At 37.5% G+C, this 55450-nt stretch overlaps 2 protein-coding genes, 1 long non-coding RNA gene and 1 pseudogene across 4 annotated transcripts; 1 reads left to right on the top strand and 3 right to left on the bottom strand.

Annotated features, from left to right (window-relative positions):
- The first annotated feature begins 3438 nt into the window (after window positions 1-3438).
- On the top strand, window positions 3439-4530 carry LOC143581930 (uncharacterized). The gene is made up of 3 exons (XR_013143903.1): window positions 3439-3679; window positions 3768-3849; window positions 4288-4530. It is a non-coding gene; the product is annotated as an uncharacterized LOC143581930 (long non-coding RNA).
- Window positions 4531-10185: 5655 nt separating this feature from the next.
- LOC143581926 (23.6 kDa heat shock protein, mitochondrial-like) lies at window positions 10186-18703 on the bottom strand. Its single transcript, XM_077064609.1, has 3 exons — window positions 18671-18703; window positions 11634-11817; window positions 10186-10764 (listed from the first exon to the last, which is right to left on the bottom strand). The coding sequence occupies exons 1-3, from the start codon at window positions 18701-18703 to the stop codon at window positions 10343-10345; spliced, it is 639 nt and encodes a 212-aa protein (XP_076920724.1). The 3' UTR covers window positions 10186-10342.
- Window positions 18704-21724: 3021 nt separating this feature from the next.
- On the bottom strand, window positions 21725-24978 carry LOC143581931 (vesicle-associated protein 1-1-like). Its single transcript, XM_077064613.1, has 9 exons — window positions 24619-24978; window positions 24486-24556; window positions 24314-24395; window positions 23504-23619; window positions 23246-23338; window positions 23120-23161; window positions 22691-22768; window positions 22033-22375; window positions 21725-21740 (listed from the first exon to the last, which is right to left on the bottom strand). The coding sequence occupies exons 1-8, from the start codon at window positions 24668-24670 to the stop codon at window positions 22265-22267; spliced, it is 645 nt and encodes a 214-aa protein (XP_076920728.1). The 5' UTR covers window positions 24671-24978; the 3' UTR covers window positions 21725-21740; window positions 22033-22264.
- A 2481-nt stretch (window positions 24979-27459) lies between these two features.
- Window positions 27460-32016, bottom strand: LOC143581918 (chaperone protein dnaJ 13-like; annotated as a pseudogene). The gene is made up of 13 exons (XR_013143899.1): window positions 31804-32016; window positions 30590-30876; window positions 30293-30496; window positions 30101-30209; window positions 29746-29832; window positions 29459-29547; window positions 29204-29288; window positions 29078-29131; window positions 28854-28934; window positions 28696-28773; window positions 28379-28618; window positions 28087-28194; window positions 27460-27760 (listed from the first exon to the last, which is right to left on the bottom strand). The product of XR_013143899.1 is annotated as a chaperone protein dnaJ 13-like (transcript).
- Between the last annotated feature and the right edge of the window lie 23434 nt (window positions 32017-55450).

Here is a 55450-nt window from a genome sequence, read left to right on the forward strand (position 1 = left end):
GAGGATGGTGGCCGAAATTCGCGTCGCCGGACTCTCGCCGGAGATTCGCGGCCGCCGGAAAACGCAAAGGGGAAAGGGGGGCGGCTAGCATGTTTATGATATTAGGGTTAGGGTATTTTCTTTTTATATGCATGATACATATTTATAATAACAGCCCTCCAAGTTTCTATAAATGTGTAATATGAGTTTAAAAGGTTTCCAAAGCTTAGAACGAGTTTATGAAAAATCAGTTTGAACCCTTTATGTTTTTCTTAACGACACTATAACATGACAACCACCGATTTATTTAAGATCGAGGTCTTTAATAATATTATATAATAATTAAATAAGGTTCAAAAATGTTGAGCTGAGTTTACGTATTAAAAGTTTACAAAAACGAATATAATTCGAGATCTGCATTTGACGAATGTCACATTAATAATCTCACAATCTCAATCTCACATTATAAAATTAATTTTTCTCTTCTCAATCTACATAATTTACTCATCCCAATCTTTTACACATATTCACAACCCATTCCAACTTAAAAAAAAGTATTTTTTAAAGAAGTCCGTTTTTAATAAAATTTACGTCAAATGTTCATAAATTTTTTAAAAAATATCGTGTATTCAATTATTTTTTTTTGGGTTCGAATATTAAAAGTTAATTGAATTATTAAGTTATTGGGGGTTAGTTTGGATTGCAATCTGGTATTGTACCACCGACGGCCAGAGCGTCAATCTAGATTGCTTTATTGCCTTTTTTTTTTAACTTTGGACCCACTAATTTTATTATGAGATTGTCAATGAGAGTAGCCTTAGACTTATAAGGTCCTATAAACCATCAGATCTTATAAGGTCCTAAGCCATAATCTATCTATAATAATATATATATAAACGAAAATATAAAAATCATACGTGTCGCGATGTGGTTGCTTCCTCTTTTTTTGGAGTCACTAGATTTGCTTGATTTTTAAATGGAGGATTTTCATGCATTTAACCCGAATTCACGGGTATGGGTCATACAAACCCAGATATTCCTTAAACGGGTTATAACATCTCATTAAATTAAAAATTATTCTCACCAAATTATTGATGTGAAAATCCTATAAATTAGGATATAATAAAAAAAATATTATATGATTTTTTTCAAATATTATTTATAATTAAGAAACAAATTTATAATAAAAAAAATAAGTGGGTCTTGGGTCTTACCAAACCCAGATAACTTTTAAACCGGTTTATAACATCTTAGTTATTTGTGAAACTTTTTTATTATCAAACTCTAAGTATATTATCAATTCATAACAATAAATAAACTTAAACCCAAATAGTATATAAATATAAAAAACGAGTAATGTAAAACAGTCCCCGTAATACGGGGGATAAAACTAGATAACTTATAAAAATTAAACTAATTACTTTTTAAAAATATTTGTATCCACTTTTCACTTTCAATATTTTTATTTATTAGTTATGGCCGTTTATTATATTATTATTTTCATTCGTTTGTTCTTATCCTGAGCAAAATATGTGTACCTAAATTTGTTAATTGGAAATGAGAGATAAATAAACAAAAACGATTAGATCTATCACAACATTATTAAAATATTTTATATGAATAAGTGTAACTGATTGTCTAAATTATTATTAAGCCACTGGGTATTACTCATTTTTGTAAATGAACGTAAAATAGGTTGACCCGAACACGATACGGAAGTATATAGGTTGACACTACACGATATGAAAAAATATATGGGTTGGGTTAAGGTTGAAGAATCTTAACCCGCCAACCCAAAACTTATAAATCTACCAACCCGACATGATTGACACTCCTAGACTTCACGTCCCATGTGAGCCGACAACGTGTAGTCTCACAAATTTCATCATTTAATACTTTGTTGAAAAATAAAAATCGTTTGTGATTTTTAAAAAGAAAAAAATAATTATCAACGCGGCTACGATCTGTCACTATTTAGTCATTTTACAAAATTTTGTAAGATTCAGTCATCAGAAAATGGCTTTATTTGTTGATCCAATTGTCGGGTTTACATGACCTTTTTTAATGATTCAAATGAAACAAAACAAACATATTAAATCATGAAAAAAATGAAAAATACGTTGATATCTAAAGTATTTTTTTATCATCAAGTTCTTTTATTTTAAATTTTAAATTTATTAATACTTTTTCTTGAAGGCTTTTTAAAAGTTTAGAGTATTTCTTATAAACTGATCATTATTGTAGATTTTTTTTACTAATTTTTATCACTTTTATGTAGAATGGAGTACTCTATTTTTATTTGTATTAATTCGATTTTGTTAAATGGTTTGAATTTGTATAGCTTTGCTTAAATGTATTATTCCATGAACGAATATTCGTTGTAAGCTACTACCTCAAATTTAAAAAAAATGATAAATAAATAATTTTATAAATATAGTTATTGCTAAAACATATTAATTAAGACACAAAGTCGCCTTTTTAAGAACCTAATCACTAGAAAAATTAAAAAGAAAAGATTTGTTAAAATAGTAAAACTTATATATATTTCAAGGTTGGTTTAATACCTCAGTTATTGGGCTTATAGCATGAAAGCAAGCAAGCAACATGCTAGTCTTGTATCCTGTTTCAGTGTTTTGCCATCATAATGGCAATATGGCCCATAAGATAGCAGCTTAGTGATGGGCCCAAATTGCATCACCTAACTAGAGGTGTAAAAAAACCGGTTTGGGCCCGTCAATCTGATTTATAACTCAACCCACTTCACCGAAAACAAACGGTTTGTCTCATACCAGTAGAAAGAGGTGTACAAAACCAGTTATTTTATTAAACCGAATAGGTTTGGTCAAAACTGGTTTGAGTTTAGATACCGGTTTAGGAGCATGAAAGGTCGAACTGGTCCAAATTAGTTATGTTTAAAACCGTTTTTTCTCAAGTCGGTCAGGTTTTAAAGCCGGTTTGGTAGTTCAGAAGAGGAACCAGTGATAGAACCGGCAGTCGGTTTGAGACTCGGTTTGGTTGAAACTGGTTCGGGTCGGTTTGCAATGAACCGGTTCCAAACCGATTTTTTTTCATCCCTATCTGTAGACACAACCCAACCCGCCAGTTTGTAAATCGGTTCGTAGTTTCATTCCCTGAAACCGGATTTGGATTTGGTTTTTTGTCCCAAACCGGTTACAACCCGATCCAAACCAATCGGATAGGGCTAAACTTATCTACGTACCTTTTTATTTTCTCGAACCTTTGACCAACCCGAACTGGTTTATAACTGATTTGTGCATATCTATCTACACCTAACGTCCTAAGTCCTACTCATTAAAATAGAAAGGTAGATAGATAATGGTGCAATTAACAATAAGATGCAAAACTGTTTAATATTAGATCATCCATTACCCACTATACCACCAACAGCATGCTTGGTATCAATAATATTATTATAGTGTATAATCAGGAATCATATTGCTGGCTTTTTCATAATTGGATTACATTTTTTATTAAGTTTATTATATTAATTGATGGTTTAAGTGTAACAAATGTTTATATGTATTTGTAATCAAGTAACATATTAGAGTCTTATGTAGCACACCACCACACCATAAGGATCCCGAAACCATAAAATTTTCGACTTGAGGCTACTCGGGCGGTCATGGAGAAAGTAAGCAATCAGGCTCTCCTATATGTAGCACGTCTATCAGTTCCGACTGTGAGTACTCGACTCGCCCACCCTTAAGTTGTTGGTTTTTTCTGATTTGGTTCGTTAGAATTTATTCGTTTTTGTTGATTGTGATTAGTCTCAGGTAGTTGTGATTAACGCGAACTTGGGATGTGCGTGCTGTCGAGAAAGATTTCATAAAATTATGACTAGAATAAGAGGTCAGAAACTTGAAATTCTTTTTGTTATTACAAGGTACTTTGTAAGTTGCAACGCATGTCGTGTTCATGTGTAGGACAGATACAAACATGATAAGAGGTTGACACGAACACTACCCATTTAACATGTTAGAAAAAGTGTCAGTGGAATATATTTGCATGTTAATACTCTATAAATACAAACTTACAACAAAAGAGACAGATGTTTATATAAAAGATTACGTTTAAGCTACAAACATAAATTTCTATATTTTCTTTTGAAAATTGAAATAAAATAAGGGGCAAACCCGATACATGGGTCGGGGGGCTGTTTCCACAACTCGAACCCAAATATGACAGAAACCTTACCGATGGTAGGGACTTGAGAGGGTGGGATAGGGGCAAACAGAACACCCGAGTAAGAACAAGTGTTGTCATCCTACTTTTATTCTTAAATTGCAGGGCTGAAAGAGTACACAGTGGATGTAAGAAATAACAAAGTGATCATGAGAGGGAAAATGGAAGTTTACGAGAATTTGAAGATCAAATTGGTGAAAACTCGGTCGTTAAGGCGATTCTTGATCGGTTGGATTACCAAAGGTTTTGTTCGGTTTCGGTTTTGAATGCTATTGTATGTATTTGATATATAGTTTGAAACCCAAGTTGTAGATATTACTCAGTTTCTGTTGTAAAAGAAATTGGTTGGCAGTTAAATTCAAATTTGATGCAATCAACACTATGTATTCATACGACCTGTTAACAATTTGCACCTTTCTGTCCTGTCTTAGGAGAAACCGACCCGGACCAACAGGTGAATACCAGTTTCCGGCTCAGACCAATAATAATAGCTGTATTCGCTTACCGGCTGGTTCAGTCCAAACCCTAAGAATACGCTGAACCAGCCCCTAAGAATACGGGAACGAACCCATAAATTCAAATATTGGATATTTTAGTGGAAACAAAATCGACGTTGCAGATATTCATTAGAAACCTGTTAGGACCGTGTTATGGGCGCCTTAAATTGTCACTTAAGTCTTCCACGCCACATCCAAAATGGAATTGAGCTCTTTTAGCGCCACCAGAGTAATGACGCCAAAGCCCCTTCATAGTAAGGGCGCTAAAATCCCTTTCTAGCCAGCAACCCAGTCAAGCGAACCCATGTGAATATTGAAGTTATTGGGCCGGTTCCAACACTTGGGCCGTTGGAGAAATTGGGCTAAACAATTATTGTTGAGTTAATGGAATAATAATACAAGAGTCGGTGGAGAGCAGTAGCATTCGAATATGTTTCTATATTATTTTTTGTTTTCTTTTTCTTCAGGGTTAAGTTTCTTTTCTTGTTAGTCAAGTAGTTGTCCTATATAAGGAGGTCTCGTTTTTATTGTTTTCATTGTAATTGTGAGTCAATTATAATAAAGAAAAGAGTCGAGGGTTGTCTCCCTAAATCGGTGTGTCCGTGTTCGATTCGATTGTTCGGTTCACTTGTGTTTAATTTAACAAGTGGTATCAGAGCCAAACCTGTTGAAGACCGAGTTCCAGGTAGTTGGAGGTGTCAAGAAGCTTAATGACACAAATTACAACATCTGGTCAACATGCATGAGTTCATATCTTCTGGGGCAAGACCTATGGGACGTGGTCGGTGGAGAAAGCACCAGGGAACCAAGGATCGACACCAACGGGGCAATACACAAGTGGAGAGTAAAAGTTGGAAAGGCGTTGTTCATAATAAAGACAACGATTGAAGAGAACTTGCTCGAACACATACGAGATTTAGCAACACCGAAAGAGGATTGGGATGCGCTTCAGGTTCTTTTCTCTAAAAAGAATGACACCAAACTTCAGATCCTTGAAAACGAGTTGTTGTCAATAACTCAGAAAGACCTCACCGTGTCTCAATACTTTCAGAAGGTAAAAACCTTGTGTAGGGAAATCAGCGATCTAGATCCTCAGGCTCCGATCGGTGAGGTGCGTATGAAACGTATCATCATACACGGTCTTAAACCGGAGTTCCGGAGTTTTATCGCAGCCATTCAAGGATGGCCAACACAACCAACGATGGCGGAGTTTGAGAATCTACTTGTTAGTCAAGAAACTCTCGCTAAACAGATGCCGGGTGCATCGAGTTCAACCTCGGTAAAGAACGAGTCGGATGCCTTGTATACGGAAAAAGAGAAAGGAAAGAATCGATGGCAATCCAATTATAATAGAAGAGGGTCAGCAGATCGATCAAAAAGAATGGACCAACAAAGAAACCACTGAGGCTATGAAAAAGTCCATCGCCATGGCTATGAAAAAGAACAGTATCGTGGCTTTGAAAGAGACAAGAGAACCGATACCAATGCTCGTGGACCGGGAAAACAACAAGACAAACGACCAAATTACAAGTGCTACAACTGTGGTCTTCGTGGCCATGTGGCTAAGTATTGTCGTTCAGAGACGGAAGAAGGCAATGCAACAACTACTAAACCAACGTGGGATGCTGAGGCGTATGTCGCCCAAACTGAGCCAATGCATGCCTTAACAGCAACAATCGAACAATCAGGTAATAAGTTTAATGATTGGATAGTCGATTCGGGCTGCTCTAACCATATGACCGGTGAAAAGAAACGATTTAAGGACCCCGTAAAATATAACGGTAATCAGGTCGTGGTGATTGCCGATAATTCACGTCATAACATTGAACACGTTGGCAGTGTTAACTTTCTTCCTGAAAACAACAATGAAGAACTGGTCCTTGAGAATGTTTATCACGTCCCGGGAATGAAAAAGAATCTGTTGTCCGTTCCTCAAATCACCGACACAGGCCGCTATGTGTTATTCGGGCCAAAAGAAGTAATGATTTTCGATAAGTTCGAAACTAAGTCGATACCGGTGGTTCAAGGAAAGAAGACTGATTCTATCTATGTCTTGACAGCCGGAACCGCGTGTCGAAAAGGTGAAAACTAATCAAACCGCAGAACTATGGCATCAAAGATTGAGCCATGTTGGATATGATAAGTTAGATTTGATTGTCAAGAAGAAGATGATAACCGGACTACCCGAGATCAACGTCCGAACAGATGTCGTATGTAGTGGCTGCCAATATGGCAAAGCTCATGAATTACCATATGAAAGTTCAAGTCATCGCGCATCTAGACCCCTCGAGCTTGTTCACACCGATGTGTGTGGTCCGATGAAACAACCTTCAGTTAGAGGTATGCGGTATTTAATAACTTTTATAGATGATTTCTCAAAATATTTGTGGGTGAGTTTTTTGAAAGAGAAATCAGAGGCATTTGAAAAGTTCAAAGAGTTTAGGCTAGAAGCGGAACGGGAAACCAAACATAGCATCGAATGTTTAAGGTCCGATAATGGGGGCGAGTACACGTCCAAAGAATTCTCCGATTATTTAAAAGAACACAGGATAAGGCGCCAACTCACATGTTCCAATACTCCTCAACAAAACGGGGTATCCGAACGAAAGAATAGGCATCTAACCGAGCTATGTGGGAGTATGGTACATGGTAAAAACGTCCCAGAGAGATTCTGGGCAGAAGCTATGAAGACCGCCACATATGTAAGCAATCGCTTACCGCAACAAGGGATGGATTATGTGTCTCCGTTTGAGCGTTTGTTCAGGATGAAACCAAATGCGAGTCACTTTCGTGTGTTCGGATGTGTTTGTTACGTGTTCATCCCCGGACACCAAAGACACAAATTAGAAAAGAAGGCCGTAAGGTGTATCTTCGTGGGCTATGATAATGAAAAGAAAGGTTGGCGATGTTGCGAGCCGACTACCGGGAAGTGTTACGTCTCAAGAAACGTAATATTTGATGAAAATTCATCATGGTGGTCTTTAAACCGTGAGGTATTACCCGACACACAAGAACTAAAGAGAGAACTCGGTGAATATGTGCCACTCGGTCTAGACGGAGTTGAAGGAGTGTTTGAAAATCAGGAAGAAGCTACAGAGAACCCTGGTACAACAACACCAGCAAGAAACCCGTGGCAAACCGGCTCGTCGAGAGCCCAACAGTCTACTCAAAGAAATCAACCTGAAAGCGAGGTTGAGGAACAAGCAGTTAGGAGGTCAGAAAGGCCGAGAAAGCCAAATCCGAAATATGCTAACGTCGCCACCCTTGAAAATCTAGAATTTGAACCGGAAACAGTTAAAGAAGCCATGAAGTGTCCGAAGTGGAAGGTGGCAATGGAAGATGAGTTAAAAGCACTAGATAATAATCAGACCTGGGATTTGGTCCCAAAACCGATTGATGTGCAGCCTATTTCATGCAAATGGGTATTTAAAATAAAGCGAAAACCGGATGGATCAATTGAGCGATTCAAAGCACGATTAGTTGCGAGAGGTTTTTCGCAACAATACGGGATTGATTACGATGATACGTTTAGTCCCGTAGCAAAGCTTACCTCTATTCGAGTAATATTAGCTATAGCCGCGAGTAAACAATGGGATTTGTGGCAAATGGACGTTAGCAACGCGTTTCTTTACGGTGACTTAGATAGGGTCATCTACATGGATCAACCGGATGGCTTTGTTAATAAAGAAACTCCAAAGTACGTTTGCAAATTAAAAAAGGCGCTTTACGGGTTGAAACAATCACCAAGGGCGTGGTTTGGAAAAATTGGAGAGTTTTTAGAACTAAATGATTTTCTTTCTACCAATGCCGACAAGAGCTTGTTTGTTCGCAAAGAAGGAGATAAAACGGCGATCGTACTCGTATATGTAGATGATCTAATTATAACTGGTGACTTAACCGATGTGATAAATCAATTGAAAGAAAACTTGTCCACACGATTTTTCATGAAGGACCTGGGAAGGTTGAAACATTTTTTAGGGATGGAACTGAAGTATGAGCATGATGGGGTCTTGCTACATCAAAGGAAGTATGTCGTGGATTTGTTAGTCAAATTTGGCATGGAAAGTTGCAAACCAACAACAACTCCTATGGAACCGAGTTTAGTTTTACGGGCGGATGAAGGTAAAGAATTGGAAGATGTCACGATGTACCGATGGATAGTAGGGAGTCTTATTTATCTTACCCTCACAAGACCAGATATTGCGTATGTCGTAGGCTTGTTGAGCAGGTTTGTACAAGCTCCAAGAAAACCACATCTCGATGCGGTAAGGATGGTGTTACGGTACATAAAATCAACTCCTAGCTATGGAGTTAAGTTCAAGAGGGAGGCAAAGATAGAGCTAGTTGGTTATTGTGATGCTGACTACGCTCGTGACATAACCACCCGGCGTTCTACAACCGGTTATGTTTTTATGATTGGGTCGAGTGCGGTTGCTTGGTGTAGCAAAAGGCAACCCACGGTATCGCTTTCGACAACTGAAGCCGAATACCGTGCCGCGACAATGGCAGCGCAAGAATGTGTTTGGCTGTTGCAATTGTTAAAAGAGTTGAATCAACAAGAGAGTGGTAAGGTGACCATGTTTGGAGATAATATATCTTCAACATCATTAGCCGAGAACCCGGTGTTCCATGCCCGTACTAAACACATAGAAGTACATTACCATTTCATACGTGAGAAAGTGTTAAGAGGTGAAATTGATTTCTAAGTATATCAATACTTTGGAACAAGTTGCAGACATGTTTACAAAGAGTTTGCCAAGAGCCAAGATGGTGAAGTTCTGTGAAGCATTGGGTATGAAGGAAGCAAGTGTTGAGAGGGAGTATTGAAGTTATTGGGCCGGTTCCAACACTTGGGCCATTGGAGAAATTGTGCTAAACAATTATTGTTGAGTTAATGGAATAATAATACAAGTCGGTGGAGAGCAGTAGCATTCGAATATGTTTCTATATTATTTTTTGTTTTCTTTTTCTTCAAGGTTAAGTTTCTTTGCTTGTTAGTCAAGTAGTTGTCCTATATAAGGAGGTCTCGTTTTTATTGTTTTTATTGTTTTCATTGTAATTGTGAGTCAATTATAATAAAGAAAAGAGTCGAGGGTTGTCTCCCCAAATCGGCGTGTCTGAAAAATCGGCGTGTCCGTGTTCAATTCGATTGCTCGGTTCACTTGTGTTTAATTTAACAGTTAAGGGTGAAGGCGTTGCATGCCCATCTCCATAACACTCAGGCTTAATAATAAGTGTCTTATCATGAAATCTTTGAATTAGAAACTAACTCGGTCTTATCGTCCATCTCCATAACCCTCAGTCTTATCAAGAAATCTATGACTTAGAAACTAACAACTAACGGACGAGGTTCATATTAAGCAAGCATCTTTTACCGTACACAATCGGTACCTAGCATCATTGTCTTAAGGATGAGCATCTTTTACCTTTTGTTATTGGTAACTGTACCACTATCCGAAACATTTCATTTAAAACATTAACAAAAGTGACAAGTCTTTATCAAGGCAAAAGTGATATTACACTATTATTTTTATTTTTATAGTAAAACTGACAAAACCATTTATTTTGGTACTGGTAATGTCAACTGCATAAACATAAACTTGTAAACAAACAAATGTCAAAACCCTAACCAAAACATCCACACTGATCACAATATCTCATACTCACTTCACTTCAACTTCCCACACATTCTTCCTTTCCTCTGCCTTCACCTTAGGAACCATAAGCCTCAACACACCATTCTTCATCTCAGCTTTGATCTCATCCAGCTTATGCGCGTCCACCGGCAGATCAATTCTGCTAGAATATCTACGCAGTGGTTCGGCTTCATCCTCAGACTCCTCTGCCTCTGCTTTGATGATCAAAGTGTTCTGCTCCACGGATATCTTCACATTCTCTTTGTCCAAACCCGGCATATCGAATCGCAGACTCAGACTGTCGTCGGTCTCCTTGGCGTCCCATCCTCTCCTTGCTCCTAATCTTAATCCTCCTTGAGGTGCTGTCATGAATGGATTCTCCATGAATCGGTCCATCATGTTGAAGATCTGACTCAGGCTTCGGGTTGGAGAAATTGGATCAAACACGTCTGTGTATTAAGTCAAAACAAAACTAATCAGCAGCATGATCTAATAATCATACGAAATTATATCATTTTTAGCATATGTTAATTGTCGAATTAGAGATGCAAATGAGCCGAGCTGCTTGAGATCGGGTTAGTAAAAAAACTTGAAATGAGCTGAGCCTATAAAGCACAAGCTTCAAATAAAGTTGTTTAGTTATCACAAATAAAGCCTTTTTAGTTATCAAGGCAGAGTCTAGAAAAAAGGTTTTTTTAGCTATCAAGCCCGAGCTCGAGTTATGTATGGTAGTATCGTTTAGGCTCGTTGAGATTTATCGAGGCCAGTCCTCAAACAAAGCTCATTTAGTTATTAGTTATTGAACATGAGCCTCAAATGGCTCTTGTACCCTGAGCTTGTTCATTGTACGAGAAGATTGTTTATGCTCATTGAGCCCAAGTCGAATAAAGCTCAATTCAATTATTGAGACCGAGCTTGAACCTTAACAAGCTAGTTGGTGTATTTTTAAGTTTTAACTCATTCAGACCTCTATTTACTACTTTCACTGTGCACCACCAAGCTCGACGGCTCGAGTCTAGCTTGGGCTCATTTAAGGTACCGCACACTAGCTCGACCCGTGCCTAGACTCATTTAACGTTTTTCTTTTTATCAAAAAAAAAAATTTGAAATGTATATTAATTAATAACTAATCAATATCCTTCTCGAGCGAGCTCTAGCTTAGACCATCCGTACTCGGAACGTTTGAGTACACATGGTCTTAGGCTGTTTTAAGATTTTATTTTCAAAATAACTAAAATATAAGCAAATTAATTACGAAAAAAAGCTCGAAACGACGTGAGCTAGAGCTCAAGCCTAGTATTAAAAGCTATTCACTCACCTGAGAAGAAATCGTTATCACGGCGGCGAGAAACGGAGGAATCCTGACGACGGTTGTCATCAACGGTTCGATTAAAATCATCATAAGCAGAGACCTGAGCGGAGTTAGTATTGAAGGTCCGGTGAACGGACGGTGCAGCAGCAGAGACGGACCGGATAGGAACAGACCGCTTATTGAAGAAACACTAAATGAACCCTGGGCAGATTATAGATAATCTGGGGGTTAAGTAATGTTTCCCACGAGGATGAGGTCTAGCAGAGAAGGTTGTTCTTCAGGGGACCTGCAAAACAGACACCGTAAGCTCGTCACTGAGAAGGGGGGGTCCTCCTTGTGACTACCCTCCGGCGTGAGAATCAGACTAGATTGCTCTGAATATAAGTGTATATTAAGAGATTGCTAGATAAGATTGAGATATCAGATGATCCTTACCATTCCAAGGTGTTGGAGTATTTATAGCCGAAGGTAGGTTTCCTAGAAGGTACAGCCGGCTGAATAGTATTCCTGTTCCACCAACAGTGGACTACGCACAGGCCATGCTGGTTGGTGAATAGGCTACGGCCAACAGTAAAGGTCGGCTGTACACTGTTCCTTTACTGCCGGCTACGCACTGTTCAACCAACTGTAGGCTGCGCACGTTCCATCGTAAGGGTTGGTGAGTAGGCAGCGGCTAATAGTGACAAACAGTACTAGAGGGTGCTCCTCCTCGTATTGTTGTCGGTGAGCTGTCACCCTGTGATTGGTTCATGGGCAGTTCTGGTCAAATTGTCTGTTCCGCCCATACCTTATTAGGTATAGTACGACAGATCTTCCAGAAGCATACGGACTGGCTCATTTAGGCGGGAGTATTCCTGCCTTGCTCATTCCTTCATGTGACTAATGAAGTAGGTAATGCCTTGTGCGTGTAGCCTTGCTGTTAGTGCGGGTAGCCTTCCCTGATGGCTTGTATCCGCAGCTGCGGGAACAGGCGGGGTACTTCACCATTGGGAGGCTTTCCCTGCGGGTACAGCTGGCGTACTGCGCGTAAGGTTCTCTGAGCATGGTGGGTCCTGCTGGAGCAGTTGGTCGTTGCGCAGACGTCCCTGTTCAAGGTGAGTCTTGCGAGTCCAACTGGGCTCTGCTGGGACCTACCTCTTCACTTATTGAAGAGGTTGACTGCAGATGATGTGACAAGTAGTGAAGTAGCCATCCGCAGATTTGTTTTCACTTCGCTTGACGTGTATGACTTTGCAGTCGTTGAAATCGCGCATAAGGGATTTTGCTTGTGCGAGGTACAGGGCCATTGTGTCGTTCACGGCCGTGTACGTCCCGTTGATTTGATTGGCTACTAACATGGAATCCACGTGGGCTTCCAAGTTTTTCACTCCCATCTTACGCGCAATTCTCAGCCCAGCCAAGAATGCCTCATACTCGGCTTCGTTATTCGTACTTGGAAAATCCAGTCGAATAGCGTAAGTGTATTCTTGGCCTGCTGGGTTGGTTAGTTTCAGCCCTGCGCCTGAACCCTCGTTACTGGCTGCTCCATCAGTGTAGAGTCGCCAGACATCATTGATGTCTTGTGCTGGAGAGGGTTGAGCCTCTTCCTGGCACTCTTTTTCCCGCGATGCAGGCACTTCTGCAATAAAGTCGGCCAGAACCTGGCCTTTTATGGCTGGTCTTGGCTTATACTTTATCGCGTATTCCCCCAACTCAATTGCCCATTTGGCTAGGCGTCCCGATAACTCGGGTTTGCCTAGAACGTTTGCAAGTTTGAAGTTAGAGAGAATGGTGATTGGGTGACCCTGGAAATATCGTCTTAACCTGCGTGAAGCGTGTATAAGTGCTAAGACTAATTTTTCGAGGGTAGAGTACCGGGTTTCTACGTCTGTTAGGATACGGCTGACATAATAGATTGGCATCTGGATGCCTTTTCGTTCTACTAGCAGGACTGCCCCGGTTGCTCTATCAGTTGCGGAAAGGTATAGGATTAACTCCTCTCCCGCTTTTGGTGCTGTCAGCGTTGGGAGTTCGATCAAGCGTGACCGAATCTCCTGAAAAGCTGCTTCCGCTTCTGGTGTCCAGCGGAAGTGCGTTTTCTTTAAACAGTTTCTCAATGTTGACACGAAGGGAAACGACTTATCCGCGTGGTTTGCCAAAAAGCGATTAAGTGCCACTAGTCGTCCATTCAGTGTCTGAGCCTGTTTGATGGTAGTAGGTGATTCCATTTTGATAATGGCTTCGACCTTCTCAGGGTTCGCTCTGAAGCCATCTTTAGTGACGATGACCCCCAAGAACTTCCCTTCTTCCATTCCAAAGGCACACTTGCTCGGGTTGAGCTTCATGTTTATCTTCCTGAGCGTGTCGAAAGTCTCTTCGATGTCTTTCAACATCGCTTCTGGGTCAGGGCTTTTGATGACCAAGTCATCCATGTAGACTTCCAAGTTCCTCCCAATTTGGGCATGAAACTGGTTGTCCATCAGGCGTTGGTATGTGGACCCGGCATTCTTAAGTCCGAATGGCATCATTTGGTAACAAAATGTGCCATCGGGCGTCCGAAAAGCGGTTTTGTCCTGATCATCAACGGCCATGTGTATTTGGTGGTACCCCTTATACGCGTCCAGGAAGCATTTAAGGCGGAACGGTGCCAACGAATCCACCTTAAGATCAATTTCGGGTAACGGATAACAATCTTTGGGGCATGCTTTGTTCAAGTCCTTGAAATCTATGCACATGCGCCATTGTTTGTTATTCTTCGGTACCATAACGGGATTTGCAACCCAAGTTTGATATCTACTAACGCGTACGATGCCTGCGTCAAGGAGTTCCTTGACTTGGGTTCTACACGCGTTAGTTTGTTCTGGCCCCATTACTCTGCGCTTTTGTACGATCGGCGTAATAGCCGGATCGCATTTGAGCTTATGCTCTGCCTTACTTCGGGGTACACCAGTCATGTCAGCTGGTGTCCACGCGAAGATGTCAGCGTGTTTTTGTAATAAGCGCTTGAGTAAGGTGCGTGTGGGATCAACAATTGTTGGGCTAATGGTGACGGCCTGGTCAGGGTACTTGCCGTTGAAGGCCCATCTTTCTGGTTCGGTGATGGTTGGTTTAGCCATCTTTGGTTTGGGTTTAGATGAGACAGATGCGATGCATACCTGGGGAATGCCGGTGATCATCGCTACACCCTCAGCTGTTGGCCATCCCATCATGCCGTGGACTGAGGATACCACGGCGTTGAATCTTGCCATCCCGTCTCTCCCGAATAGAATGTCGTACGTGTGGTGTGGCTTCCTCATCACGACAAAGTCCACATCTTCTGTGCGGGAGTGTTTCCCATCCGTAAGAGTGACGGGGAAAGATAGGATACCCAGGGGGTGTTTGTGCTGCCATCAAACCCTTCCATCGAGGCGCAGATCGTTTCCAGGCGTTCCTTGTCTTCGTCATCTAGCTTGTCGAAGAACTGCCTGTACATCACCGTTGATGAGGCGCCGTTGTCAGCAAGAGTGCGAGAAGTGATGTAATGCCCCAGCTGGCTTTTGATGACGATAGGGCCTTCTTTGCTGGGTCCTCCTGGCACTCGCGGGAAGCGCACCTCAGCTTCCTTCCACGCACATGGTTCTGTCGTTCGCCTTTTTCTTACTCTGATCTTACCATGAACCATGTTGATGCTGATGTCAACGGGCTTTCGTCCGTTGCCTCGGTACCGGTTGTCGTTCCTTCCTCCCTTCTTGATTGATGCCACCAGGTGTGCCAGTCTTCCATCCTTGACGAATGCTTCAATAATATCCTTCAAGGATGTACACCCTTCCGTACTATGACCTTTTGTCCAGTGGAAGTCACAGGATTTACTCTGATCCGCATTAGGTCGCTGCCGGATCATTGGAGCTTTTGGCCATGGTAGCTTTTCAGTGGCAAATATGTCCGTGACGCTTTTGGTAAGTGGCGTCCACCGGTGCTTTTGGCTTGAAGGGTGTGTGTGATTTCTTCCGCCAACAAGAGGGTGAGAGCTGGATGAGGTGTCAAAGTTTACCCTTGACTGCCAGATACCTAGCTTCCTCTTTTTGTTCTGCCGGGCGATCCGAACATTGTTCTCTCTTGTCCTCTGCGTGTAGAGGTGTGTACTTTGGGGAAGATCCCTTCCCAGTTGCTTCTCCGTCTCGGCAAAGCGCTTTGCCGCCGTCATGATGGCATCCCATGTTGATGGCATGCCATCCTTACCCGTCAATGTGCGGATAAGCTCTGGGTATTCGGCGCCTTGGATGAAAGCGGCGCGAACAAGATCTTCACTTATGTTGCCGAGACTTAGCTTTTTGGAGTTGAAGCGGGTGATGAAGTCTAGTAAAGATTCATCCTCCTCTCTAAAGCAGTTGAGGATCGTCCACTGTTCTTCAGTATATTTCCTCTGCTGGCTGAAGTGCTGGCTGAACTTATTCTGAAAGTCCGCCCAATCATAAATGTGGTGGACCGGTAAACGGTCGAACCATGCCCTGGCCGCTCCAACCAGAGTCATCTGGAACATATAACACCACGTGGGTTCCGTCCAGTTACTGACGGTTGCCCCCGCAATGAATCTGTTCAAGTGGTCGTCCGGGTCGGATAGACCATCATAAGTGCCAATGTTGGACATTTGTTTGGCACTTCTCGGGGCGATTGCTTCCGCAATGTCCCTTGCGAACTTTGACTTTCCTGCATTTGTAGCAGTTGGTCTAAAGGTTTTGGAGAAGTCACGCGGGTTTCTTTCCGCATTTGTTGGTTTAAAAGCTTCCCCAAAATTCCTTTTTGGTTGGAAGTCCGTTTCCTTACGCTTTCCTTTCGCCTTATGGCGAGGGTTTGCGTCGGTATCGGATTCTTCCCTCTCGTCGTCTGAGTACTCGCACTCACTGTTCATATTGAGATGTTGGAGAGTACTGCCGAATTCGTCAGCCTGTTGAACTGAACGCAAGCGTTCATCCAATTCAGCTTGGAACTCTCTCTGACGTGCTTCGGCCCACGCCTTCACTTGATCTAGTGTTTGGCGAGGGACCCTCGTTCGTTTTTCCAACTGGGCATCAGTGAACCCCAGTGGAATATTTACTGCACTTGCCCCGGCTTGGGTAGCCGGGGTAGTGTTCGTAAGATTTGTATAACCGCCGGTGTTCCCGGTTACTGGGTTGTGGTCACCGGGGTTTCTTGGTCACTTACTGGTCTTGGGACCGGAGTAACGTTAACCATTTCTTCAGAAACTTTGAAAAAACTAAGAATTAGTTCTAGCTTTTGTCCCACGGATGGCGCCAATGAAGAAACATTAAATGAACCCTGGGCAGATTATAGATAATCTGGGGGTTAAGTAATGTTTCCCACGAGGATGAGGTCTAGCAGAGAAGGTTGTTCTTCAGGGGACCTGCAAAACAGACACCGTAAGCTCGTCACTGAGAAGGGGGGGTCCTCCTTGTGACCACCCTCCGGCGTGAGAATCAGACTAGATTGCTCTGAATATAAGTGTATATTAAGAGATTGCTAGATAAGATTGAGATATCAGATGATCCTTACCATTCCAAGGTGTTTGAGTATTTATAGCCGAAGGTAGGTTTCCTAGAAGGTACAGCCGGCTGAATAGTATTCCTGTTCCACCAACAGTGGACTACGCACAGGCCATGCTGGTTGGTGAATAGGCTACGGCCAACAGTAAAGGTCGGCTGTACACTGTTCCTTTACTGCCGGCTACGCACTGTTCAACCAACTGTATGCTGCGCACGTCCCATCGTAAGGGTTGGTGAGTAGGCAGCGGCTAATAGTGACAAACAGTACTAGAGGGTGCTCCTCCTCGTATTGTTGTCGGTGAGCTGTCACCCTGTGATTGGTTCATGGGCAGTTCTGGTCAAATTGCCTGTTCCGCCCATACCTTATTAGGTATAGTACGACAGATCTTCCAGAAGCATACGGACTGGCTCATTTAGGCGGGAGTATTCCTGCCTTGCTCATTCCTTCATGTGACTAATGAAGTAGGTAATGCCTTGTGCGTGTAGCCTTGCTGTTAGTGCGGGTAGCCTTCCCTGATGGCTTGTATCCGCAGCTGCGGGAACAGGCGGGGTACTTCACCATTGGGAGGCTTTCCCTGCGGGTACAGCTGGCGTACTGCGCGTAAGGTTCTCTGAGCATGGTGGGTCCTGCTGGAGCAGTTGGTCGTTGCGCAGACGTCCCAGTTCAAGGTGAGTCTTGCGGGTCCAACTGGGCTCTGCTGGGACCTACCTCTTCACTTATTGAAGAGGTTGACTGCAGATGATGTGACAAGTAGTGAAGTAGCCATCAATTGAACTCAAACTGATAGTAGTGGTTAGACGGTGGTGAGATTTGTTTTGAGTATTGAACACGTCAGCCACTGTGATTGTTATGTTTGTTACGTGGCAATAGCGTTGATTTATACGTGGAGAGAAAGTAAGAGTACGTTCTGGAGAGTGTAGAGATGTGAAGAAGGTTCACGAAGCTCATGTCAAAAAGAACCTTCGGGAAGGTTAACATCTCATCGCCAGTTAATATGGGCTTTTTTTTTCTTTTTTAATTAAGGGGATGTAGTTAAATTTTGATAATCATTTGGGAGATTGGATTATTTTTTAATCGTAAATAGGGTAAAAGTAATTGATAATGACGATTAAGGGTTTGAGTATATGTGGCGAATCATAAACCTTAATAATCTCGTTTAATAGTGACAAATAATACTGAATTTATGTGACTAGGTGCTATTAGCACCTTAGCACCTCATATAGGCATATAAAACTTAATGTCATTTGATATTGGTGAATAAGTTGACATTGGTGAATATTATCCAATAAAATTTATTAATAAATAAACTATTTTGACTCTTAATTCTTAATGTCATTTGTTTTACTACGTATTAGTGTAATTATATATATATATATATATATATATATATATATATATATATATATTATTAAGAAAAGCACAATTTTACACAACTCACGACATCAACTCACGTGTAATGTTTTCCTACTTACGATCACTTCTTATCCATAACATAACAGATAAGTAGCCAAACATCATCACCTTTTTTATATCATCTTTCTCACCTTGACATCACAAACACTTTCTAACTTTGACATCATGATCAGAATCAAAGAGAGCTACCTCACCTCAACACGGCTCACTCAATCAGGTAATATGTAAATTCTTTCACCGTCACAGACTGTCTATCTTCCTTTATGTGGATTCCCTAATAGTTATGTTTAAATTTTATCACTGTACTATGTTATGTTTTTATCAAACGTTCCACTATGTTTCGGTTTGCATGGTTTCTCATATGACATTTAAAATTAAGTGAAACCTTTTAAATTAATTATACATGTTAAAAAAATTAATGTATAGCATACGACTATTGAAAACAACGACTAATAGTTTAGTTAAAAGATAAACTAGCACAAATATACAATACAAATTGCATGTTTCATAGAAAATAAAAAAGGTCACCTTTCATAACAGTTACGTGTTACGTGATAACTAAATGCTTGGTTGGTGAAAAAAAATATTTTTAAAAGTCTTATGGGTGGACACTCATGTCAAATGACTACGTTTTTTTTAAAAGAGTAAAAATAGTTGATTTATTAATAGGTTATATTGGATAATAGTCGGGTAGCTATTATTCGCCGATGTTAAGTGGCGTTAATCTTTATCGCCAACATCAAGCACTAATGCTATCTGGTCACGTGAATTCACTTTTATTCGTCACTATTGAACGAGATTAAGTTCGTTTGATTGAATGTACCTTGATTGATGTACGTGTGTTCTAATTGTAGACAGGGGCGTAGCTTAGTTGGGGCCAGGGGCGGCCCCGGCCCCCTCCGTTTTTTCTCTCGATAGTGTAAAATTATTTTTTTTCGGCCGAAATTTTTTATACATAGTGTAAATTTACCCGTTTTCGACCGAAATTTTGAGCCTGGGGCCCCTCGGTTTTTTGCTCAGTAGTGTAAATATATCCTTTTTTGCCAGAAAAATTTTATATATAGTGTAAATTTACCCGTTTCCGACCGAAATTTTGAGTCCAACCTCGTCCGTTTTATCCGCTCGACAGTGTAAATTTATCATTTATAGCCGAAAATTTCTATACATGTGTAAATTCACCCGTTTCCGACCCAAATTTTGAAGGAGCCCCCTCTAGCCTATGATTTGTTTTTATACATATTGAGTCCGATCCCCTCAACGTGTATTTCCAAGCTTTGTCACTGATTGTAGATGTGTAATTTATTTTAAGTGAGTTGTGACGCCTCAGCCAAATGCAACACACTTACACACCTTGCTGTTGCTTGATTCTTGCAGCTGAAAAACACACTACAAATCTCGAAATAAACCATTTTATATTTAGTTATATTATATGTTTAGGTGTTTATGTAAAGAGTTAATGGTCATTTTCGTTCATATGGTTTGCTACTTTCGCCACTTCAGTCTAAAGTTTGAAATTTTGTCAATTTAGTCCTCATAGTTTTAAATATTAGCCAATTACGTCCCATCCGTCTAACGGCATCCACTTATGCCGTTAGTTAAGGGTATTTTTGTCTTTCTCTTTTTTATTTTGAATTAATGGCCATTTTCGTCCCTGTGGTTTGATATTTTTGCCACATCAGTCCAAAGTTTGAAAATTTGTCAATTTAATTAAGTTTTTTTTTCTCTATAACCCTGGAGAGCATAATTCAAGCTCAAAACATGTCTGCATTTACTCTGTCGACAAAGTAATCATACCCACTTCTCTCGTATTTAGTTTTCAGACGGTTCCTAAACTCTCACCCATGGTGGAATTCAATGGTAATGTGGTCAACGCAATTCCCTGAAACCGAATTATACAGAAAAAACTAAAAATCGTTTCTTTGATGAATGCATAATAGTTAGGGTTTAGAGATTAACATATCGTAACAGAAATCGGTGTCGAAATCAACTATTATGCATTAATCAAAGAAACGATTTTTAGTTTTTTCTGTACAATTCGGTTTCAAGGAACTACCTTGACCACTTTAACATTGAATTCCACCATGGAGGAGAGTTTATCAAATGTCTAGAAACTAAATACGAGGGGGGTATGATTACTATTGTGAACAGAGTAAATGCATACTAGTATTGGAGGTTGTTCGATGGTTTTGGGCTTGAATTATGCTCTTCAGGGCCATAGAAAAAAAAAGATGAATTAAACTGAACAATATATTGAAAAATTTTCAAACTTTGGACTGATGTGGCAAAAATATCAAACCACGGGGACGAAAATGACCATTAATTCAAAATAAAAAAGAGAAAGACAAAAATACCCTTAAACTAATGGTATAACTGGATGCCGTTAGACGGATGGGACGTAATTGGCTAATATTTAAAACTATGAGAACTAAATTGACAAAATTTCAAACTTTGACTGAAGTGGCGAAAGTAGCAAACCACAGGGACGAAAATGGCCATTAACTCTTATGTAAATACGTATTATATACATGTGAACTTTAATCAAATTTCTATTGTCACAAACCAAAACTTCTGAGCTAGACGTGTGAGCTTTAATCACTTTTGCTCATATTTTTAAGTGTTTCATTGATAAATGTGGTTGCACAGTGATGTTGAGGCTTGAGGGCCATGATATGGGTTGGAGCCTCATGGCTAATGAAATATGCTTAGACTAGAGAGATCACTAACCTAGGGGTGTCACATCCACCAAGAGCCGGCTCAACGTCCTCAGAGGCCTAAAACTAACTAAAATGTTGAGGCCTTTTTCTTTTCTTTTATTTATGCGTATAGCGTTAGAGAGTATACAAGAATTATAAAACATGGATGATATGCAGTAGTAATGGATATGAAACAATCATTATTAGCTTGTGGCCCATTAATGAGTTCCTAATTTTAAAAGAACGCTACTTTCAAAATCTCATAATACGTAACTCTTATTTAAGATGGAGGCCCCTTAAAACTGGAGACTTAAAGCCATCGCCTCATTTAGCTTACCCACGAGACGGCCCTGCTGATCCACATGTGACGGTTGAATCAGATTGTTAGCATTTTATTGACGGAAAATAGCCATGTTTGACCACAATTTTTACTCATATAGGCATTGAGTTTCAATATTAGAATCTTTTGAATAGTAAAAATAGGGTTAAAAAAGAAAATCAAGTCTTCCTTTCAATGAAATTAGAGGTGGGCAAATAAACCGGTTAACCGAACCGACCCAAAAATCAAACCGAAACCGAACCGGTTTGGAACCGGTTTGTAATTTTCTCCATCAAAACCAGTTTCAAACCGGTTAACCGAACCAAAACCGGTCAAAACCCGAACCGAAACCGATCGTAACATGGTAAGAAACCGATTTCAACCGAACCGAAACCGATCATAAACCGGTTTTAACTTTTGTTGACTAAACCGAACCGGTTTTAACACTAACCGGTTTTGAGTTTTAAACCGGTTTGTGCACCCCTAAATGAAATTGCCTCATCTGAAGTTTTATTTTAGTAAATGCTTTATGATTTGTGAAATGTCTACAACACCCTTCAAACAAATAAGCTAAAGACTATAAGCTTCTCTTCTATTGGCATAATAACACTACATGTCAAGGGGAAAAGAAAATTTAAACAAACTACATCAGTCATGACCATTTAAGAAAAGTTAAGAAATTTCAACTCAGTAACCGACCACGCTGACGACGATTATTTCTTTATGATGTACCCGAGAATCAAACCAATCAAGCCAACGATGATGACAAATACCAAAGATGCACCGCCTCCTTGGCTTTTGTTGCTTCCGCGCCTCAAAAGATCCTAGTCATTGCAACACAAATGCTAATTAATTCAGCAAATATAAAAAAAGTTGAGGATGGGTTGCAGAAAGGTGACAAAATGGACGGGTCTAATAACGGGTACGGGTTGGATTGACCCGAATCAGTTATGTTTTAGTTGTACTTTAATTTTTTATAAATAGTAAATAAAACAGTTTAGGAGATCTAATGCACTAAAAGTACATTTTTTGTAACCTTGACTAGTTCAACATATTTGACCCGTTTCCATTGTACTTATATTTTTTTATTTTGCATACAACAAACCCGAATTGACACAATAAACGAAAAACGGTCTCACCAGTTCTTGTCGAATTCTGTTACTATGTTCAACAGCAGCATTCTTCTCGTCGGTCAACTTTAAAATGAGAGCCCTCACCTAAAATTCATGAGCATGGTTAATCCAACTCATCGTTTTTGTGGGTCCATTGATGTAAACAGGACCCACAATCATGTCTTCAGTATACAAATAGAAGTCATAACATGAAAGCATATAACAGCCAAAACAAATAGATAGCATCCTAGCAACTAACAAATATAAAAAAGGTAAATAAATATGTATGACCAGTTGCAACAATACAAAAAAATTAATCTTTTTTAATTAAAATTAAGTACCACTCATATGCCTTTTTGGACCACCATACTTGTCTTTTTATTACATGTAAATAACTATTTTCGCCAAAATGGATAATAACATAACATAACACAACATACATACGTGTCGACTCACCTCTGAGGATTTGTCACGAGAATCCACATGCATTCTTGAACCCTGCAAGCATCAAGAGCGATAAAAAATTTGACGAACCTAAAAGACAAAAATAACCTCAGTGTCACGAAATTTTCCTTATCTTACCCCTAATCCATTAGATGAAGTTGATGAGGTTGGAGAAACATATACAACTTTTAATTTACACTCTTCCACAACATTCCCTGAATCCTTAGTAAACTGCAACAAAAAAACATACTTCAAACTATTATTTAGTTTCTAAAGTTATCGCTAGTTTCCAAAAAATGATGCATTAATATTACATTTACAAACTTTAATATACAAGTAGGTACTTAATAATATTATTATTACTTAGAATTGAACTGTTGACCAGTCAACTATTACCATTTCAGGAGTGATGTCTTGTGTGGCTGCTCCTGGCTTTGCAATTACACTCTGAAGGAGAAATTTATCCTTACATTGCATGTCAGGTGGGGCCTCCTTCTGAGCTTGCATTGTTACTGTAATGAAACCATAAATTTAACATAATAATAATGAACATGTAGGTTAATTAAATTGAGTTATAAGCAAAATGAATTTCACAATGGTGTAAATTAGGCTTGTAAACTAACCGACCGAATGTGAACGGAGTTGAGTTCGTTAGTCTAATTTTAACTGAACAAACGATTGAACACGAACAAACTAACAAACGGGGATTTGTTGTTCGTGTTCGTTTATGTTCTTCGTTAATAGTATAACCAAATGGTTCACGAACATAATCGAACTAAAAACAGTCACAGTAACGTGAAAATCATTGTGTTAGGCCTAAAAGGATATTAAATACTAGACTAACCTGTAATGAGACAAAAAAAAATGAACAAATATATTAACAAATTTTAACGAACCTAAACGAACATAACTAAGCTAAAATCAATTAAAAGTAATATGAAAAACAATGTGTTAGGCCTACAAAGTTATTTAAAATAAAACAAGTTGCGATGGGCCAAAAGTACTTGAATGAATATATTCACGAACGAACTTAAACAAGCATAAACTAATGAACATAACCGAACGTTCACCAACATAAATGAACGCACAAAAAATGTGCTCATGTTTGTTCATTTAACTAAACAAACTAAAAAAAACATGTTTTCGTTCGAAACGGTTCACAAACAGTTTACTAAATGTTTGGTTCGTTTAAGGACCAGCGTAAACCTGTAATTTCACATGTTGATCGAGGCAACACAACTCCGGTGTTAGGCCGAACACAGTACTTCTTCGGATTAGTCGTTTTCACCTAAACAATTTCCATCAAAACAACATGATTAATATTATTATGTACATTATGCTTAACATAGAAAAACCAAAATCCAAATTAAAATCTCACCTTGTAACCAACATGATTATCGGTGTCATTGGTTAACTTAAGAGATGAAGAGATCTGTTTGTTTAATTCAACTAATTCATCCAAACAAAAACAATTATTAATATTAATAGAGTGATGTGATCGGATGGCTTACGAATGAATTTGAGGTCTAAAGGATCGACGGTGACGAGTTCTCCAGTGCTCATTTCTTCGATGGATGTTTAATTCAATTTTCAATAATTAAATTTAAAATAATAATATTAATAATAATAATAATAATAATAATAATAAAGTTGATTTTATTGGGAAAGAAAGAGGTAGGTTGAGGTTTGTTGTGAAAATGGTGTTTTTTAAGGAAGTGGAGTTTGAAACATGAAACGAACGGAGATGTCGATGCTGACGAGGTTGTTATGGTTTGGGATTTGGTTTAAGAATGTGATGTTTGTGACTTGTGACGTCATGTGTTTGGTTTATGTTTTTTTAGGGAAAAGAATGGTTCATGAAAAGAACGTTTTCCTTTATTTACTTCAATAATAATAAACCCAATACTCCAATAGATAATTAAATAGATAATTAACGGTGGGTAAATAAACTGGTTAACTAAACTGGTCCAAAAATTGAATTGAAATTGAACTGGTTTGAAGTCGATTATGTAGAAACCGGTTTGAAACTGATTGAAACCGTAGGTTTGGGGCCGGTTTATATTTTCACCACCAAAACCGGTTTCAAACCAGTTAACCGATGATTAAGAGAACCACGATCATAACCGGCTTTAACTTTTGTTGGCCAAACCTGTTTCAAACCAAACCGGTTTTGAGTATTAAACCGGCTCTGAAGATAATATGTGTTTGATATATTTGAAAAACTAGAAATGAATTTTTTTTTCTTAAAATACAGTGATTAAAGTGATGGAAAAGATGAAATCGTTGGAGGTATTTTGGATAAAAAAAAATAGGTCCATGTTTAATGATGTTGTTGTCTTGGTCTTATGTCTTGTCAGTGTGTCGTGTTTAATGAAAGTTGTCACTCGAAAAAAGAAAAAGAAGCTATTCAAATGGTCTATGTGGCTTGATCTAACTCATACTTTTGCAGTCTAGTTTTAAAAGTTACCCAATAACACATGTCAGTTCAACTCACACTTTTAGGGGTAAAGTTTCAAATTTGTATATGTGGGGGCATTCCTATTCGTTGTTCCATCTTCGTCTCATCCTAAAATCCACATTCAATTCTCTATCCTCATCTCATCTCTATAAGTTGTTAGTATTTCTTCTATTTCTCTCATCCATCCCAATCTGTATCTCAACCACAAAAATTTAAAGATTGAGAAATAATAAATCTATATATAAAGATTTACTATTCGTGCCCATAAAATTTAGAGATGTGTTTTAGCTAAAACCAATAGCATTGTGATTCGCAACTTAAACATGTAGAACAAATTATTATTATAAGTTATAGAAAGAAGTGGAGAATGAATGGGAAGTGATGTTTTTATAAAATGTGAGATATATCTAGAAAATGATATGATGTGAATTCTCTTTGTCATGGTTTCTACTTTCATTCTATTAACAAATTTGTATTTTAACATCTTATTTTAAAGTTTTTGTATAACACGACTCCAGTACCCTCACCGCAGACATTCAGCCGAGTTTCGTACGAGAAGAAGCAAACCATCAATTGCCGTAACGCAGCAGATACATTGCCAAGTATTGAAAAGGTGATTGTTTCCTATTCTGGTGTATTTGCGTCATTGGCCGCAAGACTAGCGAAAATGTGGATGGATGGTGCTGGGTTGTTAAAATGGTTGACTGCACACCTGTTCCAGAGTCTCATTAAACAAAAGAAAGGAAAAGAAAGGGGGAGAAAGCAGCAAAGAAAAGATAAGGAATTGGAAAGAAAATTAGCACTTATCTGATTCCTTCCAAATTGGAAAGAATCCAAGAGAAAAGAAAGCAGTGAAGTTTAATCAAACTCAATTTCCAAAGTTGCCCTCATCAAATAATAAAGATTAGTTCTTCCTTTTGAGCCCTAAATCGAATTTCAGGCCATCACAGCATCACCACCACCCTACTCCGACGGCCTCCAGCATATCGCCACCTGCAACTCCATCCTTTTCGTCGCTGGTCCTTCAATCAGGTATTCTTATTAGTTTCTGGCTCTGCACTTTATTTCGATTTTTCTTGTTTTTTCCATTAGGATTGCAATAGTCGATTATGGAAGGGTTATTAATCTCTTGTAGAAATTGAATTACTTAGAGTAAGCAATTCAAGAGCATGGTTGTTCTTTACTACAAATTCTTATTATATTTTCAATCTTTGATTGTTGAAGAATAATTGATAATAATGCTATTGAAATCCCTTTTTATTAACTCTGACGAATGTGAGGCTGCTATTGAAATCCCCTTTATTAACCTGCATATTCAATGAAGAATTAAGATGGCTTTGTGTGTCTTTCTACCCAGTTAAATCTTTGAGTCCTGCATCAAATAAAAGGGTATAGTTGTAATATTGCAGGTTTCCTTTCCTTTGCTTTCAACTCAGGAACACAAGAGGACTTCAATTTCTTTTCATTTCTTCTAAACTTGGAAACACTATAATAACTTACATCTTTCTTTTCCATTCCTTTCTTTTCTTTTTTTAATCTCCTTTCCTTTCTTTCCTTTCTTTTCTTTTCTTTTCTTTTCTTTTCTTTTCTTTTATGGTTCATGGACTGGGTTTCCCACGACAAGCAGTGCATGGTCACCACTAAGCTGACACCCACCAGCAGGTCACATATACCCCGCCCGCGGGTATCCAGGGATCACGAATTCACTATATTCTATCGCTCTTTACAGTTATTTTAAAATCTCTGAAATGTTTTGTTGATTTGATATATAAACGAAACAAGAAAATATTTGGATTAATTTCCTACATGTTATTATTTATCTTTGTAGCAGTCATAACAATAACTGAATGGAAATTGCGAAGACGATCAACATAACTATCAAACTCAACCCGATAAAAGAAATATTTAATTATTCGATTATTTTGTTTCTCTTTTAAGATGTGTTTAATGCAACTAACCAAGCAAAATAATCCTCAAAAATTACAAAAATAAAAAATAAAAAACCTCCTGTCAGTACCATCAACAGGCAACCCGCTGCAAAAAAGGTATAAACGTGTCTAGTTTAGTCTCTGTGGTACCTTTTATGTGTACACAAAAATGGTAGAAGAAACCTCAGAGATCTGCCTTATTTCATGGTATCATAATCTGTGTTCTTCTCGAGGTAATATCAGTGCTTGAAGATCATCAACTTCAACCTGTTTCATATTGTACAGTTTGTCAGCTGGCGGTTTTATATGAAATTAAAATGTAAAGGGTAGAAGTGTCCATTTCAACCCATTTACAGGTTTGTTTTTATTTAGGCCGTGTGGATAATAAAACCATATAGTTTATCTTCCAACGAGTTGGTCAAACAGGCGGAACAGATCAAACAGGTCCCAAAGTTGTATATATAATTCATAAAAAACCCAAACCATTTAATTTTGAAAATTGGACTGTTTTTAAAATAATATAACTTTTGTAATTGAGATATAATGTGTCAATTTCAACCCGTTACCCATATAATATCACCCACTCATGTTACCTCATATCTGTTGCCACCATAAGTATACTTCACATATAATTTCTTGGTTTCACCAGGACAAGGATCACAAAATCCCATAATTCCAGATTTCTTTACACCTTCATGTAGCTACAACAATAAAAATATATCATTATATGATATAAAAAGTCGTGTTTATGTCTAAACAAGATAAAATTCTTGACTTTCAAGGTCAAACATGTCGGTTCTCAATCTCATATTCAAATGTCAAGACCATGGAAACACATAAAAGCATATTGGTTTAAAAAATTTCAAATAATCTAAATTGATGTACCTTAAGTTGACCAGAATCGCTGACTAGAAAATTCAAGGGCAAAGTCACATCCAACATTTGTGAAGCTAATTCATCATTTTTCTCTTCTGGATTATTGATACCTTTAATCACTTTAGGGTTACCATAAACCGCTTCAACAATGACCAATCCATTAGTCTCTAACTGTTTATTACGTTTCCGATTGGCCACATTTTGCAGCAACTTCTGAGCTTTCTCTGCTGCTGCTTTTGATTCTTGAACCTACATATCACATGAGGGTTAATCAACTTTCTGGTCGAACATTTCATGTTATGGATACGAAATTAATTAAAGAATACCTGAGTACGAGTCTGTTCCATATTCTCAAGTGCGCGCTGTTTTTCGCGTCTACGATAATAAGGTTTAAAAACAAGTGACTGCATGCATTAAAAAAGAATCATCCAATGTAATACAAGTCAATGATTAATACAACATTATATTATATAAAATTACATACCTTGAGTGTAAAATAAAGTGAGGTTGGAAGAAGAAAAGCCCCTGCAGCAAATCCAAGATTTATATGCCTCGAAAGAAAAATCTGCACGCAATAACTCATCATAAGCATGATATTTCACAAAATTAAATAATGGTAACATGTAGAAATAGAATTAAATTTGGTGTCAAAGTACCAAAACCAAAAATATAATTTTGGATCGACTACATGGCAAAAACTGCACTTACAGGAACAACCAACTTTTGGGCGCCACGGTGTAATTCTAGCTTCCAGTATATACCCTACAGATAGAAAAGAGCATTAGATAAAATTAAAAAGAAGCAAAAAAAATGAAATAATGATGTAGCAAGTACCTGGATCCCGATTGTATACAACATTTTGACAGTGCTAAAGTTTGATATTTTTCTTCCTCCCCCTATTTCGAGTTCAAGCGCGGTACTACAAGAATGACGGATTTTTTTTAATTCTTAATAATAAGTACATATAAACTAATAATGATTACAACATGTAAAGTATACGAGTTCAAATACATAAACAAACAAAAAAATGTACTCTTTAAATAGATTGTTAAAATAAAAAATACTGTAAAAAGATTAATCAAAAAGTACCTTCCTATTTTTCCCGTGATACGCGCATGAGATTTAGAAGAGAACCGGCGCGTATAACAAGCAACAGCACCAATCGCACTTGTACCAATCTGTATATTTGTGGGTCATAAGTATTATAATCGTAACTCGTCACCTATGAAAACTTCATTAATATTTAAAGAGAAAGTTTTTGGCTATAAGAAAGAATTGTGAAGCTTGGAGTCATGTTTTATATTCTTGCTAAAGCTTTAATTACCGTTTATAGCTACAAGAACTAATCACAAATAATTAAACAAAAGAAAATATACCCTAATCTCTCCAGCTGCAGCCATATTTTGGTCTTTCTTTCTCCATCCAACAGCAATTGAGGATTCTGAGCCTAAAACCATCTCTATCTGGAATACAGAAGAAAAGAATATAAAACTATAATATATCAATTGCAATTTGAAACAGAAAACTTCTAAAAAAAAGTCAAATTTTAAAACTTTGATGTACAAAAATGCCATACCCTGTTATATACCTTCATTATCAAATTACATTTAGTTCAATCACAAAATCATTTTTATAATGCAGTCCAAACATCCAGTAAATTGTGCATGAAATACGAAATGGTCGCTCTAATTCTTTTAGAAGCAAAATAATAAAATAATAAAAGCTTCTTACACTAGCATTTAATGTAGTGGAAAGTTGACGATTCCAAGAATTAGAAAGATTAATCGAACCGTCTCTTAACGAGACAGCAAGCCCCATTGTTGCATTGGCATGACGACAGCTGGCTGAAGCAACATACCAAGAAATTAAAATAAAAACAATTAACTCCGGGAAAAAAAATCATGCTTTTAGAAATAACTATGCTTTTACCGAGATGTCTGCAGGCCTATTAATCCCTGCAAACCTACAGAAGTCATGATTTCTACAGAGGATACAGAAGATAACTGATGCCTAAACACCGCATTAGCAGCTGCATGACCATCACTTCCTTTAACCGCAAGGGACCCACCAAATGCAATAACATTGTTCTTTGATATCTGTGATTGAATCTCACTGTTCATCGACATTCTGCAGATTCAAGAATTGAGATTAAAAGCATTAGAAGACTTTAGAAGTCAAGGATGCATTCAACAAAATCAGAAACATTATTATAGCTCATACGCTCTCATTAAACCGCGGCCAGCTAGAAAGCTTGGAACTGATAATTGTGCAAGAATGACACCAGTTGGTTGAAAATGAGCCGACTTTTTCTCTTCTTCTCGTTTGCGTTTTAATCTTTCAAGTTCTTCCTTAATTTCATCCACTTTATTTAGCCGTGGACCAAGTTCTAAACCGGAGGTTAACCCTTCCATACCGTATATATCATATATCTGTCTTTTATATTCATCAGTTAATATCTCATATGCTTCGCATATCCTCTGAAAATTCTCGGTAGCCACCTCATTCATCTGAAAAATAATTAAAAAGGAAATGTTTATGCTTTATGGCATAATTGGTTTACTGATAGTAGTAAATTCAATATAAAATTATTCTATATTTAGTAAAAAAACAGCATTTGCTTTACAAAAATCAAAATTCACATCAAAACTAACCTATTCATATAATTAAGGCTGTAAACAAACAGAACATTCACCGGGAAGTTTGTTTATATTCATTCTTTCAATAAATGATAAAACATGAAGAAGAAATTTTGTTCAATTAACTAACTGAACAAACACAAACCGAGACCATATTCGTTCGATTCTGTGTTCCTTTACGTGTGTTTACATCTGTTTATGTTAGTTAACATTTGTTTCTTGATGCTTATTCATTAAAGTTTTTTTATATTTATTAGTGATTAATTTATAAGAAAAATAGCATATGAGTATGAATGTTTAAAAAAATACAAAAATAAACTTGGTAGACGGACCAAACCATTGACACTGATCATTCTCGGTTAGCCAAATCAAATAAAACAATGTTTTTGTGCATTTGTGTTCGTTCATTTAACAAGTTCATTTCCTTAACAAACGAACACGAACAAGAAACTTCGTTCAGTTAGATGTTCGTGAACCATTCACTTGTCCGATAAAAGCTTAACGAATGCACATGAACAAGTCCTTTTTCTGTTCAGTCCGGTTCATTTACAACCCTAGACGTACAGTTCACTATTCAGTTTATAACTCATTTTCGGCAACGTACCTATCTCATCCCTACTACTAATTCCATTATAAATTATTCAAAACAATGCAGCATTTGCTTTACAAACATGAAAACTATTCACATAATCAACAAATCTAATGCAAAGCCTATAACTAGTAGCATAAAATTTCACCAAATCAATTCAATAACTTAATAATAATAATAATAACAAGTTAATAAATAAACATTACTACCTGTTGATCCTGATACTTATCCGGATGATAAACTTGGGCCCACTGGCGATAGGCTTTGCGTATCTCTTCATCGGAAGCTTCAGGCGAGACGTGAAGTAACGCATATAGTTCTCTATTCGAACCTCCATCTTCTGCTGCTTGCGTCATCACTTCAAATTAGTACCAATTTATTTCTAGGGTTTATATTATATATATAAACTCAGAATCAAAGTACTGTACAGTACTGATTGTTAATTAATAGTGGTATGGTGGTTTAATTGATTGGAATTGGAATTGGAATTGGAATTGGAATTGGAATTGGAATGAATGTGTGGGAGGGTTTGTTTGTGTTTGGGGGTTTTAGGGATTTGTGTTTGGGACGATGATATGATGTTGTGAGCGTGTGTTTGTAGAGAACGTGGGTCCCAAGAAATTCTTTTGCGAGGTGACACAATTACACCTTCGCTTTATAAAAATCGCAGCGACGTCTAGGTGTCGATTTATCGCTAGTTTGTATCCGGGGGTGTAAACAAGTTGAGTGAAACTTGTATCGATCTTTGTTTATAAAACTTGAACTCGATTTGTGAGTAGTTTTTGAAGCTCGAGTTTGGCTCATTTACTATTTCTTAGTTGATTTTTATATATTTATCTACTTTTATTTTATTTATTTTTTTCAATTATAATTTTGTATATAACATAATTTATATTATTTATATATTTTTTCATAATACTATATAGATAGATTCATTAATAATTACTAAATATATATTATAAAAGTTATATTAATCATAGGCTCGTTTAAGCTCGAACTCGATAAGTGAATGGGCTTGTTTATTGTATATTAAACGAGCTTAGTTTTAAGCTCGGCTCGATCAAGCTTTTAACGAGCTGATCTCGCAAGCAGCTCGACTTGTTTATTGCACCCCTATAATGGTAGCGAGCGCGCGTGCATGTTGAAAAATTACATATGAATTTTAATAGGATTAATCTTGATTAATCATTAGTCTACGCTCAATTACCCGGCTAGTGCTTTATAAGTTCTACAATAGTGGTTAAATGAAGACTAAAACCAATGTTAAGTATAGTAGTGCACGGGTGTTTGAAGTTGTTGTTCTATTGTTTTAGTGTTTTTGTTTTTATGATGACTAGGTTTGGAAATAAATAGAATGTTCATGAGGTGTTCAACAGACAGTTCATCTATGCTCATTTATTTAATAAGCAAACGACATGAACACATATTTTGTTTGTTCATTTATGTTTGTAAACATTCATTTATATGTTGTTTAAATTTTAATAAATGTGTAAGTAGTTATATTTGTATTAATATAAACATAAAGAGGCTCAATTAAATTAGATATCTACGTGGTTATTTTTTATTGAAAAAAATAATTATTGTGATCATCCCTTTGAATTTGTATTCATGAAGGAATGTGGATGTTTTTTAGATGAATCATTGTGTTTTGGGAATGATTGTGATGTGTAGACTTGTTTGTGCTTATTAGTGTTAACTTATGTTACTTTATGTTTAATCAACTTTGTTTATTTGTGTCTATTTATGTTTATTTAAAGTTAAATAAACGAATACGAAATTCCCTTGCTTGTGTTCATACGATTCATTTATATGCCTCACAACTCAATAGAGGTAGTTTTGTGCATCTCTCATTAGACAGGAAATATGGTGATCGAAACTCACCATCTTTTTTTTTTTTTGAGTTTTGTAATTTTTTTTCTAAATCAAAGTCACCTTGCGCAAACTTCCCAAGTTCCCATCAGCCCACTTTAAGTTTAAACCCAAATTTCTGAAGCCCAGTTTATATGAAGAGTTTGTTTACATTTTCCTTTTTACTTCTTATTCAATGAACTTTTTATAAGACTTATTTTTATAAAAAATTTATAGATTATTATATTTGAAAAATATTCTTTTAAATATTATGTTCATTAGATATCTTAAAACCAAAAGACAAAGATGTGTATATTTATGATAAACTTTACGAATATATTAAGAACTAGTTTGATCCTCCCGTGTTATGGGAGTTGTAAAATTTTGTTTTAATCGTTTTGCTATTTAATGATAATTATTTTATTTTTTTAGCGTTTGAGTTTTATCAGTTGAGATGTTTAGGTTTTTTAGATTTTTAACGAATAAACATAAACGAACACGGGCATGCTGATTTTTTTAAATGTACAAACATGAACACAGATATTTGTCTAATGAAAATTGAGGCGTTGATGTAGTTGACGATGGTGGGTAGTATTGGAAGTTTACCGACGATGGAGATGATAGACCAGCAACGAAGAACATGTAAAGCAGATAAATTAAATTAGGGTTTGTAATGAAAGTGTTTATCAATAAATGAGATCTTATAACCCATTTGAGGGCTATTAGAGTTTGGTAAGACACATAACCTGTGAAAATTATTCTTTGATAATAATTAAGGGGTTATTTCACAATTAAATGAGATTTTATAACCCGTTTAAGGGTTAAACGGGTTTGATGAGACCCATGACCCGTGAAAATTATTGTTTGCTTATGAAATAGTTATACAAATAAATGAGATGTTATAACCTATTTAAAGACTATCCGGGTTTGGTGAGACCCATACCCGCGAGTTCGGGTCAAATGCATGAGAAGCCTTCATTTATAAATCAAACAATCTGGTGGCTCTAGAGAATGGGGGGGGGGACAATCTGAGAGTGACACCTAGGATTTTATGGTAGACAATTATATAGATAGTTAGACTAGTTTTTATCCCCCGTATTACGGAGGTTGTTTTATATTGTTTGTTCTAATATTTATTTATTTTTTGAATTTATATTCTTTTTATTGTATTGAAAATAATATACTTATGCTTTGATGATAAATTGTTTCACAAATAAATGAGATGTTATAACCCGATTTAAAAGCTGTATGTATTGATGAGACCCAAGACCCGTTTATTTGTTTTACTATAAAATTAGTTTTTTAATTATAAATAATATTTATGAAAGTAAATAATATACTTATGATATGATGAGACTCAAGACCCGTTTATTTTTTTTACTATCAAATTGATTTTTTAATTTAAATTATATATATATATTTTTAAAATAAATAAGATATTAATTTTTATTATATCCTATTTTATAAGATTTTTACATCAATAATTTGGTGATAATAATTTTTAATTTAATGAGATGTTATAACCCGTTTAAGAAATATCTGGGTTTGGTAAGACCCATACCCATGAATTCGGGTCAAATGCATGAGTAGCCTCCATTTAAAAATCAAGCAAAACTAGTGACTCCAAAAAAAGGAGGAGCGACCACATCGCGACACATAGGATTTTTATGTCTTCGTTTATATATATCAGACAACAGTGGCGGATCCTTTAATTTTTTTCGGGTGGTGCACTACTTTAGATATTTCAATTTCATAAAGTCGGGTAAAAAATTTCCGGGTCAGTTTAAGGTTCGGGTCGGTTCGATGGTTCGGAAAAAAGTTCATTACGTAACAAAAATACGATAAAATAATAAAAGAAACTAACAAACTAACAAATTAAAACCAACAATCTAACAAACTAAAACTAAATTTAGCAAATAACTTAACAATTAAGCAGTTAACACTTAACAATGAATCATGAATGTAAACTTACCTTCAAAGTGGGAGGATAAGAGGATTCGAGTAAGAGTAGGCAATGGTAGGAGGACGGGGACGGCTGAGTGGCAGACAGAGACGAGGTTGACGGCGTTCCGCGATGGTCGGAGTGACGGGGACGAGTGGCTGACCTGACGGAGCGAGGCTGCTGGCGGTCAGGGGTTGAAGAAGTTTAGGGACTGGGGCGGACTGTGGAGGCTGGAGAAGGGCTCTAATTGTGGACTGGTTATGTTTGAAACCCTAACTAATGTTTGGGTAAGTTATTAAAAAAAAGAAAAAACAAAATGTTTCAAAACCGGAATCTTGGAGAGGTGATCGACACTTCCGTCCGTACAGTGCTTCAAACGACGCTGCTTTAATACTTGCGTGGTAGCTGTTATTATACGAAAACTCTACCAAGGGTAAGTGAGGTTCCCAACTTTTTCCGAAATCCAACACACATGCACGCAACATGTCCTCTAAGGTCTGAATAGTTCGTTCACTTTGCCCATCCGTCTGAGGATGGTATGCTGTACTCATATCAAGGCGTGTGCCTAGGGCACTCTGTAGCGACTTCCAAAAGTGCGAAGTGAAACGGGAGTCTCGATCAGAAATGATAGAGACAGGCACTCCGTGTCTAGACACTACTTCCTTCATGTAGACGCGAGTCAGTCTTTCCATTTTGTCCGATTCCTTAATCGCTAAAAAGTGTGCCGAATTAGTCAACCGGTCAACGATCACCCAGATGGTATCGCATCCCGTCGGTGTCTTAGGTAATCCCGTGATGAAGTCCATTGAAATGTGTTCCCATTTCCACATTGGAAGTTCCGGTTGTTGTAGTAGGTCAGATGGTTTCTGGTATTCTATTTTGACTCTGGCACAAGTCAGGCATTTGCTCACGTAGGTGGCAATGTCGGCTTTCATATTTGGCCACCAGTAAAATGCCTTTAAGTCATGGTACATCTTATCTGAGCCAGGGTGGATAGAATATCGGGACTTGTGCGCTTCGTCCATCACTAGAGTTCTCAACTCTCCGTATCGTGGAACCCAAATCCGGTTCTCAAAATATCGGACCCCGTCCGATTTGGTTTCAAGTTGCTTGTTCATGCCCCGCATGAGTTCCGATGGAAGATTATCATCTTTCAAAGCTTCGAGTTGGGCATCGCGAATCTGGTCGGGTAAGTTGGCATGAATCGTGAGTTGCAATGCTCGCACTCGTCTGGGTTTATCTGTTTCTTTTCTGCTGAGAGCGTCGGCCACTACATTGGCCTTGCCAGGGTGGTACTTGATGGCACAATCATAATCCTTAAGCAGCTCGACCCAACGACGCTGTCGCATGTTCAGCTCCTTCTGATCGTAGATATGCTGGAGACTCTTGTGGTCGGTGTAAATGGTAAACTTGGTACCGTACAAGTAATGCCTCCATATCTTAAGGGCAAACACCACAGCTCCGAGTCCCAAATCATGGGTCGTGTAGTTCTTCTCGTGAACCCGTAGTTGTCGAGAGGCATAGGCTATAACCTTCTCGAGTTGCATCAGCACACAACCGAGACCTTGTATCGATGCGTCACAGTGTACCTCAAAATTCTCCGTTCCCTCGGGTAGGGCTAGAATAGGGGCGCTACAGAGTTTGGTTTTCAACAGTTAAAAAGCGGATTCTTGCGCGTCACCCCAATTTTACCTAGTACCTTTATGAGTCAAAGCGGTGAGAGGTTGAGCAATCTTTGAAAATCCTTCGATGAAACGCCGGTAGTAGCCGGCCAGTCCTAGGAATTGCCGCACCTCAGTCGGAGTCTTAGGTGCTTCCCAGTTTTTGATGGCCTCTACCTTACCAGGATCGACATGGATACCATTCTCGTTGATCACATGTCCTAAAGAGTGAACCTCGCGAAGCCAAAATTCGCATTTCGAGAGTTTTGCATACAGTTGTTCCTTCTTCAACAGTTCCAGAATTACCCTTAAGTGTTCCTCATGGTCAGCCTTGTCCTTGGAGTAGACCAGGATATCGTCAATGAACACAATCACAAACTTGTCGAGGTACGCCTTGCATACTCGGTTCATGAGATCCATAAATACGGCTGGTGCGTTGGTTAGGCCAAAAGGCATAATCGAAAACTCGTAGTGACCATACCGTGTTCTGAAAGCCATCTTTGAAATATCTTCCTCGCGCACTCTTAGTTGATGGTAACCAGACCGCAGATCGATCTTCGAGTAGTAACTCGATCCTTGGAGTTGGTCAAACAGATCATCAATTCGGGGTAAAGGATAACGGTTCTTGACCGTCACCTTGTTTAACTCCCGGTAGTCGATGCACATGCGGAAAGTCCCGTCCTTCTTTCTGACAAATAAGACAGGGGCTCCCCATGGCGATGAGCTAGGTCGGATAAAACCCTTATCCAACAAATCTTGCAGCTGAGTGGACAGTTCCTGAAGCTCCGCCGGTGCGAGCCGATATGGGGCTCGTGCTATGGGTGCTGCACCGGGTGTCAACTAGATTTGGAATTCGACTTGTCGTACAGGAGGGAGTCCAGGCAAATCCTCCGGGAAAACTTCCGGAAATCTCGCACAATCGGTATATCTTCGATTCGCTTCTCCTCCGCGGGTTTCTCAACAATCTGCGCCAAAATTGCCGGACGACCCTTTCGTAGATACTTCTGCGCCTTCATGAGGGTGATAACGCTGGTGGTCATACCGCTTCTCTCGCCCCGGATCGAAATGATCTCGCCGGAAGGGGTAGTAATGGGGACTATCTTGTCGTGACAAATAATCTCCGCTCGGTTCTCGGATAGCCAGTCCATGCCAACAACGACATCGAAACTACTAAGCGTAAAAGGAATAAGGTCGATATCAAAAACATGACCTGACAGTTTTAACTTACATCCCGCAAGTACATGAGTCGTTACTATAGTCTTACCGTCAGCTAATTCAACAGGAAACTTAGCATCTAACGGGGTTGGAGTTAAGTCTAAGAGTTGACTAAAGGCCTTCGACACAAAACTCCTATCAGCTCCAGTGTCAAACAATACAGAAGAAAAACAATCGTTCACAGGGAACTTACCAGTCACCACGTGCGGATCATTGCGGGCTTGACCCGACCCAATAACAAAAGTTCTTCCTTTACCATTGTTTCCACCACCACTGCCACTTCCATTACCTCCATTGTTGTCGTTCTATTTCAGCTTAGGGCAGTTTTTCTTAAAATGTCCCTCTTGTCCATACTCAAAACATCCCTTGGTTGTCATGGGTGGTTTAGGAGCACCCTTTGCCGCAAGGTCTCCTCTACATTCCTTTGCCTGGTGACCCATCTTTCCGCATCTCAGACACTTGACACGGTCACACGGGCCAGCATGATGATAGCTGCACCTGTTGCACTTCGGATACTTCCCAGCATAGCCATTTGAACCCTGCCCGCCACCGTTGTTATTGTTGTTGTGACCCTGATGGTTGAAGCTCCGAGTGAATTCGGGCTTGCGGTAGTGTTGTTGTTGCTGTGGGGGATTCGAGGATGAGGATCTGGTATTGTCAAACTTTCTCTTTCCGCTGCTCGGGTTGCTGGTGCTGTTGTTGTCAGTGCTTGGGTTGTCACGGGCTTTGATGGTTGAACCCCTAGGTGGTAGCGCACCTTGGGTCACTGCTTGATCCGTTAGTTTGTGAGCTAACCGAATCGCTTGTTGAATCGTGACTGGTCTGGAAGACGTCACCATGCCCTGAATTTGCGGTGCTAACCCATCAATATACATTTCAATCCTCTTACTCGGCGGGTCTACCATCCGTGGACACATCACAGCTAACTCGTGAGAACGGGTGGTGTAGGCTTCGATTTCTGAACTCACCATCTTTAATGACCAAAACTCTGACTCTAACTTTGCAATCTCTTCTCTCGGACAGTACTCTTCTCGCATCATGTTCTTGAACTCCTCCCAGTTCATCGCGTTAGCCAGTTCCAATCCAAGAATCTGTACGTTCGAATTCCACCAAGTGAGAGCAGAATCTTCAAGTGTTCCAGCAGCAAATTTGACTCTACTGGCAGGGGGACAATTACACATTTCAAACGCCGATTCGGCCTTCTCAGCCCAACACAGGAAACCTATAGCTCCCTCGGTGCCCTTAAACGTACTGGGTTTGCAGTCAAGGTAATTCTTAAAGGTACACGTTCCAATTGAACCTCCAGCTTGGTTCTGAACATGTGCGGCTAGAGCGGCCGCCGCGTGGTCATTCAGCAGAGTTTGGAGTTCTGCTGCAGTCAAGTTGATGTTACCACGTCCGTGTCCAGCGTTTCTTCCAGCCATTTCCTAGAATCACAGTATAAAACGTTAAACATGAATTTTTCTTTCATATACAACACGCCATACATGTAATAAAAAGATAGGTAAGAAATAAATAAAGAACAAACATCACATCACAACCATGTAATAATCTAAATAAAAATTCATGATTAAAACCATTGTATTCGTTACAAAGTATTTCCAATCAATCCTTAAAATCATAGAAAATAATAGTTCGGATTGAGACAACCCCTCCATCTAGGTGTTATCATCATTAGATGTCATCATCTGAGGACACCTCTGAGTGTGCCTCCTCCTCAGCCGGTTCTTCCTCCGGTTCTTCTTCAGGTTATTCATCGGGACCTTCATCGGGATCCTCCTCAGTCTCCTCTTCGGGATCTTCTTCGGGTTCCTCTTCAGGCTCTGCCTCAGGTTCTGCCTCAGGCTCTGCCTCAGGCTCGGCTACGTTCTAAGCAATCTGCATTTGTAGGACATCGCAACGTTCTAAAGCTATTTCAGTTCGGGTCCTTGCCTCCTGGAGTTGCTCTTGCAAGTCTATTATCTCGGCTTGCATCTTTCTCATAATCTTCATCTGTTGATCACATTTCCTTCATGGCCGTTGTCATGCGGGCAATTTCCTCCTTAGTCTCGGTTCCATCTTTTAACAATCCGGAAACGTTAGCTCTCGTATAGCGCATGTAACCCACGTCACGCTTCAAACAAGAAACAACAGCTGCGAGCACACGCTCTACAGGTTCGGTTATGGGTGGTAGGGTGTTGGGGTAAGCAGGATGGTTCGGGTGAGGTAGCGGGGGAACTTGTTCACGGTAGACCATACGTCTGATCATATTAGGGTACCAATCCCAGCTAACTTTGTTTTCGTACATGCCTCCGGTTAAGCGGTACCTCTTCGGTGCGGGAGCTTCGAGTTCCGGGACTACTCGGGGTGGCGATACGGTAGGTAACTGCGGTTCTTTCCCATGAGCATGAGTCATCTGACCAGATGATGATTATGATGGCGGCGTCGACATTCCTACAGATAAGCCGTGTATGCGCGCGTATGAGTGAATGAGGTAAAAAGATAAGATAGTAAAGACTACATAAATATAGGCAGTGCGTATCATTATAACTAATGGGTCGTCGCGGTTATAGTCTAGTATGCATGCAATTTCTAGTTCGCTATAACCAATGGCTTTGATACCAATCTGTCACACCCTCAAATTCCACTAACGGAGTTTTACCGTCAGAGAGTGTGAACTAACAGGATCGGATCCATTAATTATAATCAAATCATAAAACAAAGTTTTCAAACCATGTAAACGTTTACGAGTAATTAAATGCGGAAGCGTAAAAACCAAAAGATAAAAGTTGCGTCACGCAGGACGACTTAAGCCCAATGATAACAGTTTTAAAATAGTTTGCATAATAAAGGCGTTTTCAGCAATGCATGATCCTATACCGCGCGCCCGCCTCGGCTACCTGAGAATAACATACTAAAAGTGTCAACACGGGGTTGGTGAGTTCACAAGTTTATATAAAATAAAGCGTTTAGCGTTTGCGTTCAGCGTTTTGCGTTCAGCGTTTTGCGTTACCAGATAGTGTTATGTCAATTATATATCTATAGGTAGCTAGCCTATAAAACAAGTATTACTAAGTGTTCGACATCGAAGCTGACTGTTTATCATTTGCCTTGCCACCAGGTCTATCCCGACCATGGTATGTGTTTAGCCAAGATTACACCCACTCGACCTCCAGTCGAGTTTAGCGTTGGGTAGGGTTTGTCAAACCCAGTAGTACTACTCAACAATGACTCGCTATTATCCAATATTAAACGGTTCGATGTGAATGAAGGACTTTAGTTATTGCGTTTGCCACTTAGTCTTTACAAGTGATATATAATCTATATTAACAAAATCTTAAATGCGTTTTCGGAGTATGTTATCTCCCCAAGTGAAAAGCGTTTGAAAACAGTTTAAAAGGGGTAAGTGAACTCACTGTTTGCGAAGAAATTCCCAAATTAAATCACCAAGTGATGCGCGTCACAGAAAACTCTCTCTAGCGTTCTAAAACAACAACGAGATTTTCTAAGTGTCGGAACTATTATCGAGTCTCTAGACTCGGCACATAATACCTATGCACACAACATGTTTCGTGTTTCGTTTGTGAATCGTGTGTGACTTTTACAAGTGTATTTGTGATACGTTACATGTGTGAGCAATTATCCACGTGTCATGTATTCATAATGTACGTCACTAGCAATTACTTCCCGTAAGGGAAATTTGGTCAACACATAACAATTAATTAGCAATTATTCCCCGCAAGGGTATTTTGGTCAAAATACGACAATTAGTTAGTAATTATCATGTTTCATGCAACTTTCACAAAATTCAGCAACTAGTTTCTTAACGACAGAATTTTACTTGAAAAACTAGTCTATCCCACCGATCATAGTATCACAATTAATTTACCAAAAATCATCACAAAAGCATGTATGTGTTAGGTTTCCAGAACATATTTTGTTGTATTTTTATTCCATACATATTTCTCACAAAGATCAATTTACCACAGGAAACTCATAACAGTCAAATTTATGCGCAACAGAAAGTTATTTGCAATTCCCGTTAAATGAAAAATCCAACAAATGCAAGACCACTTGGGTTAGGTTCCTAACTCAACAAGTCAACTTCCAGAAGTGGAACCAACCCAATTGGTCTCGTAGTTCATGAGATATAGTATTTACAAAACAACCTAACAGCAGGTCTAACAACTCAGCTTTGCACAACGTTTTTGTAAAATCATAAAGGTTAACTTATACACGTCCAAAAATTGCAAATTTATATTCTTTAGAAACTAGACTCAACCTAGTTTACTGTAGTATCAATAATCTCAACAAATTTTCAAATTTACACCCCGTTACAATCAATTGAACATCAACAACACAATCTGTCCAGAAACTGTTTGCAACAAAACTCAACATATTAATCATTTATAGACCATAATTCGTTCATATAACACTCTAGACACCATAACTACTATCCATGCATATCAATTCACCATACATACATGGTTAGGGTTTTATTTGATCTCAAACTCAAAGACACAACAATTAACATGTAATAATATCAATACTAGTTATCAAATCATCATCAATACATCATTAAATCAAACAAAACATATGAACACAACTTATATACAAAAATCGGCCCTAGGGTTTTTAATTAACCCATTAAAAATCGAAATTAAGTATAAAGGATGCAAAGGATGGTCGTTTATACCTTCCTAGCACCTTAATCTTCAATCAAAAGCTTGAAAGATTGCTTGTATGTGTGTGTATGAGGGCCGATCGCAAGGGGGGGGGGTCTAGAGCTGCCATCGGGTTTGGGAGGGAGAGAAAGAGTGTTAGGGTTTTAGGTTTATGTTATTATTTATAATAACATGTTACACTTTAGTCCCTCAACTTCCAAATGTTATTTTTCTAGCTTCATTAACTAGTTCTAGCACATTGAGTTAACGTTTATAACGATGTTATCACATAACACATAATTATCACATAATTATTGTTTTGACGTTTTTCGATTATTCACCAATCGTTTGCGTCAACTCGTTTGCATTTCGGTGCAATTCCCGAAAGACTACACATGTAGTAAGTGTTAAGCGTCATTTAAACCATAGTTTAAATGTAATGAGGTGTGCGTTATAGATTCAGTGATCTTTAAGTATGAATTGACGGAGTTGAGTTAACGGATTTAACCTGAAATTGACGATTGTCACAATATTTCAAAATTATTGTATATGATAAAAAAATAGCCGGTGAAGATTTTATTATTTGATAATAGATAACCCTTTTGAACACCTTAGGTTGGACGGGTTTGGAAGGTATTAGGCCAAGTCCCACAAACGACACAGAATTAAAAATGAAATCCGTTGTTCAAAAAAACACTACGTGTAATAAAAGTGCGTACGTATAGTTGAAATTCATTTTTTTATATATCTGTTGTCTAGCCTTCGAGCATTCGATTATTGATTCTATATTTCACATCAAGTTTCTATCATGAGAGTATCTGTTAAAAGTAAACAACCTTCTGAAAGTTGTTACATATTACTCAAAAAAATGGTTAATGAAAAATTCGTTAGTTACATGCTTGCAAGTTTGAGTATTTGTGAGTCACTTGTTACGAGTTTGACGTTAAAGGGATTGCATGTTCAAGAGTTTACAATTTACAAGTTAGAAGATCTGAATGCTCACAAGTTTACAATCATGTCATACATGTACGTACATGTATCGTGTTGCTCAAATCAGTCTGAGGATGACTAGCGACCCATCATTTATTTTTATCAATTTCGCATAAAAAGTGTGGCGCCACCATGGCACCATCTGTTACGGTGAGTTGAGTTCATTATTGAGCCTCATGTCTATAAGTTCAAAGAATATGGTACAACGGTGTTAGTTATCATGCATGAACACAAAGGCACATAAGTAAGTACATAACTTAATTGTAGGAAAAAGCCAATGAACATGTTACAAGGGAATGAGTTGTGTAATCTTTTCTCAGCTTAATACCATTAAAAGTATATATGAACTCGTTACCATGAATCACCAACGTTAGTTGACACTTGACAGAACCACATGGACTCGGGGTATATTTTAACATTACGTTATGACATGCCTATTGTTTTACATAATATGATTTTAAAAACTCCGTCTTTTAACCGTAGAATTTTGAAAAATTGAACATTTTGCCCAAGACAAAATATGACATTTATTGCATTACCTACAATTTATAAAATTAAATGCAATGAATTAGATCTTTTTATTATATATAGCACGTGGGTCAAATGATTACTTGTTGATTGTTACCATAAAATAAAATGTCCCACTAGCTTGCTCTATACGGCTCTAATTTAACCACCATGCGTGATGCGTCCATGCATGCAATACAATGATATCAGACAACAGTGGCGGATCCTTTAATTTTTTTCGGGTGGTGCACTACTTTAGATATTTCAATTTCATAAAGTCGGGGAAAAAATTTCCGGGTCAGTTTGAGGTTCGGGCCGGTTCGATGGTTCGGAAAAAAGTTCATTACATAACAAAAATACGATAAAATAATAAAAGAAACTAACAAGCTAACAAATTAAAACCAACAATCTAACAAACTAAAACTAAATTTAGCAAATAACTTAACAATTAAGTAGTCAACACTTAACAATTAAGAACAGTTAACATTTAACAATGAATCATGAATGTAAACTTACCTTCAAAGTGGGAGGATAAGAGGATTCGAGTAAGAGTAGGCAATGGTAGGAGGACGGGGACGGCTGAGTGGCAGACAGAGACGAGGTTGACGGCGTTCCGCGATGGTCGGAGTGACGGGGACGAGTGGCTGACCTGACGGAGTGAGGCTGCCGGCGGTCAGGGGTTGAAGAAGTTCAGGGACTGGGGCGGACTGTGGAGGCTGGAGAGGGGCTCTAATTGTGGACTGGTTATGTTTGAAACCCTAACTGATGTTTGGGTAAGTTATTAAAAAAAAGAAAAAACAAAATGTTTCAAAACCGGAATCGAACATGCAACCTATGGGTTACAAAACCAACATGTTACCATCTAGACAAGTGCTTCAAATGTTTATAGAGTGGTTCCTTTCAAATTTATAAGGTGGTTCCTTTATTATGTTCTATATATAACTACACTATTATTTCAAAACTCGGGTGGTTCCGAGGAACCACCCGTTAACACCGTAGATCCGCCCCTGTCAGACAATGACATATTGACATGCATGCGTCCTACATAGTCGACATTATTAAATAAGAACGCTAAAGGTACCAAGTATTAGACCATGTGTTAGTGAATGTGTTGTGCAGAGGTTAGTTAAAGCGTCACGTCATAATCATGTAAACGGTATACTTTAAATAATCAACTGTGTAGCAAGGGTGTTATGATTTGGTTACTTATCTAAAAACCAAAAAGGTGCTTAACTGAAATGTGCGTTACCCGATTGGCGAGAGGAGAGGATGGGCAATGACGCCGAGTAAACTAAGCATGTTTCACACGCTTGTCATTTTTAGTTGCCCACTTATTCTTACTTTATGAGTATGATAGGATACTAATAAAATTGTAATAATCTACGAGATTATTTGATTAGGTTATGTTTGTTTTTGCTTAAAACGTCTGAAATGGGCTTATGTACATGGGCGTGCAGATATAAGCTTTAAACACAGATAATTTTTTTTAAAGACATGAAAAATGCTTTCATGGTCTTAAAAAGTAAATTAGTATCCAACTTCTTCAAACTTCTTCACACCCTATCAACACCCACTGTCCACCAACACCACCACCCCCCGTCCACCATCACCCATCGTCCGCCACCACCACCACCCCCATTCTCTAGCATCACCGTTCACCACCTAGTCACCTGGGGCGTCTCCGAAAATTTGAATACCTCGGCCGAGCCGAAATAAAAAGGCCCATATACCTTAACGAATAAAGAAATACATAAGCCAATTTTTATAAATGACGATTAGTGTTATAACAATAAACATATGCTGGATCAGTAGGTGTACGGATGTGTTAGTAATAGAAACTAGGTATTCCGCCATCTCAAATGACGGAATATGACAATTAATCACGTTTTAATGTTTTCAAACTAATTAAGTTAGTAAAAAGTTATATATGAATCAACATTATCTTTTAATTTGTGAAGACACAATAACTAATTACGCGTAGCCAGTTCCAAATGTCATCCATTTTAGCTTGGATTTATATGTATATACACATCATATATCTATACTATTAGTTCCTTATAAAGCAAGTATAAGGGTTAGTTATATTAGTTTGTAAAACTTAAAGGTTAAAAGTGTTTCTATTTAAATTAATATTGAAATAATTAAGGGACCATTCTTGCCATATGTTAAAACTTATATTTGAAATTCAGCACATGCGTCTGCGTGAGCTGCGTTCCTTCCGTCTCCAACTTTATGCCGGTCGATGAACTCATTTTTCCGGCAAGTGTTAAGCATCAAAATTAAAGACCAAATTGACCAATTGATGGTGTCGTTTGACTCGAGATCTTTTACCGATATATATACACATACATAAAAAAAATTTGACCCCCGAAAATTACGTGCCCCGGCCGAAGGTGCGGCTCGCACACCCCTCGGGCCGGCCCTGCTAGTCACCTACCATCATCATCTAGCACCAATCGTCCACCACCACCATCGTTCACTACCACTATCACTATCCCCCACCACCACCCACTACCACATTTCGTACACCACCACTAGTTATGTTAGCTACCTACAGACGCTAAAAACAAACAGTTTTTTTCTTGCACACTACATGTGTTTGGTCAACATCTTCTTCTATAAATGTCTGCAGATGTGATCCACAAACTGCAGATATTTTACCTTTGAAAAAACAAACGACACCTTACTTTTTTACACGGATTTAACAAATAAATATTCAATTATAAACAATCGACTAAAAAGTCTTATATTAAGCACACTAAACACGTGGGAAAAAAATAATGGCTCCACTACTTATTGTGGTTACACTTTTTAAAAATAATACATCTTTTCAAAGTATAAACTAATGTATTTTAAAAGATATATTCCGGTTACTTTGAAGTTAATGATGGAGAAAAATCAATGACCAATGCAATTATTACAATCACATGTTAGGATTATTTAGAGAGCAAGAAACGAACCAAATATCAATTGTAAAATACTTTTATAGCAGCCTTTGTGGAAAGAAAATCTACATTTGACCTATAGATAAAACAGATCATAAGAGGTTGGATTGAGAAAAATGACGAAGTTTCAATTTCGTTTACCGTGACTTTCTATGTAAGAGAAATAACTAAAATGAAGATTGTTTGTAAATGCTTACGAGCAAGTTGACATCATTTATGAAATATATTACAAGTAATAGAAGTATGAATAGTCTGAATTCCATTTTTATATATGCTTCGTTTGGCCTTCAGGCATCCAATTATTGAATTTATATTCTACATTATGTTTCTGTTATGAAAATATCTGTTGAAATTTAAAAACATCATGAAAAATGTTGACATCATTTGTGAGTCATTTGTTATGAGTTTACGGGTTTGCACGTTCAAATGAGTACATTTTATAGAGTTTATAATGTACAAATATACGAGCTTACATGTTTACAATTTACAAGTTTTAAATGATCACTAGTTTGCAATCATGCTATATATGTACATGTATTATGTTGCTCAAGTTAAGTCTCTTTTAAGTGAGGATGACCATCGACCAATCATTTACTTTTATCATTATGGTATAAAATAATGTGGCATCACCATTCGTGGCGATGACTTAAATACATAGTCTCAAACTTATAAACTCAAAGAGCAACATGGTTCGTTGTGTACGAACACAAAGACGTATCACTTAATCTTAGAGAAAAGTCAACGAACATGTTACTAAGGGATGAGTTGTGTGATTTGTTCGTAGCTCAATGTCCACATGGATGTATGAACAAGCTACCATGTATCACCCACTTTAAGGCTGCTTGTTTGTGTTGGGGCTTTAAACATTCAAGTAAAAGTGTCACTGTCACATAAACGGTTAAGTTTTAACTAAAACACTCCTTTAACACTGCATTGTGGTTTAAAGTCTCACCATTTCCTTGTTAAAGCATTGGGCGGGCTCCACTGCTTTTTCTTTGTCGCATTGTAAATGTGCTCAATCACCACCCTTTACCGCCCAGACCTTAATGCCCGGGCTAGATATGTGCAACATTATAGCAGGGACAGATCATCTTGTGTCACCCTTTCGAAGTCCAGTAACTAGTAGTCTAATTAGTAGAACTACATGAAGTTTGAAGTATATGTGAACCATACCTTATGACACGCGTATTATTTTGTATAATATGATATTGAAAACTCAATAAGTCTTTTAGAATTTTGAAAGTTGAACATTTTACTGAAGACAAAATATGACAATGTATTGCCTATAGCAATTTATAAAATAAATGCAATGAGTTGAATCTTGTAATATAACACGTGTCTTATTTAATTTCTTGTTGGTTGTTACCACAGCACTGTTCATTGTGGAGGGGCTTCGCCACCCTTTCACGTCATCGTCGGGCCTTCGAAGCCCCTCTTCATAACGCAATGATGTAGTTTAAAGCCCCTTTATCATGTTGTGTATATATATGTGTGTGTGTATGTATGTACGTATGTATGCATGTATGTATGTATGTGTTTGAGAGAGAGAAGCACATGGCCCATTATTTCCCCAAATTCCAGGTGGTATCCGGGTCCCAACCCAAGCCGCCTCGTCCATGTCGCCCCTAGGTGGTGTTTGGGGCTTCAAAGCCCCTTCATGCCGCCGCTTATCCGTCCACAGTGAAATGTCTAAAAGAATGCGTCACAAGCTCTATATGACTCTCACTTGACCACCATGCATATAATTGTCCCTCTCTAACATTGACATGTCTACGTCTAACATAGTACTCGACATTATTATTATTATTTTATTATTTATAAACATACAATTCCATCTTGGTTTCAGCATTAGAAGTTGTAGCTTATGCATATGCTATTGTACTTTGATTTTACATCTTCACTACTCATGATACAGTTTGTACAAACACCTCATGATCATGTTATCAGAGACACTTCATGCATTAAATAAAAATTATAAAAGTCATACCCCAATTGTGGCCTCGATAAATCAAAAAGGTTTATACATTCACAATGATAGTAAATTTATTAACAATTTTTTTCCAATAATTTTATTGTGTATAATTTGGTGCTTTAAAATAGTTATTTGTAATCCTAATTTAAAATTACTTTTTGTGCGGATACCTATCATATGCATTTGCATTTTGGCTGTTGACTTCATAATTTGATGGAAGTGTTGTGACACAATAGTCCGGTTCAATTTCCGGATTCTTGATGCCCGTGGTTTGGTGTTGGCAGTGGTCTGAATATTATTGTACTTGTTATAATGATTTTAGTGATATAGTAACATATATTTAGTAATAATGGTTTTAGTGATAGTACATATATTTAGTAATGCACTTTGTCACTTTAGTATTTTACTTTTACCATCTCTTAATGCAGGTGGCCACATATTTATATTGTACTTTGGAAAATACATATACATGTAAACACGTCTCTTAATGTTATGAGTATTATTATTTAATTTCACATTTCTAACAATTAGCATTTAATGCGGATAGAAGCTGCAAAATAACATATGATAGCGTCTGATAACAAATATCATCTTGTACTGCATCTACAAGTAGTTATACGCAAATCAATCTTTTGTAAAATTGGTAGGCAAACGATAAAGGTGTTGCAAATATCACAAAGCAGCAAACATAATATAACTAGCATACATGTTTGTAAATTTCAACATGCCATAGCAATCTTAAGACAATGGACAAGAGTTTATGTGGTTTATAGTCGTCATCTAGACACCGCCGCAATGGAGCAGGTCAACCCACTAGTTAATAATAAGAACGAGGTCTAAAACATAATTCCACTGTCCTTTTCAATGTGGTGTAGTGGTAGGGAGTTTGGGTTTCTCAATAGAGACCTAAGTTCATTTCTCACTTACAACACTTTGGGAGGACATAGGTGGCTCAATGAAGCAATACTAGGATCTTTGTGATCTCCAGTTCGATCATGAGAGCATCCTGGTTTTACAACCAATGTACTTTCGGATGTTTGTTGGCCGTTAAAAAAAACGTAATTTCACAAGTTTCTAGGAAAACCATGGCCCTTTTTAAAAAGCCTAGCTATCATTATCTATTTATAGGCTTGGGTACTTGTAGGGCTAATAAAACATTAATTTGACGTTAGTACACACCAGGTTCACTTTTGTGGTCTCAAAAGAGTGAGCGTACATTCGTACAATAAACACATCACAAGCTTTCAGCCCACATTAGGCTGAGGGGTGTGGAGCGCGAGAGGGGGCGCGTGAGCCCATCCGCTCGCGCCCCGGGGCGCGAGCACCACACCACCGAGGCGCGAGAGGGGCGCGAGAGGGGCGCGAGCACGGCTTTCAAGGCAGGCGCAAGAGGCCTCGCGGCTGGGAATAGCGTGAAGAGAGCTTGGGAATGTTAAATATAGCCGTTGGGAATGTTAAAAAAAATCCGCTCGCGCCCCCTGCTCGCGCCCCTCCACACCAGGCCCCGGGGCGCGAGCGGGGGCTCCAACACCCATCTTATCAAGTTTCTCTCTCTGCCACACGTCACAATATTATTGGCTGGAGCCCCCACTCGCGCCCCTCTCGCGCCCCCCACACCCCTCAGCCTTAGTTAAATATATATTAAAAATTAAAAGGCAAAGAGTGAGGTTTGATTTCTTAATTAAGTTAATATATATTAACTAGTTTTTATCATTTTACGGGGCTGCTTTATATTATTTGTTTTTAATATTTATTTATTTTTTTATTGTATGAAAGTTAATAATATTCTTATGGTTTGATAATAAATTATTTTACAAATAAATGAGATGTATTAACACGGTTTAAAAGCTATATGGGTTTGATGAGTCTCAAGACCCGTTTATTTTTTTTACTATAAAATTGATTTTTTAATTATAAATAATACATATCTTTTTTTAAATAAATCAAATATTAATTTTTAGTATATACCTACTTTCTAGGTTTTTTATATCAAATATTTGGTGAGATTAATTTTTAATCTAGTGAGATTTTATAACCCGTTTAAGAAAAATATATGGGTTTGATGCGACCTATACCCGTGAATTCAGGTAAAATGCATGAGAAGTCTCCATTTAAAAATACAGCAAATCTGGTGACTCCAAGAAAAGGGGGAGCGACCATATCGCGACACGTAGGATTTTTATGTTTTCGTTTATATATATTATAGATTAAGTTTATCAATTAATTATTTAGTTTCCTTATTATAATTTAATTAGGTTTCATTTTTGTTTATCTTTTTCTATTTTTATGCCTTTCTTTTTTATAAACTGTAATATTAGTTTGAGAAAAAGAATAAGAAATCATCATAAAAATTGTTTCTTTTCTTCCTTTTTATTTTTAGACCCAAACTCACTCAATGAGTCTATCGAGAGGTTGACCATCTTAAATTAGTATTTATCATTTTAGCCTCTCAATTTTAGTTAACTTTGTTTCATAACACTTTTGTCACCATATTTTCACAAATGTACTTTTTGGCTTTTTTTACTTTAATTTCACATATTTATTTTTTGGTCCATACCATCAACTTTGGTATAAAAACTTTTGCTACAAAACTTTTACCATAAAGAATCAAACAAATGCCGACTAACTTTCGTCGCGTGCACATCGCAATGCAAAAGCTTTCGAACAGGTAATGCATTTAACTCGATCCGCCCAACATGCGGGTAAATTTCCTTGTTTCATATCAAATCACGTTCATTATTTCCGAGCCCGTCAGCAAGACGTCACCCCCATCTTCTTGAAGACTGTCCGGACCCATTTAATATTCTTAGGACCTGAAAACTGACCCTATTGTAAACAACCGGGTCTGATTTAGGTTGGTCTCACGTGTTTTTATGCTAACCCCTACTTTTAAATATGTCGTATGACAGCTATACGAATAGCATAATCGAGAGTAATTAATATGACATTCTAGGCATAGCCATACGAACTATAAGGTCCAATAAATCTAAGATGCACACTTATTAGAAGATGTATTGAAATAAATAAAATTAGGTTGCTATATAAATCGTATGACATAACCATACGAATCATATGCTTATGGTACTTTTGTTTTTGCCATAGATTCTCGAAACATGTTTTTCAGAGTTATTTGTTGTATAAAGAACAATTTGAAAAAAAAATAATTAAAACCATATTTCTTAATAATTTTTTAAATGAAAATTTTTTGAACTGAAATTTCTAAATCACCTTCTCAAATCTCAATATGTAAAGTTCTATAATAAAAACCGTTGGTGGTAACGTGAACAAAATGTTTTTTAGATGTGACCGTGGTGGTGAATACAAGGGAAAAGCGTTTCTTAGACGTTATAATTCCACTACAATGGGTTGGATTCATATATGTTCGTCTTACTAACAGCCTAACGGTGATAAGATGAAGGTATTTGAGGAGTTAGGTGACGGATATATGATGAATGTATCTAGATACTTGGGGTATGAATGTACGAACACGTAAATAAAAAGTTAGAAAATGAAATATCCCGACTAGTAATTTCTCAAATAATTTCATTGTCATGTGATATGTTGTCCCATATTCAACCATTGCTTGGAATGTTGCATCAATAGTAGCTTCAAGGAAGTTTCCTAAATCAATATCCACACTACTCATCTAGTCTTTTTGTGATTTTGTCATCATATTCACATTATATTTTCACGATAATTTCACAAAAATATTATAAATTATTATTATTGCTACTACTACTGTTATTGTATAAATATATATAGTTAGGCTTGCAAATACACGAAATGTTCGGATATGGATTAGTCTAAATGGAGAAGATTAGCTTTGTAATCTATTTGTTTCGTTTGTGGTTGTCTCGTCCCCTAACTTCTTGGTAGGAGGGGTTCAACTTTTTTATCAATGAAATTTGCTGTTAACAAGGAAATAAATTTTTTTTTACATGAAATGTTCAAGCATAAATATTATTTGTCGAAATTTCATATCATTCACAGAAAGTACTCTAGCTAATTTTCAGAATTCATTAACATAAACTATTGAAACGATTATATAGGTTATTTAAAGTGTCACATTTATAGCAAATTTGATGAAAATTATAGGTTGACTTGGAATTTTTTAGTTTTATTTAAACAATTATTTGAATCACTGACGAGCCACTAACCCATCTGTTATATCCACTCAACTTCGGAGGAAAACCCACAATAAGTGAGAAAACCCCCGACCCAACCAAACCTCTTATTTTTTATAACAAGTAGAACTTGAAGTCTTTTAGTGTCTCGTTTCAATCATTTGGGTTAGGAATCAATGACAACTATATATTAGTCCATAACATAAAAAAATATTAAATATTTAAAAAGTTAAAGAAAATTACTCAAATTAGCAAATTTTAATAGTTTTAAACACATAATTATATAGTTTCATCACTCTGAAAAATCGCCAAATGTAAAAAAATTATATCATAACCCTTAAATGTTTAGCTTTACCACCCTAAAGAATTATATCATAAATAAATTTTTAGTTTCGTCACTCTAAAGAATTACCCAAAGTAGAAAAATCTTCTTATCACCATCCTAAAGAGTTTTAGTTTGTATACAGAATATACCAGTATTAGATGTTTTTTATACGTATATATTTATGTAATATAATATGTATTATAATCTTGGTCGTAAAAATCGTGCATGGACGTCAATTAATCACTAATTACTCGCTAGTTGTTGATTAACTGTTATTTGATCAAAATCAGTCAAAATTTAAAAATTTATATATAAATTTTGGTATATATATAAACATGTATATTTGTATAATTACATATAAATTCAAACCCAATTAATTGCTAGTTCTTACTTCCATTATCTGATTAGCGCCTAGTGAGCTGATTATAATTATGTAATATATTCCATGATTTGAATGTGCTTGTAATATGTCACTAACTTTTAACACAAAACTACCCATAAACCACTTAAAAAGTAATATATTTCACAAAATATGTAACTCAAAATATCCTTCTTTTTTTAAATGCATCTTTCTAAATATATGTGGGCCTTGCTTATATATGTCACTCAACCTCCACATAATTCTTTTACAACTGAAAATTTTCATTTTCAAAAACAACAATGCATTTTCTTCTACTTGCAAAGGTGAAACTCTTAGGGTTATCCAAGTTTCATAGAGTTACCACTACACCAATTCTAGTAACATTAATATGGCCCTTCTTTTTGAAAGTTGTAATTAGTTTGAGGCCAATCAAAGACATTTTAAGATCCATGGGTCAGGATTCGAGGCTTTTCGTGTTTCAGTTAAGCCGAATCATCGGCTTAGAGGATGATAATGAAAGAGGAGAAAGAAGATTGGGTCGAGTTCGACGTCTTCTCCATGACCGGCTGGCTAGAACTGGAAGATCATTAGCTTTTGTAGAAGACGAAGATAGCTTGCACACTGTATCAATGGTGGCTCTCTAAGGTTATAAGTTTCTTGTATAATCATATATTAATTAAAGCTTTTGAAATTAATGCTGACAGATCCAAAATGGTACTTCATTATATATGATGCCAAAACTTGTTTGTTAGCAACAGCTAAATCAGCAGTCATTACATTTATGGTTGAGATCCGGTATACAAAAGAAATTAACTTATTAAACGTACAAATAACTAGAGTAATTATTATTATATTACTCTATAGTTTTAGTGATAAAGTTAAAATACAACTAACTATAAAAATAAGTAGAGTAATTACAACTACTTTAAAGTTAGCATAATTTTTTTTGAACGACCAACAAACATAGAAATGTCTAGGTACTCCGTACGTGGTGACCCAATGGCAAAAGGTCACCTCCAGCTGGCTCAACCCAGCGATACGGAGCCCTTAAGTGCCGCAAAGTTATCTCTAATTCCGGGGAAAACCCACCCGCCCGAAAGCCCATTGGTGGTAAAACCCAGACGCGCCCATGATCGAACTGGAATGTTAGCACAGTTAATCTAGTTATTTGAACGCTTAGCATATTTACTTATATTTGATCGTACGTAACACCATTATTTACATCAAAATATATATTGGATCCAATATATATATATATATATATATATATTTTGTATAAATATAAATTAATAACATGATTCTTCACTTATCCTCAAATAAAAA

This window comes from Bidens hawaiensis, unplaced genomic scaffold (assembly GCF_021521415.1).
Source record: "Bidens hawaiensis isolate Kalapana, Puna unplaced genomic scaffold, B.hawaiensis_p1.1 tig00031258_1, whole genome shotgun sequence".
NCBI lineage: Eukaryota > Viridiplantae > Streptophyta > Magnoliopsida > Asterales > Asteraceae > Bidens > Bidens hawaiensis.

Bases quoted from the DNA above. Each gene is read 5' to 3' on its own strand.
- LOC143581931 (XM_077064613.1), bottom strand. From the start codon at position 24,670: ATGAGCACTGGAGAACTCGTCACCGTCGATCCTTTAGACCTCAAATTC. The intron at 24,557-24,618 runs GTAAGCCATCCG...TGGATGAATTAG, and splicing joins TTTAGACCTCAAATTCATTC to TTGAATTAAACAAACAGATC. The intron at 23,162-23,245 runs GTAAGATAAGGA...TGATGCTTGCAG, and splicing joins CTTCATCTAATGGATTAGGG to GGTTCAAGAATGCATGTGGA.
- LOC143581926 (XM_077064609.1), bottom strand. From the start codon at position 18,703: ATGTCAAAGTTAGAAAGTGTTTGTGATGTCAAG. The intron at 11,818-18,670 runs GTGAGAAAGATG...GGGTTCATTTAG, and splicing joins AAAGTGTTTGTGATGTCAAG to TGTTTCTTCAATAAGCGGTC. The intron at 10,765-11,633 runs GTGAGTGAATAG...CTTAATACACAG, and splicing joins TGATAACGATTTCTTCTCAG to ACGTGTTTGATCCAATTTCT.